Source organism: Medicago sativa, chromosome 8 (genome assembly GCF_051527215.1).
Source record: "Medicago sativa cultivar Bolivia chromosome 8, Bolivia_mono, whole genome shotgun sequence".
In the NCBI taxonomy this organism is placed as follows: domain Eukaryota; kingdom Viridiplantae; phylum Streptophyta; class Magnoliopsida; order Fabales; family Fabaceae; genus Medicago; species Medicago sativa.
In genome coordinates, this window is record NC_140756.1 from 40402358 (window position 1) to 40474446 (window position 72089).

The following is a 72089-nucleotide window of genomic DNA, read 5'->3' on the forward strand; positions in this document are numbered from 1 at the left end:
AAACCAAAGAGATCACCGAATCAAAAAATATTAACTGATTTAATATTATACATAAAAAACAACGAAGAAATTCTGAAAAGAAAAATTTAACAGACATCACCAAATCCCCGCTTAGTTTGACAAACCATGCTGCAGTCTAAACCAACAAAAACAAAACTTGAGGTTCTATGCTGTGAAGGATATTATTATTTTGACAAACCATGCTGCAGTCTAAACCAAGGATTTACTAGATATCACCAAATCAAAACTTGAGGCTCTATGCTGTGAAGGATATTATTATTTTGACAAACCATGCTGCAGTCTAAACCAACAAAAACAAATAATCAACCAGAGAGGAATACATATAACCATAAGTAAATACAAAATTACTTTTCCTGCAACACCAAAGAAGGTAAAACAAATTATAAAATGAAAAGAATTTAATAAAGATCACCAAATCAATCAAAACGCTAGGCTCCATGCATCAAGCAGGTAATAGTTTGACAAACACGCTGCAAGAAAACATGTTGAAAATTCAATTTGCATGTCTTGCAGTAAAAACCCAGAAATTAAAGTAATAAAGAATGAATCATCGAATAAACTGATTTATCTATCTGGAGCCATTCCCCATTTTCGTATCAAACCATTCTAGTCATCAAGACTTCTCAGCTCGCTGCAAAACGTCCAAATGTATCTCAATTATCCAATGATGTTTATATTCAATAATCCAAAAATTACAAAAATAATTCTTGATAACGTATCGTAAAAGAAGAGTGAAGAGAAGCATAACCCTAAGATCGCTTATAGGAAAAGCTGAAATTAAGCAATCAGGGAAGGAACAATCTGGCTGGCTAATGGATCAAGAAACGAAAACAGTAGAAAGAAAATCAAGCAAACTCTAAACTCAAGACATCAAAATCATACATGCTCTCCTACAACACTAAAGATTGAACAAAAAGAATTTACTTGAGGCTCCATGCTATGAATGAAGGAGATCATTATTATGACAAACCACACTGCAGAAAAGCAATTTCAAAATCAATTTGTATGTTTTGCAATCAAAGTCAAAGATTAAAAATAATAAACAATGGCTCATTGAAGAAATTTGATTTACCTAATCAAAACTTGGAGGGGAAAAAAAATACAAAACATGAAGATCAGATAAGAGGACTAAAGATAGAACCAGAAGAAATTGTGTTTTCACCAAATCAAAAGGCAGAATAATTAAGAACAAGTTTAAAATTCAATTTGTATGCCTTCCAATCAAAGTAAAATTATTAAGAACGACTTATTAAAGAAATTTGATTTATCTAGCTGGAGCCATTCTTGTCCCTTGTATCAAGAGGTTTCACTGCAAAACCGATAAAAGATCTCTTGATTATCAAATGAAGAATTAATTATATAAAAATTTTAAGAAAATAATAATTATCAAATGAATTTTAAGAAATTTTGATGTAAAAGAAGAGTCGAGAAGTGTGATTGTGTGTTCTTGACATTTACAATCTGTTGAAAGTATATCCTAACAAACCCTGACATTAAGCAATCACAGAGCAAAGAATCAAGAAAGTAGAACACTTGCATTCTCCGAATTGACAAAGAAATATAGAACCAAAAAGATTTACTAATATCACCAAATCAAATCTCAGGCTCCATGCTATGAATAAAGAACGTTATTTAATATTCCGACAAACCAACCACGCTGCAGAAAAAGAAATTCACATATCAATTCTTATGTCCATCGAATCAAAGCCAACATATAGAAATCACAAACAACGAATCATTGAAGAAATTTAATCTATCTATCTATCTGGAGCCTTCTCTGTTCTTATCCATCGAATCAGGAATCTCAAAACGTTCGCGTTCGCATCGCTGCAAAACGAAAGAACATGTATCTAGATTCGCTGCAAAACCGATGATCCAGATTCCAAATTTACGATCGCTGCAAAACCGATGATCCAGATTCCAAATTTACGATCGCTGCAAAACTGATAAACACATGCATCGATTATTCAATCATGAAGAACTATATCCAATAATCATGAAGAATTATATCCAATAATCCAAAAACTACACAGATAATTCTCGATAAACGATGATCCATAAAAGAAGTGTGAAATTATTGATATCTATGCAATCCGATAAACGCAAATCCATATCGATCGATCAAAGAAATCTGGAACATGCAAAACTTTCGAATCGAGAAATCAAAATCATCAATCAAATTGAACAGAAAAGAAGAAGAAAACAGAGAAAGATAGAACAAACGAGAGGAGCGTAAAACGCGCTATTTCGATGCACATTGGAAATAGGGAACTTGTGAGGTTTATATAGCAGGCGGGGTCAGATTTGACGGCTACGATAACGCGTGTGGTGGAAACTTGGACGATGGAACTAAAATAATACAGTTGACGCGTTCTCTTTCTAAATAAGTAACTTAAAATAGAATTAAGTAATAAATTTTATGTTGAAAAGATAACTTTTAAAACTTTCAAGACATTGAACGCACAATTTTCAAAGAAAAACTTCTACTTTTGGTTTCTTAACTTATGTATCAAGGGTACAAGTTAACATTTCCCTTTTTAAAATAGGTCACTTTAGGTAAAAAAAAAAAAATTATTTCAAAATGAATGTCACTTTACATTTTCAATACAACTTTAATTTTTTTCTTCCAACTTTACCCTCTCCAACTTTTCTTTCATACAATTTTCAACGCAACTTTAATTTTGTTTTTTTCTTATAAAGTAAGGGCAGTTTAGTAAAAGCGTTATATCCAATGATTATTTCATTCAATTTCTTAATCTGTGTGTCAAAGCCTAAAGCGACACTCATTTTAAAACGGATGGAGTAATAAAATGATAATAAAGACTCCTAATTAAACATTAAGGCTCTGTTTGGTTGAGAAAAGAAAGTTAAAGGAAAGATTGTTAAAGGAAAGAAAATAAGAGGAAAGTGAGTAGAAAGTAAGATGATTTGATGGAATGTTTGGTTATAGTGAAAGTGAATAGAAAGTGGAATGAAAAAAAAAAAAGAATACGCTATATTTTGTAAATGACATTTATACCCTTTTATGAAAATGATATACACACATATATTATACAATTTTAATTTAATATAACAAATTATTTTAATAGAACATATGTACCAATAATGTGTGTGTAAATATAAATCATCTGCCACTTAATACTTTTAGTTACTGAAAGATATATAGTTATTATTAGTTCTTTCAAAAAAAAAATCTATTATTAGTAAAAAAAAACAATTATATATCAAAACTCAATTAATATATTATAAACAAGATGGTGGGTGGATTTTATGTCTTTTCAATAAAAAGACACGATCTGCAACGTTTCTCCAATTTGGAGTGGATTGTTTTTTGTTGTGGGACCCATGAGAAAGTTTCTTTCCATCCTTGTTTATAATCAAACCAAACCATGGAAGCACAAAATCCCAAAAACTTTCTTTCCTATTAGGCCCCCTTCCTTCCACAATCTATGGTTCCAAACGTATCATAAGGTTAAATATGTTTTTTTATCCCTATAAAGATATTAACTTTTCGTTTTAGTCTCTTTAAAATTTTCGTTCAACTTTTAATCCCTATAAAATTTTCAATCACTACCTTTAGTCCTTAATTTTAAGTTAATTTTTGTATTTTTTTAATGAATTATGCAGAAATGTGTAGAATATTGTAAAAAAAATTCCCTAAAAAAATTAGAATTTTTTAACGAAACTTAATTAAATATGAATTTTTAACAGTCAAAAATATAAAAATTCATATTAAATTCATGTTTTGATGAAAAATTCTAATTTTTTTGGAAGAGATTATTATAATACTATGCTTTATTCTAAAAAAAATATGAATTCTACATATGATTTTACTTTAAAAAGGGACCAAAAATGAAGATAGAAAATTTTTGAGGGACTAAAAGTTGAAGAATTTTTTTAAAGAGGTTGACATATTTATAGGGATCAAAAACATATTTAACCCTAAACATTATTATCATTTTAATTTTAATTTTAATTTGAATTGGGGTTAAATTTATTTTTACCTCCACTAAATATAGCTTTATTTTTAATTCCTTTAAAAAAAATCCAAATTTTCTTCTTTTAAATTCTTTTATTTGGCTCGGTCAATTTTTTATTTTATTTGGTTAAATAGTCTAATGACATCGAAATTCAGTTTTTTAAGATGAGTAAATGAGATGTAAAAGGGTTTGAACTCCTGCAAATATTATTATACAATGTTTCTACTAACAGATTGAAGCTCACAGAGACTCTTTAAATCTTCTATTACCAATTTTAGTTTTTACTTTTTTACAAAAGTTCACATGTTATGTTTCATATAAATATTTTTATTAGATCTACGAGTGCACGTCCTCACAGAGACTCTTTAAATCTTCTATTACCAATTTTAGTTTTTACTTTTTTACAAAAGTTCACATGTTATGTTTCATATAAATATTTTTATTAGATCTACGAGTGCACGTCTATTCGATTTTCTTATTGCGCTTATGAGTACATCCTCCGATAAGCAAAAATTCATGTTTTAGGTTCATTCAATAAATGATGTATGTGGTTCATATGTAGATCATAAACATCATTTATTGAATGAACTTAGAAAGTGGATTTTTTTTCTTATAATAGTGAATAGTGATCGGATAATGTATAAATTATGAACGGTAATTTTTATGAAATTTTGATTAAAATTAACGGTAATTAGTTTGCGTATGTGTGTGTACCGACTTAAAACTAAAGCTATCTCTAAGAATAATAAAACGATAAAAACGCCAAAAATATTCATTATCCTTTGGGTTAAATTTATTTTTACCTCCACTAAATATAGCAACTTCTTCTATTTTTAATTCTTCACAAAAAAAATCCAAATTTTATTTTGTTTATTTTTTTTTTGTAGTAGTATAATAATAACTATAATTTTATCATTTGAAGATAAATAAGTAGAATGGTCATGGTTCATAGACTTTTATGTATATTATACAATATTTTTGTTAATTAAACGAAATTCTCAAAGACTTGTTTAAATTTTCTATTACCAATTTTAGTTTTTACATTTTTACAATAATATTTTAAAGTCTTGTGAGTGATATGTCCAGAAAAATAGTTGTAACTTGCAATGTGCTTTTTCATCAAAAAGAAGGACCAAAAGTAATAACAAAAAGATTAATACATCCCCCGATTTCTTAACTTATTTTATTTTATTTGAGTGAATAGACAATTACCCCCCCCCCCCCCCCCCCCCCCCAAAATTGTAAGTTTCATCAATTATATCCTGACGTTAACAAAACTTCAATTACCCTCCTGAAATTGCACAATGTTAATCAATTTACCCCCTCCGTCAAATATTTCTATTAGTCAACACCATGTTTTGCAAATACCCTCCTGAAGTTTTGCACTTATGGGCAAAATGCCCCCGAACTTGAAAATTTATATATTGTTTTCTTATACTTAACTCAAAAGATATTAAAGACAAACAATTAACATAGTGGTTGATATCCTTGTAAAAAATGTATAATTATAATATTTTTCAGCTTAGCTACATATTTAAATTGATATACTTTGTTTTATAAATAGATTAGATGACATTTTTTTAACCAATGATTAGATGACATCGTTTCTAATGGTTTTAGTCTGCAATACTTATCTGATTATGAAAATTATATCAAGTGATAATATACAATATTATCATTCAGCAATATAATTCATTATCGTGCGGCATCATCCACTATTAGTCTCCTAATCTCTTGCTTTAGCTTTGGATTGGAATTGATGATGCATTAGTTTGTCAGCAAAATTAGAAACTTCTTTCACATATTGTTGGGTTTTGGAAGTTTTCCTGTGTGTCATTGTTGTTGTTTATGGATAGCTAAACAATTTATGTATGCTTATCTTCTTGTTTCATTCTTGCACAACGTTTTAATAGTATACGTATATTTTTCCTTTGCAACAAAAAAGAAGTAGTAGGTAAGTAAATGTGAAGGGACTGAAGTTGAGCTTATTAAGTAGATCATGGCAATATTGAAGCATATCAATGAAATAGAAAAGCATAGGTGCATAAGAAACAACTATTCAGTTTCAAACATAATCTAAAAGGACAACCAAATAGTCCATATAACATAGATGAAGAACCAAGTATCAAGTGGAGATCTTAAAAGATTTTCATTAAAGCTAATTGTTAATTGTTTGTCTTTAATATCTTTTGAGTCAAGTATAAGAAAAAAAATATAAATTTTCAAGTTTGAGGGGCATTTTGAACATAAGTGAAAAACTTCAGGGGGTATTTGCAAAACGTGATGTTGACTAACAGAAGAATTTGACGGAGGAGGTAAATTGATTAACGTTGTGAAATTTGGGGGGGGGGGGGGGGGGGGGGAGGTAATTGAAGTTTTGTTAAAGTCATGGGGGAAATTGACGAAACATACAATTTCGGAGGGGTAATTGCCTATTTACTCATTTTATTTTTTCAGTTTGGTCCCTTAACTATTAAGTGTCTCAAATTGGTCCCTTATGTATTGTGTCGTTACCTATTTTGGTCATCTCCATTAGTTTTTTAATGTCTAATATTTTTGATATGATTTCCTTTCCTTCTTCTTCTCTCTTCTTCCTTTCGATCTTCATCATCTTAATTATTAAGTTCATACAAAAACCCATAAAAATTAGAACAAACAAGCAAAAAAAAAAAACAAGAACTGGGTGAATCTTTCACCATTCACTGAAATCTCAAATTAATTGTTCCTCCATTTACAACCTTGAAACCATGAACTAGCAACACAATTAATTCTTCCTCCATTACAACCTTGCAACCTTCTCAAATTTAAAACTCAGATTCATTTGTTCCTCTATTACAACCTTGCATTAGAAACATAATTAATACAAATAAATGGAAAAAACAAACAAATGAACAAATTAAAAAGAAAAGAAAAGAAAAGAAAAGGAAAATCATTGAAGCCAAAACCCTCCTCTCTCAGAAACATATCTCACTGAAGCCAAACCCCCCTTTCTCTCGACAACATATCCTTCTAGTTCCACCGTTTTCCGCTCACCGCACCGACTTTCTCGCTCTCGTTGTCGTCTTTTACTCACAACTCTATGTGTCTGTAAAAATCGTTGTTAAGGTAAGGTCCTATTCTTCAATTAGTTTGAGTTGGTGTGTTCCTTCCTTCCTTCCCCTTATTCCTATGTTTGTGATTGAATCAAAATGATTTAGGGGGTCAAAGAGAAAAAAGGGTCGAAAAGAGAACAAACATTAAAAGGGTGGTTATGTTTTCTGGAAATGGTGGTAGTAATCCAAGCAAGGAGGAGGATTGAAGGGAAAATGATGTGACTGATTTTGCAAAAGAAGAGAGGTGGGGTTGATTTTGCAGTGAAGAGGAACTATAAGGAATAAAGGGGTGGGCGATAATCAAGTTTTTTTTTTTGAGTTTGTGTGTTGCTGTATTTTCTGGGGTAGTATGATGATTATGTTAAGATTATGAAGGATATGAAGGAAGAAGAAGAAGAAAGGGAAGGAAAAAAATTAATTGTAGGTGGTTTATGGTTAGATACAGTACACTTTCGTGATCCAGTAATCATTTTATTAAAAATTGATCAAAAGGTTAAAATTAAAATTTTAATAAAGTCTATGGTGGACCACCTATAAAGTTGGTTGACCTTAGACATTTAAGGTTAAAAATTAATGGATAGGATCCTATGCAGTTTGGAAGAATTTTTGAAAAGCTTGAATTTCTCGAATATGAGTACCTTTGCTCTTCTTCGATTTGTTCTGCACATTGTTAAAAGTAAGTATCAATCGAGGAAGAAAAGTATCAAGATTCACTCAATTGGCTTGACGTCTATAGTAGTCTTGCCACCATCAAGTACATGCATGAGATAAGGCAAAAGGAATTGGCTTAAAAACAAGGTTTTGTCTTTGAGTTTGGCGCAAAATTGATCTCATGCTCTATCAAGGGCTGCTTCAGATCGTCTACACATTTATACAAAGAGCTAGGTTTCGGTTGAACCAAACCAAATTGTCTGGCAACGTGGATTGGCTGATAGCCATACACCGCATAAGGTCCACCGGTTGTTATCCTGCTAGACAGGAATGTGGGAGTCAGATAAGCTTTCCATATAGCATTTATCTCTGCTTCATCTTCGATCAAAGACGCTGGGAACTCTTTTCTAAACCAAGTTGTCTGTAACGCCCCATTTTAATTCTATTATTTTTAGTAGATGTGTGAATATTTTTGTATGACTTTATTTGTTATACATATGATTTTATGTGAAATATATATTTTATATGATTTTTATGTGATATATGTTGTGATGCTATTTTATTATATGATTTATGGAGTTGTGTTTTATTTGAATGAATATTGTTTTATTATTTGATAAGATAGTAAGAGAAATAGAAATAATATAGAAATAGTGTTTATTTTGGTTTAAGGGGAATAATGAGGAATTAATAGAAATTAAGGGAGTTAAGAGAAAAGAGAGGTTTTAGTTTACAGTAAAAACAGAAAGTCAGAAACAAAAACATTTTCACGTGAAAACTCTAGAAAAAACTGGTTTTGGAGAGAAGGAAGAGAAAGCTAGGAGAAGAGCTAGGAAGAGAGGATCCAACCAATTTTTGTTGTAGAATTTGCTGAGATAAGGTAAGGGTGGGATTCCTTTCAATAATCTTGATATATAATTTGAAAATTGATGAAATAGTTGTTCTTGAGTTTAGGGTTTGAGAGGTTATGTTAGATGATAATTTATGATAAAACATGTTGTTTAATTGTATGAATATAGGTTGTTTTACCCCTATGATGTATACTAAACCTGTAAACATTGTTCTAATTCATTTTGGGTGATTGGGGGATCAAAAATTGGGTTTTTGGAGTGAAAACTGGTCTTTCCCGTAAGCTGTGAATGTCCAAAATCGGGCCCCGAACTGCCAAAATCGGGCCCCGAATTCTGAGCTGATTTTTCAGCTTTGGTTCGACAAAAATCGGGCCCCGAACTGCCGAAATCGGGCCCCGATTTCCTGTCAGTCAAAACTGGAAAACACTCACTTTTTCGCCCGTTTCTGTTTTGAATTAGCTTTCGGTGTAAACATAAAAGTTGTAGATAATTGAGTTAGCTTTCTAATGGCCTTGGTTTGGAGTGGAAAAGATTTGTAGATTTTGAGTTATGATAAAAATAGTCCAAGTGGGTCTTTAGCAAAATTTAAGAAAACTTAGCATAACTAATCCCAAGTTAGTCCAAAAACTTATGGTTGGTTTCCCAACTTCAAACTTAAGTGTTAGGGCTTTAGTTGAGGTGTTTTATGGATATTTGACTTATGTTCTATTGATCAAAACTTAATTGCTTTTGGGGGATGTTTTAGACTTGAGCTGAATGTAATTGATTTATAAATATATGTTATGTTGTTGATTCCGTTGTTGACGTTGTTGTATCATCTAATGTCAAAGTTGGGGAGTGTGTCATAATTGTTTTAGGCACATATGTTGTTGTTGTAGTCGCTGTTGAAGTTGTATGTTGATATACACAAGTTGAGTCCATTTGCATACTCACATCTGTTGGGGGCTTATGCCCTGGAATGTTCATCATTCAACCCGTTGGGGGCTTATGCCCTGGAATGTTTATCATTCACCTGTTGGGGGCTTATGCCCTGGGATGCTTTAACCATCCAAATTGTTGGGGGCTTATGCCCTGGAATGCTTAGCATTCAACGCGCGTAGATTGGTACCACCTGCATGATGCATAGTTGTTGTTGTCGTAGCATTGTTGAGTAGTTGTTGTTGTCGTAGCATTGTTGAGTAGTTGTTGTTGTCGTAGCATTGTTGAGTCGTTGTTGTTGTCGTAGCATTGTTGAGTCGTTGTTGTCGTTGTAGCATTGTCGAGTTGTCGGTGTCGTTGTGGATAATGTTGTTGTTGTTGTTGTTGTACCTTGTTGCTGAAATTAATTATGTTGTTGCTTATGTATTTATTTATAAACTTTATTAATGATGCATGTTGTGATATGTTGTTGTTTTCATTAATTCGATGAATTATATATTATTATTATTGGATAAGTTTCTCACCCCTTCTGCGTATATGTTGCCTCGACCGTGGGTAATGTGCAGGTAATGATGGCTTGTAGGTTGATTGGCTCAAGTGTCTAGGGCTCTGATACATATTAGGATGGGGATCGTCGCGAGTGTCTTCTCATTTCTTTTATGTATCACATATTTTGGAAAGGACTTGCTATTAGAATAAAGTTGAATTATGTTGTGGCCTTTGTGCCAAGATTTTTATTGATGTTGAATTTGGTTAAATTTATATTTTAAAGAATTATTCCGCTGCAGTTTGTAAGATAATTTAAATGTTGGTATTTAAATAAATAGATATTTCCTATTTATGAAATTTTTATTAGCAGTGTGACACTCCGTTGTGTGGTTACTCTGATTAAATTAACTAATATTACGCTGTTGGGAGAACGGGGTGTTACAATTGGTATCAGAGCAGGTTGGTCCGTCTGGCCAATTAGTAGAGTCGTGTCGAGCCTAGTAGTGTTGTGTGACAATTTTGTATTGTCCTAATTGTTGTTTGTTGTTTGTTGTGCAATCCCTTGTATGAACTGGTTGGAGTACAACCATGTGCATACTAATTGTTTTAGAAAGACGGTGTACTTTTCTTCTGCTGAAGAAGAGAGTGGAGCAGAATTTTTATCTACCAAGCAGCTGAAGCGGTTAGAGCATGATGGAAACTTGATGTTTTCCTTGATAGCGTATTTGTCTGTAGAGAATCAGTCGATAATTGATAGACTGCCCGTTGTGAATGAATTTCCTGAAGTTTTTCCTGATGAGATTCCAGATGTGCCACCAGAGAGGGAGGTTGAATTTTCGATTGATCTTGTGCCGGGTACGAAGCCTGTGTCGATGGCTCCTTACCGTATGTCAACTTCAGAGTTGGCAGAGTTGAAGAAACAGTTAGAAGACTTGCTTGATAAGAAGTTTATAAGACCAAGTGTGTCACCTTGGGGAGCGCCTGTGTTGCTAGTTAAGAAGAAGGATGGTAGCATGAGATTGTGCATAGATTACCGTCAGCTGAATAAAGTGACGATAAAGAATAGGTATCCACTTCCGAGAATTGATGACTTGATGGATCAATTAGTGGGTGCTCGAGTGTTTAGCAAGATTGACTTGAGGTCAGGTTATCATCAGATTAAGGTGAAGGATGAAGATATGCAGAAGACGGCCTTTAGGACACGGTATGGACACTATGAATATAAAGTGATGCCTTTCGGTGTTACTAATGCGCCTGGTGTGTTCATGGAGTATATGAACATAATTTTTCATGCTTTTCTGGATAAGTTTGTTGTTGTATTTATTGATGATATCTTGATTTATTCTAAGACTGAAGAAGAGCATGCAGAACATTTGAAGATTGTTTTACAGGTGCTGAAAGAAAAGAAATTGTATGCAAAACTATCAAAGTGCGAGTTCTGGTTAAGTGAAGTAAGTTTTCTTGGCCATATTATTTCTGGTAGTGGTATTGCAGTTGACCCGTCAAAAGTAGAAGCGGTATCGCAATGGGAGACTCCTAAGTCAGTTACGGAGATTAGAAGTTTTCTTGGTTTGGCCGGTTATTATAGAAGATTTATCGAAGGATTTTCAAAGTTGGCACTTCCATTGACTCAGTTGACCTGTAAAGGTAAAGCTTTTGTGTGGGATGCTCAGTGTGAGAATAATTTCAAGGAGTTGAAGCGAAGATTGACAACGGCTCCAATTTTGATTTTACCAGAGCCAGATAAACCTTTTGTTGTATATTGTGATGCGTCAAAGTTGGGCTTAGATGGTGTGCTTATGCAAGATGGCAAGGTAGTAGCTTATGCTTCGAGACAGTTGAGAATTCATGAGAAGAATTACCCTACACATGATTTAGAGTTGGCTGCTGTGGTTTTTGTGTTGAAAATTTGGAGACATTATTTATATGGTTCCAGATTTGAAGTGTTTAGTGATCATAAAAGTTTGAAATATTTATTTGATCAAAAGGAGTTGAATATGAGGCAGAGAAGGTGGCTAGAGTTGTTGAAAGATTATGATTTTGGCTTAAATTACCATCCGGGTAAAGCTAATGTGGTTGCAGATGCCTTGAGTAGGAAAACGTTGCACATGTCGGCTATGATGGTGAAAGAATTTGAATTGCTGGAACAGTTTAGAGACTTGAGTCTTGTTTGTGAATTGGCACCTCAGAGTGTGCAGTTGGGTATGTTGAAAATTAATAATGATTTCTTGAAGAGTATCAAGGAAGCACATGAAGTTGATGTGAAATTTGTAGACTTGATGGTTGCTAGTAATCAGACTGCAGATGGTGATTTCCAGGTTGATGATCAAGGAGTGTTGAGATTCCGAGGCAGGATTTGTATCCCTGATAATAATGAATTGAAAAAGTTGATTTTTGAAGAAAGTCACAGAAGTAGCTTGAGTATCCATCCGGGAGCTACAAAGATGTATCATGACATGAAGAAACTGTTTTGGTGGTCTGGGTTGAAGCGTGATGTCGCACAATTTGTTTATGCGTGTTTGACTTGTCAGAAATCGAAAGTTGAACATCAGAAGCCTGCTGGTTTGTTGACACCATTAGATGTTCCGGAATGGAAATGGGATAGCATCTCCATGGATTTTGTGACGAGTTTGCCAACCACTCAAAGAGGGCATGATGCCATTTGGGTCGTTGTCGATAGATTGACGAAGTCGACACATTTTATTCCGATTAATATCACCTATTCAGTAGCTCAGTTGGCGGAGATCTATATTCATAATATTGTGAAGTTGCATGGTGTTCCATCGAGTATTGTGTCGGATAGGGATCCGAGGTTCACTTTGAGATTTTGGAAGAGCTTGCAAGAAGCTTTGGGCTCTCAGTTGAAGTTGAGTTCAGCGTATCATCCGCAAACAGATGGTCAGTCAGAAAGAACGATTCAATCATTAGAAGACCTGTTGAGGGTGTGTGTACTTGAGCAAGGTGGAGCTTGGGACAGTCACCTACCATTGATAGAGTTCACGTACAACAATAGTTACCACTCGAGTATTAGTATGGCACCTTTCGAAGCTTTATATGGTCGAAGGTGTAGGACTCCTTTATGTTGGTTTGAGTCGGGTGAAAGTGTTGTGTTGGGACCTAAAATAGTTCAGCAAACTACGGAGAAGGTCAAGATGATAAGAGAGCATATGAAAGCGTCGCAGAGTCGACAGAAGAGTTATCATGACAAGCGTAGAAAAGACCTTGAGTTTCAAGAGGGTGACCATGTGTTCTTGAGAGTCACTCCTATGACCGGTGTGGGTCGTGCATTGAAGTCCAAGAAGTTGACTCCAAAGTTTATTGGTCCTTATCAGATATCTGAGAGAGTTGGCACGATGGCTTATAGAGTTGGTTTGCCACCACATCTTTCGAACTTGCATGATGTGTTTCATGTGTCGCAACTTCGGAAGTATGTAGCGGATCCTTCACATGTTATTCCTAGAGATGATGTGCAAGTTAGAGACAACCTTACAGTGGAGACTTTACCTTTGAGGATTGATGATCGCAAGGTGAAGACGTTGAGAGGCAAAGAGATACCTCTAGTGAGGGTTGTTTGGGGAGGAGCAACTGGTGAAAGTCTTACTTGGGAGTTGGAGAGTAAGATGCAGGAGTCATATCCTGAGTTGTTTGCTTGAGGTAATATTTCGAGGACGAAATTCTCTAAGTTGGGGAGAGTTGTAACGCCCCATTTTAATTCTATTATTTTTAGTAGATGTGTGAATATTATTATATGACTTTATTTGTTATACATATGATTTTATGTGAAATATATATTTTATATGATTTTTATGTGATATATGTTGTGATGCTATTTTATTATATGATTTATGGAGTTGTGTTTTATTTGAATGAATATTGTTTTATTATTTGATAAGATAGTAAGAGAAATAGAAATAATATAGAAATAGTGTTTATTTTGGTTTAAGGGGAATAATGAGGAATTAATAGAAATTAAGGGAGTTAAGAGAAAAGAGAGGTTTTAGTTTACAGTAAAAACAGAAAGTCAGAAACAAAAACATTTTCACGTGAAAACTCTAGAAAAAACTGGTTTTGGAGAGAAGGAAGAGAAAGCTAGGAGAAGAGCTAGGAAGAGAGGATCCAACCAATTTTTGTTGTAGAATTTGCTGAGATAAGGTAAGGGTGGGATTCCTTTCAATAATCTTGATATATAATTTGAAAATTGATGAAATAGTTGTTCTTGAGTTTAGGGTTTGAGAGGTTATGTTAGATGATAATTTATGATAAAACATGTTGTTTAATTGTATGAATATAGGTTGTTTTACCCCTATGATGTATACTAAACCTGTAAACATTGTTCTAATTCATTTTGGGTGATTGGGGGATCAAAAATTGGGTTTTTGGAGTGAAAACTGGTCTTTCCCGTAAGCTGTGAATGTCCAAAATCGGGTCCCGAACTGCCAAAATCGGGCCCCGAATTCTGAGCTGATTTTTAAGCTTTGGTTCGACAAAAATCGGGCCCCGAACTGCCGAAATCGGGCCCCGATTTCCTGTCAGTCAAAACTGGAAAACACTCACTTTTTCGCCCGTTTCTGTTTTGAATTAGCTTTCGGTGTAAACATAAAAGTTGTAGATAATTGAGTTAGCTTTCTAATGGCCTTGGTTTGGAGTGGAAAAGATTTGTAGATTTTGAGTTATGATAAAAATAGTCCAAGTGGGTCTTTAACAAAATTTAAGAAAACTTAGCATAACTAATCCCAAGTTAGTCCAAAAACTTATGGTTGGTTTCCCAACTTCAAACTTAAGTGTTAGGGCTTTAGTTGAGGTGTTTTATGGATATTTGACTTATGTTCTATTGATCAAAACTTAATTGCTTTTGAGGGATGTTTTAGACTTGAGCTGAATGTAATTGATTTATAAATATATGTTATGTTGTTGATTCCGTTGTTGACGTTGTTGTATCATCTAATGTCAAAGTTGGGGAGTGTGTCATAATTGTTTTAGGCACATATGTTGTTGTTGTAGTCGCTGTTGAAGTTGTATGTTGATATACACAAGTTGAGTCCATTTGCATACTCACATCTGTTGGGGGCTTATGCCCTGGAATGTTCATCATTCAACCCGTTGGGGGCTTATGCCCTGGAATGTTTATCATTCACCTGTTGGGGGCTTATGCCCTGGGATGCTTTAACCATCCAAATTGTTGGGGGCTTATGCCCTGGAATGCTTAGCATTCAACGCGCGTAGATTGGTACCACCTGCATGATGCATAGTTGTTGTTGTCGTAGCATTGTTGAGTAGTTGTTGTTGTCGTAGCATTGTTGAGTAGTTGTTGTTGTCGTAGCATTGTTGAGTCGTTGTTGTTGTCGTAGCATTGTTGAGTCGTTGTTGTCGTTGTAGCATTGTCGAGTTGTCGGTGTCGTTGTGGATAATGTTGTTGTTGTTGTTGTTGTTGTTGTACCTTGTTGCTGAAATTAATTATGTTGTTGCTTATGTATTTATTTATAAACTTTATTAATGATGCATGTTGTGATATGTTGTTGTTTTCATTAATTCGATGAATTATATATTATTATTATTGGATAAGTTTCTCACCCCTTCTGCGTATATGTTGCCTCGACCGTGGGTAATGTGCAGGTAATGATGGCTTGTAGGTTGATTGGCTCAAGTGTCTAGGGCTCTGATACATATTAGGATGGGGATCGTCGCGAGTGTCTTCTCATTTCTTTTATGTATCACATATTTTGGAAAGGACTTGCTATTAGAATAAAGTTGAATTATGTTGTGGCCTTTGTGCCAAGATTTTTATTGATGTTGAATTTGGTTAAATTTATATTTTAAAGAATTATTCCGCTGCAGTTTGTAAGATAATTTAAATGTTGGTATTTAAATAAATAGATATTTCCTATTTATGAAATTTTTATTAGCAGTGTGACACTCCGTTGTGTGGTTACTCTGATTAAATTAACTAATATTACGCTGTTGGGAGAACGGGGTGTTACATTGTCCCTCGAGTCCTATTTGTAAATGGGGCCAAAGAAGAGGTGAAAACATCACATCCTAAAAGGGCCTCACAAGCAAGGGAAAATAACTCTTGTGAGTTTCTGTTGCCATATCGAAGCATGGCTAGACCGATTCCTTCAGTGGATCTATCTTCGTATGCCTTTGTAAAATTTGTAACACCCCGTTCTCCCAACAACGTAATATTAATTATTATAATCAGAGTAATCACACAACGGAGTGTCACACTACTTTTCAAAAATTCATAAATAGAAAATATCTATTTATTTAAGGCCAACATAAAGAATCTTAATAAACTGCAGCGGAATAATTCTTTAAAAATATAATTTCAACCAAAATTCAACATCAATGAAAATCTTGGCACAAAGGCCCCAACATAATTCAACTTTATTTTCAACAACGATAAACTCTAATAGCAAGTCTTTTCCAAAATATGTGATACATAAAAGAAATGAGAAGACATTCGCAACGATTTCCCCATCCTAGTATGTATCAGAGCCCTAGACACTTGAGCCGACCAAATTTCGGAGGGGGGGGGGGGGGGGGGGAGGTAATTGAAGTTTTGTTAAAGTCATGGGGGAAATTGACGAAACATACAATTTCGGAGGGGTAATTGCCTATTTACTCATTTTATTTTTTCAGTTTGGTCCCTTAACTATTAAGTGTCTCAAATTGGTCCCTTATGTATTGTGTCGTTACCTATTTTGGTCATCTCCATTAGTTTTTTAATGTCTAATATTTTTGATATGATTTCCTTTCCTTCTTCTTCTCTCTTCTTCCTTTCGATCTTCATCATCTTAATTATTAAGTTCATACAAAAACCCATAAAAATTAGAACAAACAAGCAAAAAAAAAAAAACAAGAACTGGGTGAATCTTTCACCATTCACTGAAATCTCAAATTAATTGTTCCTCCATTTACAACCTTGAAACCATGAACTAGCAACACAATTAATTCTTCCTCCATTACAACCTTGCAACCTTCTCAAATTTAAAACTCAGATTCATTTGTTCCTCTATTACAACCTTGCATTAGAAACATAATTAATACAAATAAATGGAAAAAACAAACAAATGAACAAATTAAAAAGAAAAGAAAAGAAAAGAAAAGGAAAATCATTGAAGCCAAAACCCTCCTCTCTCAGAAACATATCTCACTGAAGCCAAACCCCCCTTTCTCTCGACAACATATCCTTCTAGTTCCACCGTTTTCCGCTCACCGCACCGACTTTCTCGCTCTCGTTGTCGTCTTTTACTCACAACTCTATGTGTCTGTAAAAATCGTTGTTAAGGTAAGGTCCTATTCTTCAATTAGTTTGAGTTGGTGTGTTCCTTCCTTCCTTCCCCTTATTCCTATGTTTGTGATTGAATCAAAATGATTTAGGGGGTCAAAGAGAAAAAAGGGTCGAAAAGAGAACAAACATTAAAAGGGTGGTTATGTTTTCTGGAAATGGTGGTAGTAATCCAAGCAAGGAGGAGGATTGAAGGGAAAATGATGTGACTGATTTTGCAAAAGAAGAGAGGTGGGGTTGATTTTGCAGTGAAGAGGAACTATAAGGAATAAAGGGGTGGGCGATAATCAAGTTTTTTTTTTTGAGTTTGTGTGTTGCTGTATTTTCTGGGGTAGTATGATGATTATGTTAAGATTATGAAGGATATGAAGGAAGAAGAAGAAGAAAGGGAAGAAAAAAAATTAATTGTAGGTGGTTTATGGTTAGATACAGTACACTTTCGTGATCCAGTAATCATTTTATTAAAAATTGATCAAAAGGTTAAAATTAAAATTTTAATAAAGTCTATGGTGGACCACCTATAAAGTTGGTTGACCTTAGACATTTAAGGTTAAAAATTAATGGATAGGATCCTATGCAGTTTGGAAGAATTTTTGAAAAGCTTGAATTTCTCGAATATGAGTACCTTTGCTCTTCTTCGATTTGTTCTGCACATTGTTAAAAGTAAGTATCAATCGAGGAAGAAAAGTATCAAGATTCACTCAATTGGCTTGACGTCTATAGTAGTCTTGCCACCATCAAGTACATGCATGAGATAAGGCAAAAGGAATTGGCTTAAAAACAAGGTTTTGTCTTTGAGTTTGGCGCAAAATTGATCTCATGCTCTATCAAGGGCTGCTTCAGATCGTCTACACATTTATACAAAGAGCTAGGTTTCGGTTGAACCAAACCAAATTGTCTGGCAACGTGGATTGGCTGATAGCCATACACCGCATAAGGTCCACCGGTTGTTATCCTGCTAGACAGGAATGTGGGAGTCAGATAAGCTTTCCATATAGCATTTATCTCTGCTTCATCTTCGATCAAAGACGCTGGGAACTCTTTTCTAAACCAAGTTGTCCCTCGAGTCCTATTTGTAAATGGGGCCAAAGAAGAGGTGAAAACATCACATCCTAAAAGGGCCTCACAAGCAAGGGAAAATAACTCTTGTGAGTTTCTGTTGCCATATCGAAGCATGGCTAGACCGATTCCTTCAGTGGATCTATCTTCGTATGCCTTTGTAAAATTTGTAACACCCCGTTCTCCCAACAACGTAATATTAATTATTATAATCAGAGTAATCACACAACGGAGTGTCACACTACTTTTCAAAAATTCATAAATAGAAAATATCTATTTATTTAAGGCCAACATAAAGAATCTTAATAAACTGCAGCGGAATAATTCTTTAAAAATATAATTTCAACCAAAATTCAACATCAATGAAAATCTTGGCACAAAGGCCCCAACATAATTCAACTTTATTTTCAACAACGATAAACTCTAATAGCAAGTCTTTTCCAAAATATGTGATACATAAAAGAAATGAGAAGACATTCGCAACGATTTCCCCATCCTAGTATGTATCAGAGCCCTAGACACTTGAGCCGACCAAATTTCGGAGGGGGGGGGGGGGGGGGGGAGGTAATTGAAGTTTTGTTAAAGTCATGGGGGAAATTGACGAAACATACAATTTCGGAGGGGTAATTGCCTATTTACTCATTTTATTTTTTCAGTTTGGTCCCTTAACTATTAAGTGTCTCAAATTGGTCCCTTATGTATTGTGTCGTTACCTATTTTGGTCATCTCCATTAGTTTTTTAATGTCTAATATTTTTGATATGATTTCCTTTCCTTCTTCTTCTCTCTTCTTCCTTTCGATCTTCATCATCTTAATTATTAAGTTCATACAAAAACCCATAAAAATTAGAACAAACAAGCAAAAAAAAAAAAACAAGAACTGGGTGAATCTTTCACCATTCACTGAAATCTCAAATTAATTGTTCCTCCATTTACAACCTTGAAACCATGAACTAGCAACACAATTAATTCTTCCTCCATTACAACCTTGCAACCTTCTCAAATTTAAAACTCAGATTCATTTGTTCCTCTATTACAACCTTGCATTAGAAACATAATTAATACAAATAAATGGAAAAAACAAACAAATGAACAAATTAAAAAGAAAAGAAAAGAAAAGAAAAGGAAAATCATTGAAGCCAAAACCCTCCTCTCTCAGAAACATATCTCACTGAAGCCAAACCCCCCTTTCTCTCGACAACATATCCTTCTAGTTCCACCGTTTTCCGCTCACCGCACCGACTTTCTCGCTCTCGTTGTCGTCTTTTACTCACAACTCTATGTGTCTGTAAAAATCGTTGTTAAGGTAAGGTCCTATTCTTCAATTAGTTTGAGTTGGTGTGTTCCTTCCTTCCTTCCCCTTATTCCTATGTTTGTGATTGAATCAAAATGATTTAGGGGGTCAAAGAGAAAAAAGGGTCGAAAAGAGAACAAACATTAAAAGGGTGGTTATGTTTTCTGGAAATGGTGGTAGTAATCCAAGCAAGGAGGAGGATTGAAGGGAAAATGATGTGACTGATTTTGCAAAAGAAGAGAGGTGGGGTTGATTTTGCAGTGAAGAGGAACTATAAGGAATAAAGGGGTGGGCGATAATCAAGTTTTTTTTTTTGAGTTTGTGTGTTGCTGTATTTTCTGGGGTAGTATGATGATTATGTTAAGATTATGAAGGATATGAAGGAAGAAGAAGAAGAAAGGGAAGAAAAAAAATTAATTGTAGGTGGTTTATGGTTAGATACAGTACACTTTCGTGATCCAGTAATCATTTTATTAAAAATTGATCAAAAGGTTAAAATTAAAATTTTAATAAAGTCTATGGTGGACCACCTATAAAGTTGGTTGACCTTAGACATTTAAGGTTAAAAATTAATGGATAGGATCCTATGCAGTTTGGAAGAATTTTTGAAAAGCTTGAATTTCTCGAATATGAGTACCTTTGCTCTTCTTCGATTTGTTCTGCACATTGTTAAAAGTAAGTATCAATCGAGGAAGAAAAGTATCAAGATTCACTCAATTGGCTTGACGTCTATAGTAGTCTTGCCACCATCAAGTACATGCATGAGATAAGGCAAAAGGAATTGGCTTAAAAACAAGGTTTTGTCTTTGAGTTTGGCGCAAAATTGATCTCATGCTCTATCAAGGGCTGCTTCAGATCGTCTACACATTTATACAAAGAGCTAGGTTTCGGTTGAACCAAACCAAATTGTCTGGCAACGTGGATTGGCTGATAGCCATACACCGCATAAGGTCCACCGGTTGTTATCCTGCTAGACAGGAATGTGGGAGTCAGATAAGCTTTCCATATAGCATTTATCTCTGCTTCATCTTCGATCAAAGACGCTGGGAACTCTTTTCTAAACCAAGTTGTCCCTCGAGTCCTATTTGTAAATGGGGCCAAAGAAGAGGTGAAAACATCACATCCTAAAAGGGCCTCACAAGCAAGGGAAAATAACTCTTGTGAGTTTCTGTTGCCATATCGAAGCATGGCTAGACCGATTCCTTCAGTGGATCTATCTTCGTATGCCTTTGTAAAATTTGTAACACCCCGTTCTCCCAACAACGTAATATTAATTATTATAATCAGAGTAATCACACAACGGAGTGTCACACTACTTTTCAAAAATTCATAAATAGAAAATATCTATTTATTTAAGGCCAACATAAAGAATCTTAATAAACTGCAGCGGAATAATTCTTTAAAAATATAATTTCAACCAAAATTCAACATCAATGAAAATCTTGGCACAAAGGCCCCAACATAATTCAACTTTATTTTCAACAACGATAAACTCTAATAGCAAGTCTTTTCCAAAATATGTGATACATAAAAGAAATGAGAAGACATTCGCAACGATTTCCCCATCCTAGTATGTATCAGAGCCCTAGACACTTGAGCCGACCAAATTTCGGAGGGGGGGGGGGGGGGGAGGTAATTGAAGTTTTGTTAAAGTCATGGGGGAAATTGACGAAACATACAATTTCGGAGGGGTAATTGCCTATTTACTCATTTTATTTTTTCAGTTTGGTCCCTTAACTATTAAGTGTCTCAAATTGGTCCCTTATGTATTGTGTCGTTACCTATTTTGGTCATCTCCATTAGTTTTTTAATGTCTAATATTTTTGATATGATTTCCTTTCCTTCTTCTTCTCTCTTCTTCCTTTCGATCTTCATCATCTTAATTATTAAGTTCATACAAAAACCCATAAAAATTAGAACAAACAAGCAAAAAAAAAAAAACAAGAACTGGGTGAATCTTTCACCATTCACTGAAATCTCAAATTAATTGTTCCTCCATTTACAACCTTGAAACCATGAACTAGCAACACAATTAATTCTTCCTCCATTACAACCTTGCAACCTTCTCAAATTTAAAACTCAGATTCATTTGTTCCTCTATTACAACCTTGCATTAGAAACATAATTAATACAAATAAATGGAAAAAACAAACAAATGAACAAATTAAAAAGAAAAGAAAAGAAAAGAAAAGGAAAATCATTGAAGCCAAAACCCTCCTCTCTCAGAAACATATCTCACTGAAGCCAAACCCCCCTTTCTCTCGACAACATATCCTTCTAGTTCCACCGTTTTCCGCTCACCGCACCGACTTTCTCGCTCTCGTTGTCGTCTTTTACTCACAACTCTATGTGTCTGTAAAAATCGTTGTTAAGGTAAGGTCCTATTCTTCAATTAGTTTGAGTTGGTGTGTTCCTTCCTTCCTTCCCCTTATTCCTATGTTTGTGATTGAATCAAAATGATTTAGGGGGTCAAAGAGAAAAAAGGGTCGAAAAGAGAACAAACATTAAAAGGGTGGTTATGTTTTCTGGAAATGGTGGTAGTAATCCAAGCAAGGAGGAGGATTGAAGGGAAAATGATGTGACTGATTTTGCAAAAGAAGAGAGGTGGGGTTGATTTTGCAGTGAAGAGGAACTATAAGGAATAAAGGGGTGGGCGATAATCAAGTTTTTTTTTTTGAGTTTGTGTGTTGCTGTATTTTCTGGGGTAGTATGATGATTATGTTAAGATTATGAAGGATATGAAGGAAGAAGAAGAAGAAAGGGAAGAAAAAAAATTAATTGTAGGTGGTTTATGGTTAGATACAGTACACTTTCGTGATCCAGTAATCATTTTATTAAAAATTGATCAAAAGGTTAAAATTAAAATTTTAATAAAGTCTATGGTGGACCACCTATAAAGTTGGTTGACCTTAGACATTTAAGGTTAAAAATTAATGGATAGGATCCTATGCAGTTTGGAAGAATTTTTGAAAAGCTTGAATTTCTCGAATATGAGTACCTTTGCTCTTCTTCGATTTGTTCTGCACATTGTTAAAAGTAAGTATCAATCGAGGGAGAAAAGTATCAAGATTCACTCAATTGGCTTGACGTCTATAGTAGTCTTGCCACCATCAAGTACATGCATGAGATAAGGCAAAAGGAATTGGCTTAAAAACAAGGTTTTGTCTTTGAGTTTGGCGCAAAATTGATCTCATGCTCTATCAAGGGCTGCTTCAGATCGTCTACACATTTATACAAAGAGCTAGGTTTCGGTTGAACCAAACCAAATTGTCTGGCAACGTGGATTGGCTGATAGCCATACACCGCATAAGGTCCACCGGTTGTTATCCTGCTAGACAGGAATGTGGGAGTCAGATAAGCTTTCCATATAGCATTTATCTCTGCTTCATCTTCGATCAAAGACGCTGGGAACTCTTTTCTAAACCAAGTTGTCCCTCGAGTCCTATTTGTAAATGGGGCCAAAGAAGAGGTGAAAACATCACATCCTAAAAGGGCCTCACAAGCAAGGGAAAATAACTCTTGTGAGTTTCTGTTGCCATATCGAAGCATGGCTAGACCGATTCCTTCAGTGGATCTATCTTCGTATGCCTTTGTAAAATTTGTAACACCCCGTTCTCCCAACAACGTAATATTAATTATTATAATCAGAGTAATCACACAACGGAGTGTCACACTACTTTTCAAAAATTCATAAATAGAAAATATCTATTTATTTAAGGCCAACATAAAGAATCTTAATAAACTGCAGCGGAATAATTCTTTAAAAATATAATTTCAACCAAAATTCAACATCAATGAAAATCTTGGCACAAAGGCCCCAACATAATTCAACTTTATTTTCAACAACGATAAACTCTAATAGCAAGTCTTTTCCAAAATATGTGATACATAAAAGAAATGAGAAGACATTCGCAACGATTTCCCCATCCTAGTATGTATCAGAGCCCTAGACACTTGAGCCGACCAAACCTACAAGTCATCAGTACCTGCACATTACCCACGGTCGAGGCAACATATACGCAGAAGGGGTGAGAAACTTATCCAATAATAATAATATATAATTCATCAAATTAATGAAAACAACAAAGCATATCACAACAGTCATCATTAATAATGTATTTAAATAAACACATAAGCAACGACATAATTATTTTCAGCAACAAGGTACAGTAACAACAACAACAACAACGTTATCCACAACGACACCGACAACTCGACAATGCGACAACGACAACAACTTGACAATGCTACAACGACAACAACAACCCAACAATGCTACGACAACAACAACTAATGCATCATGCAGGTGGTACCAATCTACGCGCGTTGAATGCTAAGCATTCCAGGGCATTAGCCCCCAACAATTTGGATGGTTAAAGCATCCCAGGGCATAAGCCCCCAACAGGTGAATGATAAACATTCCAGGGCATAAGCCCCCAACGGGTTGAATGATGAACATTCCAGGGCATAAGCCCCCAACAGATGTGAGTATGCAAATGGACTCGACTTGTGTATATCAACATACAACTTCAACAACGACTACAACAACAACATATGTGCCTACAACAATTATGACACACTCCTCAACTTTGACATTAGACGTTACAACAACGTCAACAACGGGAATCAACAACATAGCATATATTTATAAATCAATTACATTCATCTCAAAGTATAAAACATCCCCCAAAAGCAATTAAGTTTTGATCAATAGGACATAAGCCAAATACCCATAAAACACCTCAACTAAATCCCTAACACTTAAGTTTGAAGTTGGGAAACCAACCAAATGTTTTTAGACTAACTTGGGATTAGTTTTGCTAAGTTTTCCTAAAGTTTTCTAAAGACCCACTTTGACTATTTTTATCATAACTCAAAATCTACAAATCTTTTCCACTCCAAACCAAGGCCATTAGAAAGCTAACTCAATTATCTACAACTTTTATGTTTACACCGAAAGCTAATTCAAAACAGAAACGGGTGAAAAAGACGCAAGAACGCGAAACAGGGAAAGCTGTCAAATCGGAGTACGATTTGGAAAATCGGAGTACGATTTTCTGGGTCAAAATTTGCATTTTCATTCGTAAATAATCGGAGCACGATTTGGCAAAATCGGAGCACGATTTGGCACAGGCTGTTACGATTTTTGCACCATTTTTCACCCCAAAACCCAATTTTTGATCCCCTAATCACCCAAAATGAATTAGAAACATGTTTACAGGTTTAATAGACAACATAGGGGTTAAAAATACATATAATCATGCAATTCAACAACAAGTTTCATCATAATTCATCATCTAACATAACTTCTCAAACCCTAAAAACCAAGAACAACAAATTCATCAATTTTCAAATTATATATTATGATTATTGAAAGGAATCCCACCCTTACCTTATCACAGCAAATTCTACAGCAAAAACGGTTGGATTCTCTCTTCCTAGCTTTCTCTTGGTTCTTCTCCTTTTTCTCTCCAAAACCAGTTTTTCTATTGTTTGTACGTGAAACTGTTTCTATCTGATTTTCTTTCTTTTACTCCCAAAAAAATATAACTCCTTTCTTTTCATTTAACTCCCACTAAACTCTCATAATTATTTACTTAATTCCCATTAACCAAAATAAATAATAATTCTACTCCTATTTTTATTTCTCCTAATGTTTCCACAAATAATAAAGCCATACTCATTTAAATAATATACAACTCCCTAAATCATATAATAAAATAGCATCACACCATATATCACATAAAATCACCAAAAACACATATTTCACATAAAATCATATATTTAACAGATAAAGTCATATAAAAATATTCACACATCTATTAAAAGTAATAGAATAAAAATGGGGCGTTACAACTCTCCCCAACTTATAGAATTTCGTCCTTGAAATATTACCTCAAGCAAACAACTCAGGATATGACTCCTGCATCTTACTCTCCAACTCCCAAGTAAGACTTTCACCAGTTGCTCCTCCCCAAACAACCCTCACTAGAGGTATATCTTTGCCTCTCAACGTCTTCACCTTACGATCATCAATCCTCAAAGGTAAAGTTTCCACCATAAGATTGTCCCTAACTTGCACATCATCTCTAGGAATAACATGTGAAGGGTCCGCTACATACTTCCGAAGTTGCGACACATGAAACACATCATGCAAGTTCGAAAGATGTGGTGGCAAACCAACTCTATAAGCCACCGTGCCAATTCTCTCAGATATTTGATAAGGACCGATAAACTTTGGAGTCAACTTCTTGGACTTCAATGCACGACCCACATTGGTCATAGGAGTGACTCTCAAGAACACATGGTCACCCTCTTGAAACTCAAGGTCCTTCCTACGCTTGTCATGATAACTTTTCTGTCGACTCTGCGACGCTTTCATATGCTCTCTTATCATCTTGACCTTCTCCGTAGTCTGCTGAACTATTTCAGGTCCCAACACAATACTTTCACCCGACTCAAACCAACATAAAGGAGTTCTACACCTTCGACCATATAAAGCTTCGAAAGGTGCCATACCAATACTCGAATGGTAACTATTGTTGTACGTGAACTCTATCAATGGTAGGTGACTGTCCCAAGCTCCACCTTGCTCAAGTACACACACCCTCAACAAATCTTCTAATGATTGAATCGTCCTTTCCGACTGACCATCTGTTTGCGGATGATAAGCTGAACTCAACTTCAGCTGAGAGCCCAAAGCTTCTTGCAAGCTCTTCCAAAATCTCGAAGCGAACCTCAGATCTCTATCTGACACAATACTCGACGGAACACCATGCAACTTCACAATATTATGAATATAAATCTCCGCCAACTGAGCTACCGAATAAGTGATATTAATTGGAATAAAGTTTGCCGACTTCGTCAATCTATCGACAACAACCCAAATGGCATCATGCCCTCTTTGAGTGTTTGGTAAACTCGTCACAAAGTCCATGGAGATGCTATCCCATTTCCATTCCGGCACATCTAAAGGCGTCAACAAACCAGCAGACTTCTGATGTTCAACTTTCGATTTCTGACAAGTCAAACAAGCATATACAAATTGTGCGACCTCTCGCTTCAACCCAGACCACCAAAACAGTTTCTTCAAGTCGTGGTACATCTTTGTAGCTCCCGGATGGATACTCAAGTTGCTTCTGTGACTTTCTTCTAAAATCAACTTTTTCAATTCATTATTATCAGGAATACAAATCCTATCTCGGAATCTCAACACTCCTTGATCATCAACCTGAAAATCACCATCTGCATTCTGATTACTAGCACCCATCAAGTCTACAAATTTCACATCAACCTCCTGGGCTTCTTTGATACTCTTCAAGAAATCATTATTAATTTTCAACATACCCAACTGCACACTCTGAGGTGCCAATTCACAAACAAGATTTAAGTCTCTAAACTGTTCCAGCAATTCAAATTCTTTCACCATCATAGCCGACATGTGCGACGTTTTCCTACTCAAGGCATCTGCAACCACATTAGCTTTACCCGGATGGTAATTTAAGCCAAAATCATAATCTTTCAACAACTCTAGCCACCTTCTCTGCCTCATGTTCAACTCTTTTTGATCAAATAAATATTTCAAACTCTTATGATCACTAAACACTTCAAATCTAGAACCGTACAAATAATGCCTCCAAATTTTCAACACAAAAACCACAGCAGCCAACTCTAAATCATGTGTAGGATAATTCTTCTCATGCATTCTCAATTGTCTCGAAGCATAAGCTACTACCTTGCCATCTTGCATAAGCACACCACCTAAGCCCAACTTGGACGCATCACAATATACCACAAAAGGTTTATCCGGCTCTGGTAAAATTAAAATTGGAGCCGTTGTCAATCTTCGCTTCAACTCATTGAAATTATTCTCACACTGAGCATCCCACACAAAAGCTTTACCTTTACAGGTCAACTGAGTCAATGGAAGTGCCAACTTCGAAAATCCTTCGATAAATCTTCTGTAATAACCAGCCAAACCAAGAAAACTTCTAATCTCTGTAACTGACTTAGGAGTCTCCCATTGTGATACCGCTTCAACCTTCGACGGGTCAACTGCAATACCACTACCAGAAATAATATGGCCAAGGAAACTTACTTCACTTAACCAGAACTCGCACTTTGACAACTTTGCATACAACTTCTTTTCTTTCAGCACCTGCAACACAATCTTCAGATGTTCTGCATGCTCTTCTTCAGTCTTAGAATAAATCAAGATATCATCAATAAATACAACAACAAACTTATCCAAAAAAGCATGAAAAATTCTGTTCATATACTCCATGAACACACCTGGCGCATTAGTGACACCGAAGGGCATCACTTTATACTCATAATGGCCATACCGTGTCCTAAAGGCCGTCTTCTGCATATCTTCATCCTTCACCTTAATCTGATGGTAACCTGACCTCAAATCAATTTTACTAAACACGCGAGCACCCACTAATTGATCCATCAAGTCGTCAATTCTCGAAAGTGGATACCCATTCTTTATCGTCACTTTATTCAGCTGACGGTAATCTATGCACAATCTCATGCTACCATCCTTCTTCTTAACTAGCAACACAGGTGCTCCCCAAGGTGACACACTTGGTCTTATAAACTTCTTATCAAGCAAGTCTTCTAACTGTTTCTTCAACTCTGCTAACTCAACTGCTGATATACGGTAAGGAGCCATCGACACAGGCTTCGTACCCGACACCAGATCAATTGAAAATTCAACCTCCCTCTCTGGTGGCACATCTGGAATCTCATCAGGAAAAACTTCAGGAAATTCATTTACAACCGGCAACCTATCAATCACAGCCTGATTCTCCACAGACAAATACACCATTAAAGAGAACATCAAGTTTCCATCATGCTCTAACTGCTTCAGCTGCTTAGTAGATAACAATTCTGCTCCACTCTCTTCTTCGGCAGAAGAAAAACACACCGACTTACTAAAACAATTAATATGGACATGGTTGTACTCCAACCAGTCCATACAAAGGGTTACACAACAAACAACAAACAGGACAACAAGGAAAATACAAAATTGTCACACAACACTACTAGGCTCGACACGACTCTACTAATTGGCCGGACGGACCGACCTGCTCTGATACCAATTGTAACACCCCGTTCTCCCAACAACGTAATATTAATTATTATAATCAGAGTAATCACACAACGGAGTGTCACACTACTTTTCAAAAATTCATAAATAGAAAATATCTATTTATTTAAGGCCAACATAAAGAATCTTAATAAACTGCAGCGGAATAATTCTTTAAAAATATAATTTCAACCAAAATTCAACATCAATGAAAATCTTGGCACAAAGGCCCCAACATAATTCAACTTTATTTTCAACAACGATAAACTCTAATAGCAAGTCTTTTCCAAAATATGTGATACATAAAAGAAATGAGAAGACATTCGCAACGATTTCCCCATCCTAGTATGTATCAGAGCCCTAGACACTTGAGCCGACCAAACCTACAAGTCATCAGTACCTGCACATTACCCACGGTCGAGGCAACATATACGCAGAAGGGGTGAGAAACTTATCCAATAATAATAATAATATATAATTCATCAAATTAATGAAAACAACAAAGCATATCACAACAGGCATCATTAATAATGTATTTAAATAAACACATAAGCAACGACATAATTATTTTCAGCAACAAGGTACAGCAACAACAACAACAACGTTATCCACAACGACACCGACAACTCGACAATGCGACAACGACAACAACTCGACAATGCTACAACGACAACAACAACCCAACAATGCTACGACAACAACAACTAATGCATCATGCAGGTGGTACCAATCTACGCGCGTTGAATGCTAAGCATTCCAGGGCATTAGCCCCCAACAATTTGGATGGTTAAAGCATCCCAGGGCATAAGCCCCCAACAGGTGAATGATAAACATTCCAGGGCATAAGCCCCCAACGGGTTGAATGATGAACATTCCAGGGCATAAGCCCCCAACAGATGTGAGTATGCAAATGGACTCGACTTGTGTATATCAACATACAACTTCAACAACGACTACAACAACAACATATGTGCCTACAACAATTATGACACACTCCTCAACTTTACCATTAGACGTTACAACAACGTCAACAACGGGAATCAACAACATAGCATATATTTATAAATCAATTACATTCATCTCAAAGTCTAAAACATCCCCCAAAAGCAATTAAGTTTTGATCAATAGGACATAAGCCAAATACCCATAAAACACCTCAACTAAATCCCTAACACTTAAGTTTGAAGTTGGGAAACCAACCAAAAGTTTTTAGACTAACTTGGGATTAGTTTTGCTAAGTTTTCCTAAAGTTTTCTAAAGACCCACTTTGACTATTTTTATCATAACTCAAAATCTACAAAGCTTTTCCACTCCAAACCAAGGCCATTAGAAAGCTAACTCAATTATCTACAACTTTTATGTTTACACCGAAAGCTAATTCAAAACAGAAACGGGTGAAAAAGACGCAAGAACGCGAAACAGGGAAAGCTGTCAAATCGGAGTACGATTTTCTGGGTCAAAATTTGCATTTTCATTCGTAAATAATCGGAGCACGATTTGGCAAAATCGGAGCACGATTTGGCACAGGCTGTTACGATTTTTGCACCATTTTTCACCCCAAAACCCAATTTTTGATCCCCTAATCACCCAAAATGAATTAGAAACATGTTTACAGGTTTATTAGACAACATAGGGATTAAAACAACATATAATCATGCAATTCAACAACAAGTTTCATCATAATTCATCATCTAACATAACTTCTCAAACCCTAAAAACCAAGAACAACAAATTCATCAATTTTCAAATTATATATTATGATTATTGAAAGGAATCCCACCCTTACCTTATCACAGCAAATTCTACAGCAAAAACGGTTGGATTCTCTCTTCCTAGCTCTTCTCCTAGCTTTCTCTTGGTTCTTCTCCTTTTTCTCTCCAAAACCAGTTTTTCTATTGTTTGTACGTGAAACTGTTTCTATCTGATTTTCTTTCTTTTACTCCCAAAAAAATATAACTCCTTTCTTTTCATTTAACTCCCACTAAACTCTCATAATTATTTACTTAATTCCCATTAACCAAAATAAATAATAATTCTACTCCTATTTTTATTTCTCCTAATGTTTCCACAAATAATAAAGCCATACTCATTTAAATAATATACAACTCCCTAAATCATATAATAAAATAGCATCACACCATATATCACATAAAATCACCAAAAACACATATTTCACATAAAATCATATATTTAACAGATAAAGTCATATAAAAATATTCACACATCTATTAAAAGTAATAGAATAAAAATGGGGCGTTACAAAATTGGTGGGAAGGTAGACTGCCAACTTTGTTCTGAAAGTGGCCAAAAGCCACAATTGAAATAACCAAATAGGGCCAGGAATAATTAAGCTACTTCCTGATTGGTATTAATTAATACTGGTCACTGCTTGATTTAAGTTCTCATACAAGGATCCTAAAATAATTTTGCTAAGGCAAATATCCCTCCCTTCATGTACTTGAATGGCTAAGGTTTTGAATCCTTTAAGGACCTGAATGGATCTTGAGCAAAAGATGTACATGGATAACCAATATGTTAAGAAGGCAATATGCTCTTTATCAGAGACTTCAGCACTTGTAGTAACATGTTGGCCTATTATAAAATTGCCATAAGCCAGTTTGGCCGGTGGGTTTTAGACCAGTAAGACCAGCAACATCTAACAGAGTGGGAGTAAGCATGCCACATTTCAAATGAAGGCTACTGGTCGATGGATTCCAAAAATGTAAGCCGGCAATTATCATCTCGTTATGGTATTTGGGTCCTTGCCTAGATAGCTGAATGAGGTCAAAGATACCTATATCTTTCCAGAATTGACCCTTTTTTCCCTCTACTTTGTCTAACCAGCGAATGTATCTCTTATTGTTATCATGTTTTGGTTCTGTTCTGAACTTGGATTTCAGGAAACTGAGGTCATAAGGACCTTTGGTAAAAATTAGAGGTGAGTGTTTTTCAAAAATGGGAAAAATGGCGCTAAGCTTTTCTGATTTTTCTTCATCATTTGGAAGGGGTCCTAAATATGCATGCTGTGAATTAGGACACGAAATAATTACCTGGGATTTCCAGATTTTTTCTTCAGCCTCCTTAACGTCCAGTTCTTCTATAAACTGAGAACTACCATTTGGAATTTCTTTTGAGAAATTGATGGTTTTGTCGCGATTTGAAGGTTGAGAAGAAGACCCTTTTGGACTCGTCATGGTTAAGCGTTTTTTATGAACGTTTAGAGACGAACAAACAATGAGAAATTTCTGGGTAAAAAAGAAGTTTAGCAATGAAGTCTTCTGTGAAGAAGAAGAAGAAGAAGAAACAACGAAAATTTGTGGCCAAGATGGAAAGGTAAAAGGGAAAGGTAAAACCCTTGTTTTATTACCTTTTTGATTTAGACAAGTGTTGTAACACCCCGTTTTCCCAACTTAAAAATTTCATAAAAATTATCAGAGTTTATCAACATAACGGAGCATCACATACATCAATACATCACTTCCAACAAATATAATAATAGGAAATACTATTTATTTAAGCAACCTGTCTTTATAAAATTCAATAATCAAATGCAGCGGAATTTAGTTTACATCGTCTCATAAAATTCTTGGCATTAAAAGGCCACAGCTTAACATTTAAATTAGTCTTCACAAAATACTTCAACATTATTAAAATAAAATACGTAACAAGGAAAAACAAACATCAGACAATCCCCATCCCGTTACGTATCAGAGCATCCTAGACACGATGTGAGGAGTCTACTCACGAACACAGCTAGTCCTGGTTACCTGCAAGTTACCCATACGAAGGGCAACATTTTCAAGCAGAAGGGGTGAGATTTCACATTCATTAATTAACAAATAATAATTCATAAAAAGATAACCAACAGCATATATCAAACGTTAATATCATCATTTTAACATCATTTAACAAGCTAAGTAGTCAACAACTTCTTAATTATCAAAAGCAACATATTCATTCTTATAACTCATCATTTATATCATTTATTAATGTTAGGACAGCAACAACAACGGCAAGACAGCAACATCATCACATCATTCATCATTTATTATAAGTTATGATGACTCTACAATGCAACAACAACTTCAACAACAACTTAGACAACTTCAACATGCATGTGGTACCACCAGGGCATTAAGCCCCCATCGCTAAGGTCATATTTGGACCTGTCGGGCATTAAGCCCCCATCGCTAAGGTCACAAGGAACCTGTCAGGCATTAAGCCTCCATCGCTGACTATGCAACAACTCGACTCTAAATGCAACAACTTCATTTTTAATGTTAAATTAATTAACAAATATTCACAAGGACTCATTACATCAAACAGCATCACTGGAACATCATATTTAACAGCATCATCATTAATGTAAACATCAGGAGCTAATTCATCAAGGAAACGGGCGAAAGGACACAATTTCGCAAAACAGCAGGTCTGCACTGCACTAGCTCGCAATGGCGAGCTACTCTACTCGCAACGGCGAGCTCAACAGGGGAGGTCGCAACGGCGCACAAAAACACTCGCAATGGCGAGCTGAACAGGGAAGCTCGCAACGGCGAGCAAGGTTACTCGCAATGGCGAGTTGGGGTTTACTCGCAATGGCGAACTGAATTGCTCGCAATGGCGAGCGATGACAGAACAGGGTTCTGTCGCAGCTCTGTTTCTCTCATCTCAGTCATCCAATTTCACTACCCAGGCCCCAAATTCGTTAGGAATCAACATCTAAACGTTTTCTATGATTGATTAACATCATTCTACATCAAATTACACAACAATTCACTTAAATCTTCCAAATTTAATGATTTTTTTGACCTAATCCCAATCCCTTAAACCTACAACCATTGACCACTTCCTATGAATCAAAACTTGTTAATAATGAGAGTTAGTCTCACCCTTACCTTAATTTGTTCTTCTCTGAAATCCAACAGCCGCGTTCTTCGTCCTTATGGTTCTCTCTGACTTCTCTTCTTTCTCTCCTCTTTTCTCCAATTGTACGTGTTATGTTTTTCTTTCTTACTTACAGGTTTTATTCTTTCTCTAATTGCTCTCCTCACCACAATCCTACTCTCTCCCCTAATAATTTAATTACTTCCACCAATAATAATATTTCTCCCCCACTTAAGAATAATACTTATTTATTAACTATTAACATATATTCCACCAATATAAATATAATAATAACAATATTTTAATAAAAAGCCATAAATCACTCAAATAATAATTATGAAAAAGTGGGCGTTACAACTCTCCCCCACTTAGAATATTTACGTCCTCGTAAATGTACCTTGTTCAAACAACTCTGGGTAAGATTCTCGCATTTTACTCTCCAATTCCCACGTCAAAGTTTCACCAGCTGCTCCTTCCCAAACTACTTTCACAAGAGATATTTCCTTGCCTCTCAACCTCTTCACTTCACGATCTTCTATCCTTACTGGTAAGGTCTCGATGGTAAGGTTGTCCCTTACTTGCACATCATCTCTTGGAATCACGTGGGATGGATCCGGCACATACTTCCGAAGTTGCGATACATGGAACACATCATGCAAGTTCGAAAGATGTGGTGGCAAACCCACCCTATAAGCAACCGTTCCAATCCTTTCTGAAATCTAATACGGACCAATAAATCTCGGAGTCAACTTCTTTGACTTCAATGCACGTCCAACACCCGTCACCGGAGTGACTCTCAAAAACACATGGTCTCCTTCTTGGAACTCAAGATCCTTTCTGCGCTTATCATGATAACTTTTCTGCCTATCCTGTGACTATTTCATCTTTTCTCTAATTAACTTTACCTTCTCGGTAGTATGTTGGACAATTTCTGGTCCCAATACCACACTCTCACCTGTTTCAAACCAACACAACGGAGTCCTACACCTCCGACCATACAAAGCCTCGAAAGGTGTCATTCCAATACTAGCATGGTGACTGTTGTTGTAAGTGAACTCTATCAGAGGTAGATAACTATCCCAAGTTCCACCTTGCTCAAGCACACAAACCCTCAATAAATCTTCCAGCGACTGAATTGTCCTTTCCGACTGTCCATCTGTCTGCGGGTGGTACGCTGAACTCAACTTCAAATTAGTACCCAAAGCCTCATGCAAACTCTTCCAGAACCTCGACGTAAACCTCGGATATCTGTCCGACACAATACTCGATGGGACACCATGTAGCTTCACAACATCTCTAATATAAATCTCTGCTAACTGGGATATAGGAAAAGTAATATTAATCGGAATGAAATGTGCCGACTTAGTCAATCTATCTACGATCACCCAAATTGCATCGTTCCCTTTGTTGGTATTCGGCAAACTCGTCACAAAATCCATGGATACACTATCCCATTTCCATTCCGGAATCTCTAGCGGTGTCAATAACCCAGCAGGTTTCTGATGCTCAACTTTCGACTTCTGACAAGTCAAACATGCATACACAAAGTGTGCCACGTCGCGCTTCAAACCAGACCACCAAAACATTTTCTTCAAGTCTTGATACATTTTAGCAGCTCCTGGATGAATACTCAAACTGCGTCTATGGCCTTCTTCAAGGATCATCTTCTTCATCTCATCATTATCAGGAATACAAATTCTTCCTCGAAACCTCAACACTCCTTGCTCATCAACCTTAAAGTCACTGTCTACAGCATGATCGCTTGCAACCATTAAATCTACCAACTTCACATCTACTTTCTGCGCCTCCCTGATACTATCCAGAAATTCATTGTTGATCCTCAACATCCCCAACTTCACACTCTTTGGCGACACTTCACAAACCAAACTGATGTCTCTGAACTGTTCAAGCAATTCCATCTCTTTAATCATCATCGCCGACAAGTGTAAAGTCTTCCTACTCAATGCATCTGCAACAACATTAGCTTTTCCAGGATGATAATTCAACCCAAAATCATAGTCTTTCAGTAACTCGAGCCATCTCCTCTGCCTCATGTTCAACTCCTTTTGATCAAATAAATATTTCAGACTTTTATGATCACTAAACACTTCAAATCTGGAACCGTACAAATAGTGCCTCCAAATTTTCAACACAAAAACCACAGCAACCAACTCTAAATCATGTGTAGGATAGTTCTTCTCATGTATCCTCAACTGTCTCGAAGCATAAGCCACTACCTTGCCATCTTGCACAAGCACACCACCTAAGCCCAACTTGGACGCATCACAATACACCACAAAAGGTTCATCAAGTTTTGGCAAAATTAAAACTGGAGCCGTCGTCAAACATTTCTTCAACTCATTAAAACTGTTCTCACACTGAACATTCCACACAAAGGTTTTGCCTTTACACGTTAACTGTGTTAACGGAAGTGCTAACTTAGAAAATCCTTCTATAAATCTTCGGTAATAACCTGCTAGCCCCAAAAAGCTTCTAACTTCGGTAACTGACTTTGGAGTCTCCCATCTTGATACTGCATCAACTTTGGATGGGTCTACTGCAATACCACTACTAGAGATAATATGGCCAAGAAAACTTACTTCTTTCAACCAGAATTCACATTTAGATAACTTGGCATATAACTTCTTTTCCTTCAATACTTGCAAGACGATCTTCAAATGTTCAGCATGCTCTTCTTCAGACTTCGAATATATCAAAATATCATCTATGAATACAACCACGAAACGATCCAAATAGTCACGAAAAATGCGATTCATGTACTCCATAAAAACACCTGGTGCGTTAGATACTCCGAACGGCATTACAAAATATTCATAATGTCCGTAACGCGTCCTAAAGGCCGTCTTCTGAATATCTTCATCCTTCACTTTAATCTGATGATAACCTGACCTCAAGTCAATTTTGCTAAATACACGTGCACCCACTAGCTGATCCATCAAGTCGTCAATTCTCGGAAGTGGATATCTATTCTTTATTGTCACTTTATGCAACTGACGGTAATCAATGCACAATCTCATACTTCCGTCCTTCTTCTTTACTAGCAACACTGGTGCTCCCCAAGGTGATACACTTGGTCTTATAAACTTCTTGTCTAACAATTCTTCTAACTTCTTCTTTAATTCTGCTAACTCTGAAGCTGACATACGATAAGGCGTCATAGACACAGGCTTCGTTCCTGGAACAAGATCAATAGTAAATTCAACTTTTCTCTCTGGCGGCACGTCAGGAATTTCATCAGGAAATACTTCTGGAAATTCACACACAACTTGCAACTTATCAATCTTCGCCTGGTTCTCAATGGACAAGGACACCATCAAAGAAAACAATTGACTTCCATCAAGCATCAGCTGCTTCAACTGCTTAGTAGTTATAAATTCGGTCTCCGCTTCCTCTTCTGGAGAAGAAAATCGCACCGTCTTGTTGAAACAATTTATGTGAGCGTAATTATACTCTAACCAATTCATACCAAGAATTACATCCATTCATTTCAATGGCAAACAAATTAGATCCATAGCAAAATCTCTACCAAACATAGACAAAGGACAACTCAAACATACTCGAGAGGTAGTTACCAAACCATTAGATGGGGTTTCGACAACCATCTCTCCATTCATTGGTGACACATCAAGACTCAATCTCGAAGCACAATCAGTAGCAATAAAACAATGCGTGGCACCAATATCTATGATAGCTATTAAAGGAATATTATTAATAAAACAAGTACCTCTGATCAAACGGTCCTCACTAGCTGTTTGAGTACCAGCTAAAGCAAACACTTTACCCTTGGCCGGGGCCTTCTTTGGTTCAGTACACTGAGCAGAAATGTGCCCCTTTCCACCACAATTGAAACAAATAATGTCGTCGTGCTTGCATTCTGAAACCGTATGCCCCTTGACGCCACAACGGAAGCACCCTTTTTCCTCGTTAGCACCACAAGCATTACTCTTGTGACCTTTTTCTCCACATTTGAAACAAACAATCCCAGCAGAAGTCTCATTCTTCTTAGGTCTTCCCTCATCATTCACCCTTTTCTTGCCCTTATCGGCTGGAGCACTATAAGGCTTCCCACGATTCTGTTGCTGCTTACCCCTCCTCTCAGTCATAATCTTATAATGAGCCTTTGAATCATCTTCATAGATTCTACATCTGCTCACCAAAGCAGAAAAGTCACGGATTTGTTGGTAACCAATGCTCGCTTAATATCAGCACGCAAACCATTCTCAAACTTGATGCACTTAGAAAACTCAGCATTGTCTCCGGTATAGTGTGGATAGAACTGAGCCAGCTCCACAAACTTCGCTGCATACTCTGTCACCGACATGTTTCCTTGCTTCAGCTCAAGGAACTCGATCTCTTTCCTTCCGCGAACATCTTCAGGAAAATATATGTTTAGGAACTCTTCCCTAAACACAGCCCAAGTAATAACCGCATCATTCTGCTCTAGGGTAGGTTGAATGCTCACCCACCAGTCATCAGCTTCCTCGGCCAGCATGTGCGGACCAAAACGCACCTTCTGATCATCAGTACATTGCATAACCCTGAAAATTCTTTCAACCTCCTTGAGCCACGTCTGTGCTCCATCAGGGTCGTACCTGTAACGTCCTCCTTTTTATTTAATTATTTTTATTAAGTTAGAGTCTATTTATGTGATTTATTTAAATATGTGAGGTGTTAGTATTTTATTAAGTGGCATTATTCTATTATTTATAAGAATATGAGAATTATTAGAGTAAGTAGATTTGGAGGTAGTTTTGAGATTAGATGTCTTTTTATGATTTAGTCGATTTATTTTGATGAGTGGTATTTTGTTATGTTATATGTTGGTATTTACTAGCATAATATATTTGTTATTTGTTAGAGATATATTTGTTATTTGGTGGAGAAATATATTTGTTATTTGTTGGAGATATATTTGTTATTTGGTGTAGAAATATATTTGTTATTTGTTAGAGATATATTTGTTATTTGGTGTAGAAATATATTTGTTATTTGTGAGAGATGTATTTAATTTAGAAATAAATAAGATTATGAGGAAAAGAGTAGTTTTGAGATGTAAGAGAAATAAGAAGGTGTTATAAATAGAGAAGTTAGGTTTTTAGAAAGAGTTTTACGTTAAACCGCTTTTTGGAAAAGAGGAGAACAAGAAAGAAGAGAAGAGAAGAGAAAAGTCAAGAGAAGAGGAGAATACCTTAGGAAAGAAGAACGCTGCTGCTGATTCAGGAATTAATCTAAGGTGAGGGTGAGACTATCTTGCATTAATATTAAGTTGTTAAATCATTAGATTACATCTAACAAGTTGGGGAGAGTTTGTGAGAATTTGAGAATTAGGGTTTTGAGAGAGATTTGATGATTAGAAGATGAAAACTTGTTGAATTGATGTAGAAATTATGTACAGACCTTAGATAATCCATAGGATGATTATTGGAAGTAGTTTTGAGGTTAGAACCATGAGATTATGTAAAACTTGGAGAAAATCTGCATTCTGCCCGAATTTTGATATTAAAACTGGTATTGATCGGTATGAAATTGGTCATAAGTGTAAACACGAAAGTTGTAGGTATGGATGTTAGCTTTCTAATGCCGTTGGTCTCACGTCAATAGGATTTATAGAACTTGAGTTATGGTCAAATTACTGCACGTAGGTCACAGCGAGTTTTTATGGACTTTCAGCATAACTTTTCCGAATTTAAAATGAAAACTGGTATTGATCAGTACAGAATTGGTCTTAGGCGTAAACATGAAAGTTTTAGATAATTTTGTTAGCTTTCTAGTGGCTTTGGTTTGACGTGAAAATGATATTTGGTCTGTGAGTTATGATGAAAATACTACAGGGAGGTCTTAGCAAAATTGTACGGTGACAACATTCTCTGTTTCATGTTTTTGCGTTTTGTTCATATGTTTCTGTTTTGAATTGATCTTTGTTGTAAACATGAAAGTTGTTGATATTTGTGATACCTTTCCAGTAGCTTTGGTTTGACATGAAAATATGTTGTGGATAATTTATTATGTTTTTACAAAGATACATAGTGAATTATTGTTGATGTTTAAATATGATGTTATATGATGTTGTTTATGATTGATGAATATGATGTTTTAAGATGTTGTTTATTATCATTTGATATTGTTATATTATGATATGACATGAATTATTTATGTGATCCATATGTTGTCATGATGCTAAGATGTTAAGACGTTAAGATGATATGAAGTTGTTAAGTCGTCGAGTCGTTATGAAGTCGTCAAGTTGTTAAGATGTCATAGATGTTCATGAAGTTTCTAAGACGTAAGATGTTGAGTCCATGCATACTCATTTAAAGATGAGGGCTCATGCCCTGGAGCTTTTGCTCAACCACGACGATGGAGCTTATGCTCAACCAGAGACGAGGGCTCATGCCCTAGGAGCTTTTGCTCAAATAGCGACGAGGGCTTATGCCCTAGGAGTATATTTATGCTCAATAGCGACGAGGGCTTATGCCCTAAGAGTATATTTATGCTCACGAGCGACGAGGGCTTATGCCCTAGATTGGTACCACATGCATTTGCATTTTCATGATGATTCAAGATGGTTTAAGATGTTAAGAGTTGCATAGTCGAGTCTAGATGCATTGTCAAGTCAAGTTGTTAAGTTGTGATGTTTTAACGAATTACTTTGTGATGCCTTTTAGTAAGATGATATGTGACGATGATTGTGATTGCTATATGATGATATATTGCTAAGATGAAATGATGATGTCTATGTATTTGATTGTAAATGTTAAATTATAAGATGTTTATATTGTTAAATGTAATTTATGATTTATGAGCTTAATATTATTGTTTGAGAAATCTCACCCCTTCTGCTTGAAAATGTTGCTCTTCGTATGGGTAACTTGCAGGTAATCAAGATTAGCTGCGGTCGTGGGTGACTATCTCTCACTGTGTCCTTAGGTGCTCTGATACGTAACGGGATGAGAATTTTAATACTATTTTCTGTTCCTTTACGTATTGATTTTGAAGTTTAAGAATTATTATTGAACTAAGAATTTATGAGATCATTTAAGATGAGGCCTGCGTGCCAAAACTATTTTAGATGTTGAATTAATTCCGCTGCGAGATATTAAATAATTTGTTGATTGAATTTCAAGGATAAATATTTATTTATTCCATTTATGATTTTTAAGAAATGTGACATTCCGTTTTGTGAAGAAAAACTCTGATTTTATTAAGAAATTTTTACGTTGGGAAAACGGGGTGATACAGTACCTCCCTTTGAAAGTAGGAGGATGATTCCTCAGAAAGGTCTCCAACATTCTCACATCAGAATTAACACCATCACCAGCATTTGGATGTTGTCCCACAGCTTGGGCTACAGCCTCCAAAGCAGCAGCAATCGCAGCATCATTTCTTCCAGCCATACGAATACATCACTTCCAACAAATATAATAATAGGAAATACTATTTATTTAAGCAACCTGTCTTTATAAAATTCAATAATCAAATGCAGCGGAATTTAGTTTACATCGTCTCATAAAATTCTTGGCATTAAAAGGCCACAACTTAACATTTAAATTAGTCTTCACAAAATACTTCAACATTATTAAAATAAAATACGTAACAAGGAAAAACAAACATCAGACAATCCCCATCCCGTTACGTATCAGAGCATCCTAGACACGATGTGAGGAGTCTACTCACGAACACAGCTAGTCCTGGTTACCTGCAAGTTACCCATACGAAGGGCAACATTTTCAAGCAGAAGGGGTGAGATTTCACATTCATTAATTAACAAATAATAATTCATAAAAAGATAACCAACAACATATATCAAACGTTAATATCATCATTTTAACATCATTTAACAAGCTAAGTAGTCAACAACTTCTTAGTTATCAAAAGCAACATATTCATTCTTATAACTCATCATTTATATCATTTATTAATGTTAGGACAACAACAACAACGGCAAGACAACAACATCATCACAGCATTCATCATTTATTATAAGTTATGATGACTCTACAATGCAACAACAACTTCAACAACAACTTAGACAACTTCAACATGCATGTGGTACCACCAGGGCATTAAGCCCCCATCGCTAAGGTCATATTTGGACCTGTCGGGCATTAAGCCCCCATCGCTGACTATGCAACAACTCGACTCTAAATGCAACAACTTCATTTTTAATGTTAAATTAATTAACAAATATTCACAAGGACTCATTACATCAAACAACATCACTGGAACATCATATTTAACCGCATCATCATTAATGTAAACATCAGAAGCTAATTCATCAAGGAAACGGGCGAAAGGACACAATTTCGCAAAACAGCAAGTCTGCACTGCACTAGCTCGCAATGGCGAGCTACTCTACTCGCAACGGCGAGCTCAACAGGGGAGCTCGCAACGGCGCACAAAAACATTCGCAATGGCGAGCTGAACAGGGAAGCTCGCAACGGCGAGCAAGGTTACTCGCAATGGCGAGTTGGGGTTTACTCGCAATGGCGAGCTGAATTGCTCGCAATGGCGAACGATGACAGAACAGGGTTCTGTCGCAGCTCTGTTTCTCTCATCTCAGTCATCCAATTTCACTACCCAGACCCCAAATTCGTTAGGAATCAACATCTAAACGTTTTCTATGATTGATTAACATCATTCTACATCAAATTACACAACAATTCACTTAAATCTTCCAAATTTAATGATTTTTTTGACCTAATCCCAATCCCTTAAACCTACAACCATTGACCACTTCCTATGAATCAAAACTTGTTAATAATGAGAGTTAGTCTCACCCTTACCTTAATTTGTTCTTCTCTGAAATCCAACAGCCGCGTTCTTCGTCCTTAGGGTTCTCTCTGACTTCTCTTCTTTCTCTCCTCTTTTCTCCAATTGTACGTGTTATGTTTTTCTTTCTTACTTACAGGTTTTATTCTTTCTCTAATTGCTCTCCTCACCACAATCCTACTCTCTCCCCTAATAATTTAATTACTTCCACCAATAATAATATTTCTCCCCCACTTAAGAATAATACTTATTTATTAACTATTAACATATATTCCACCAATATAAATATAATAATAACAATATTTTAATAAAAAGCCATAAATTACTCAAATAATAATTATGAAAAAGTGGGCGTTACAACTCTCCCCCACTTTGAATATTTACGTCCTCGTAAATGTACCTTGTTCAAACAACTCTGGGTAAGATTCTCGCATTTTACTCTCCAATTCCCACGTCAGACTTTCACCAGCTGCTCCTTCCCAAACTACTTTCACAAGAGATATTTCCTTGCCTCTCAACCTCTTCACTTCACGATCTTCTATCCTTATTGGTAAGGTCTCGATGGTAAGGTTGTCCCTTACTTGCACATCATCTCTTGGAATCACGTGGGATGGATCCGGCACATACTTCCGAAGTTGCGATACATGGAACACATCATGCAAGTTCGAAAGATGTGATGGTAAACCCACCCTATAAGCAACCGTTCCAATCCTTTCTGAAATCTGATACGGACCAATAAATCTCGGAGTCAACTTCTTTGACTTCAATGCACGTCCAACACCCGTCACCGGAGTGACTCTCAAAAACACATGGTCTCCTTCTTGGAACTCAATATCCTTTCTGCGCTTATCATGATAACTTTTCTGCCTATCCTGTGACTCTTTCATCTTTTCTCTAATTAACTTTACCTTCTCGGTAGTCTGTTGGACAATTTCTGGTCCCAATACCACACTCTCACCTGTTTCAAACCAACACAACGGAGTCCTACACCTCCGTCCATACAAAGCCTCGAAAGGTGTCATTCCAATACTAGCATGGTGACTGTTGTTGTAAGTGAACTCTATCAGAGGTAGATAACTATCCCAAGTTCCACCTTGCTCAAGCACACAAACCCTCTATAAATCTTCCAGCGACTGAATTGTCCTTTCCGACTGTCCATCTGTCTGCGGGTGGTACGCTGAACTCAACTTCAAATTAGTACCCAAAGCCTCATGCAAACTCTTCCAGAACCTCGACGTAAACCTCGGATCTCTGTCCGACACAATACTCGATGGGACACCATGTAGCTTCACAACATCTCTAATATAAATCTCTACTAACTGGGATACAGGAAAAGTAATATTAATCGGAATGAAATGAGCCGACTTCGTCAATCTATCTATGATCACCCAAATTGCATCGTTCCCTTTGTTGGTATTCGGCAAACTCGTCACAAAATCCATGGATACACTATCCCATTTCCATTCTGGAATCTCTAGCGGTGTCAATAACCCAGCAGGTTTCTGATGCTCAACTTTCGACTTCTGACAAGTCAAACATGCATACACAAAGTGTGCCACGTCGCACTTCAAACCAGACCACCAAAACATTTTCTTCAAGTCTTGATACATTTTAGCAGCTCCTGGATGAATACTCAAACAGCGTCTATGGCCTTCTTCAAGGATCATCTTCTTCATCTCATCATTATCAGGAATACAAATTCTTCCTCGAAACCTCAACACTCCTTGCTCATCAACCTTAAAGTCACTGTCTCAGCAGGATCGCTTGCAACCATTAAATTTACCAACTTCACATCTACTTTCTGCGCCTCCCTGATACTATCCAGAAATTCATTGTTGATCCTCAACATCCCCAACTTCACACTCTTTGGCGACACTTCACAAACCAAACTCATGTCTCTGAACTGTTCAAGCAATTCCATCTCTTTAACCATCATCGCCGACAAGTGTAAAGTCTTCCTACTCAATGCATCTGCAACAACATTAGCTTTTCCAGGATGATAATTCAACCTAAAATCATAGTCTTTCAGTAACTCGAGCCATCTCCTCTGCCTCATGTTCAACTCCTTTTGATCAAATAAATATTTCAGACTTTTATGATCACTAAACACTTCAAATCTGGAACCGTACAAATAGTGCCTCCAAATTTTCAACACAAAAACCACAGCAACCAACTCTAAATCATGTGTAGGATAGTTCTTCTCATGTATCCTCAACTGTCTAGAAGCATAAGCCACTACCTTGCCATCTTGCATAAGCACACCACCTAAGCCCAACTTGGACGCATCACAATACATCACAAAAGGTTCATCAGGTTTTGGCAAAATTAAAACTGGAGCCGTCGTCAAACATTTCTTCAACTCATTAAAACTGTTCTCACACTGAACATCCCACACAAAGGTTTTGCCTTTACACGTTAACTGTGTTAACGGAAGTGCTAACTTAGAAAATCCTTCTATAAATATTCGGTAATAACCTGCTAGCCCCAAAAAGCTTCTAACTTCGGTAACTGACTTTGGAGTCTCCCATCTTGATACTGCATCAACTTTGGATGGGTCTACTGCAATACCACTACTAGAGATAATATGGCCAAGAAAACTTACTTCTTTCAACCAGAATTCACATTTAGATAACTTGGCATATAACTTCTTTTCCTTCAATACTTGCAAGACGATCTTCAAATGTTCAGCATGCTTTTCTTCAGACTTCGAATATATCAAAATATCATCTATGAATACAACCACGAAACGATCCAAATAGTCACGAAAAATGCGATTCATGTACTCCATAAACACACCTGGTGCGTTAGATACTCCGAACGACATTACAAAATATTCATAATGTCCGTAACGCGTCCTAAAGGCCGTCTTCTGAATATCTTTATCCTTCACTTTAATCTGATGATAACCTGACCTCAAGTCAATTTTGCTAAATACACGTGCACCCACTAGCTGATCCATCAAGTCGTCAATTCTCGGAAGTGGATATCTATTCTTTATTGTCACTTTATGCAACTGACGGTAATCAATGCACAATCTCATACTTCCGTCCTTCTTCTTTACTAGCAACACTGGTGCTCCCCAAGGTGATACACTTGGTCTTATAAACTTCTTGTCTAACAATTCTTCTAACTTCTTCTTTAATTCTGCTAACTCTGAAGCTGACATACGATAAGGCGTCATAGACACAGGCTTCGTTCCTGGAACAAGATCAATAGTAAATTCAACTTTTCTCTCTGGCGGCACGTCAGGAATTTCATCAGGAAATACTTCTGGAAATTCACACACAACTTGCAACTTATCAATCTTCGCCTGGTTCTCAATGGACAAGGACGCCATCAAAGAAAACAATTGACTTCCATCAAGCATCAGCTGCTTCAACTGCTTAGTAGTTATAAATTCGGTCTCCGCTTCCTCTTCTGGAGAAGAAAATCGCACCGTCTTGTTGAAACAATTTATGTGAGCGTAATTATACTCTAACCAATTCATACCAAGAATTACATCCATTCATTTCAATGGCAAACAAATTAGATCCATAGCAAAATCTCTACCAAACATAGACAAAGGACAACTCAAACATACTCGAGAGGTAGTTACCAAACCATTAGATGGGGTTTCGACAACCATCTCTCCATTCATTGGTGACACATCAAGACTCAATCTCGAAGCACAATCAATAGCAATAAAACAATGCGTGGCACCAGTATCTATGATAGCTATTAAAGGAATATTATTAATAAAACAAGTACCTCTGATCAAACGGTCCTCACTAGCTGTTTGAGTACCAGCTAAAGCAAACACTTTACCCTTGGCCGGGGCCTTCTTTGGTTCAGTACACTGAGCAGAAATGTGCCCCTTTCCACCACAATTGAAACAAATAATGTCGTCGTGCTTGCATTCTGAAACCGTATGCCCCTTGACGCCACAACGAAAGCACCCTTTTTCCTCGTTAGCACCACAAGCATTACTCTTGTGACCTTTTTCTCCACATTTGAAACAAACAATCCCAGCAGAAGTCTCATTCTTCTTAGGTCTTCCCTCATCATTCACCCTTTTCTTGCCCTTATCGGCTGGAGCACTATAAGGCTTCCCACGATTCTGTTGCTGCTTACCCCTCCTCTCAGTCATAATCTTATAATGAGCCTTTGAATCATCTTCATAGATTCTACATCTGCTCACCAAAGCAGAAAAGTCACGGATTTGTTGGTAACCAATGCTCGCTTAATATCAGCACGCAAACCATTCTCAAACTTGATGCACTTAGAAAACTCAGCATTGTCTCCGGTATAGTGTGGATAGAACTGAGCCAGCTCCACAAACTTCGCTGCATACTCTGTCACCGACATGTTTCCTTGCTTCAGCTCAAGGAACTCGATCTCTTTCCTTCCGCGAACATCTTCAGGAAAATATATGTTTAGGAACTCTTCCCTAAACACAGCCCAAGTAATAACCGCATCATTCTGCTCTAGGGTAGGTTGAATGCTCACCCACCAGTCATCAGCTTCCTCGGCCAGCATGTGCGTACCAAAACGCACCTTCTGATCATCAGTACATTGCATAACCCTGAAAATTCTTTCAACCTCCTTGAGCCACGTCTGTGCTCCATCAGGGTCGTACCTCCCTTTGAAAGTAGGAGGATGATTCCTCAGAAAGGTCTCAAACATTCTCACATCAACATTAACACCAGCACCAGCATTTGGATGTTGTCCCACAGCTTGGGCTACAGCCTCCAAAGCTGCAGCAATCGCAACATCATTTCTTCCAGCCATTCTAGTCCTCTTATAACAGATAAGGTTTGCAGCCTCCAGGTCCCTACTCTGCGCAACACACAACGATTAAAATAACATAATAATGGTATTCCAACTGCTAAAAGACACAACTCGACTCTCTACTTGGCCGGACGGACCGACCTGCTCTGATACCAATTGTAACACCCCGTTTTCCCAACTTAAAAATTTCATAAAAATTAGCAGAGTTTATCAACATAACGGAGCATCACATACATCAATACATCACTTCCAACAAATATAATAATAGGAAATACTATTTATTTAAGCAACCTGTCTTTATAAAATTCAATAATCAAATGCAGCAGAATTTAGTTTACATCGTCTCATAAAATTCTTGGCATTAAAAGGCCACAACTTAACATTTAAATTAGTCTTCACAAAATACTTCAACATTATTAAAATAAAATACGTAACAAGGAAAAACAAACATCAGACAATCCCCATCCCGTTACGTATCAGAGCATCCTAGACACGATGTGAGGAGTCTACTCACGAACACAGCTAGTCCTGGTTACCTGCAAGTTACCCATACGAAGGGCAACATTTTCAAGCAGAAGGGGTGAGATTTCACATTCATTAATTAACAAATAATAATTCATAAAAAGATAACCAACATCATATATCAAACGTTAATATCATCATTTTAACATCATTTAACAAGCTAAGTAGTCAACAACTTCTTAGTTATCAAAAGCAACATATTCATTCTTATAACTCATCATTTATATCATTTATTAATGTTAGGACAACAACAACAATGGCAAGACAGCAACATCATCACAACATTCATCATTTATTATAAGTTATGATGACTCTACAATGCAACAACAACTTCAACAACAACTTAGACAACTTCAACATGCATGTGGTACCACCAGGGCATTAAGCCCCCATCGCTAAGGTCATATTTGGACCTGTCGGGCATTAAGCCCCCATCGCTAAGGTCATAAGGAACCTGTCAGGCATTAAGCCCCCATCGCTGACTATGCAACAACTCGATTCTAAATGCAACAACTTCATTTTTAATGTTAAATTAATTAACAAATATTCACAAGGACTCATTACATCAAACAGCATCACTGGAACATCATATTTAACAGCATCATCATTAATGTAAACATCAGAAGCTAATTCATCAAGGAAACGGGCGAAAGGACACAATTTCGCAAAACAGCAGGTCTGCACTGCACTAGCTCGTAATGGCGAGCTACTCTACTCGCAACGGCGAGCTTAACAGGGGAGCTCGCAACGGCGCACAAAAACACTCGCAATGGCGAGCTGAACAGGGAAGCTCGCAACGGCGAGCAAGGTTACTCTCAATGGCGAGTTGGGGTTTACTCACAATGGCGAGCTGAATCGCTCGCAATGGCGAGCGATGACAGAACAGGGTTCTGTCGCAGCTCTGTTTCTCTCATCTCAGTCATCCAATTTCACTACCCAGGCCCCAAATTCGTTAGGAATCAACATCTAAACGTTTTCTATGATTGATTAACATCATTCTATATCAAATTACACAACAATTCACTTAAATCTTCCAAATTTAATGATTTTTTTGACCTAATCCCAATCCCTTAAACCTACAACCATTAACCACTTCCTATGAATCAAAACTTGTTAATAATGAGAGTTAGTCTCACCCTTACCTTAATTTGTTCTTCTCTGAAATCCAACAGTCGCGTTCTTCGTCCTTAGGGTTCTCTCTGACTTCTCTTCTTTCTCTCCTCTTTTCTCCAATTGTACGTGTTATGTTTTTCTTTCTTACTTACAGGTTTTATTCTTTCTCTAATTGCTCTCCTCACCACAATCCTACTCTCTCCCCTAATAATTTAATTATTTCCACCAATAATAATATTTCTCCCCCACTTAAGAATAATACTTATTTATTAACTATGAACATATATTCCACCAATATAAATATAATAATAACAATATTCTAATAAAAAGCCATAAATCACTCAAATAATAATTATGAAAAAGTGGGCGTTACAAGTGTCAACATCTCATATTGACAGTTTTTTAATAAATAAAATGGTAGTTTCCAATGACTGGAACGTGGCCCACTAACTATAAGTGTGGATGTAACGCCCACCTTAATTATTTAATTATTTTAATGAGTTTAGCATATAATTATATGATTTATGAGGTTTACCTGATTTTATGAGAGATATATGATTTACCTGAAAATTATGTGATATATGCGATGTTATGATTTTTAGAGATGTTATGAGGTATTGAGACTTATTTTATTATTTAATAAAATAAGATATGAAAATAAAATAAAAATATTAGAAGTTGGGCTGTGAGGTGAGATGAGTAAGTTTAGAGGTGAGTAGAGTAATGTGGAAAGATAAATAGGGCAGACATAAGTTAGAAACACAGTACATACGTTTTTGGAGAAAAAGGGAGAAAAGTCAGAACAAGGGGAGGGCTGCGATTTTTTGCAATAACCAGGTAAGGGTGAGACTAACTTTCAATATCATTAAGGGTATGATTCCTAGAAGTGGATTTAACATGATTAGGTTGAGTTTTGGTGAGAATTGGGAATTTAGGTTTATGATCGATTTTGATGATTGAACCATGAAAAGATGTTAGATTGATGCAAAATTAGTGTACAGACCTTAGATATTACCTAGGGTGATAATTAGATGCTATTTGGATGAAAGAATCATGAAGATAGGTGAAAAGTTGTGATTTTTAGGTTTCTGGCCGTACTGACATTCATCGCTCGCAACTGCGAGCAGTAATACTCGCAACTGCGAGCTAGGAACCATCGCTCGCCATTGCGAGCAACACAACTCGCAACTGCGAGTAACCCGTAACGCTCGCCATTGCGAGCAAAGTAGCTCGCCTTTGCAAGCAAGGTCTCTAGGAGTTCCAGGGAGCACGTTTTACTCGCCATTGCGAGCAAAGTTACTCGCCACTGCGAGTTAGGCTGTTAGTTGCCAAAAATTGTTCCGATGCGATCCTTTCGCACGTGTAGTCATGAGTTGATCTTAGAAGTAAGAATGAGGGTTGTTTAGGATACATTCAGAAGTTCCAGAAGTCTGTTTAAGTGACTGAGATTAGTAGTGATGATGTATAAGTATTATTTATGATGCTCTATGATGATAAGTTGATATTGATTCATTCCCTTTAATGTTGATATGTTATTTAAGCACTGTTACATGCTGTAATTGTTGTTGGTTGCTGCTGTTGACTGTTAATGTCTTGAAGTTGCATGAGTCGGTCTAAGTTGCAAGAATTTAAGAAGTTGTCCATGATTATGGAGTTGTATAAGATGTTCACGTTGTTGTCTAAGTTGTAGGAAGATTGAGTCCATTGCATACTCATTAAAGATGGGGGCTTTAGGCCCGGAAGCTTTATGCTCAAACTACGTTGGGGGCTTTAGGCCCGGCAGCTTTATGCTCACTTGTTGAAGAGCCTAATTACGCTCATATATGTTGCTGAATGGTACCACATGCATTTGCATATCAAGAAGTTTCACGATGGTTTAAGTTGTTAACTTGTTAAGTGTTTAAGAGTTGCATTGTCAAGATGAGTCGTGTTGTCGAGTCAAGTGCTAAGTTGAACATAATGTCTTATGTTGATTATAAGATGATAAATGATTATTGTTATTGACGTTTATGATGCTCTGACGATGATGTTTGTTTATGATTTGATATGATGCTAATTGATAAATGTTTGATATGTTAATAATGTTTTATGTTGTTAAATGCATTTTGATGAATTATATGCTTAATTTATTGACTGGGAAATCTCACCCCTTCTGCTTGAAAATGTTGCCCTTCGTATGAGTAACTTGCAGGTAATAAAGACTAGAAGTGTTCGTGAGCGGACTCCTCACTTGTGTCTAGGTGCTTTGATACGTAACGGGATGGGGCTTGCTTTCATATCTATTCCATACGTGTCTTTTATGAACTTTTTATGAATAAGTATTGAATCGAATTATGAGATTTTCTGATAAGACCTGCGTGCCAAGACTTTATTCATGTTGAACTATTTCCGCTGCGTATTTTCAGACTTTTATGATGTTGAACCTGGAATGATATTTATTAATATCTATTTTATGACTTTCAAGTAGCATGTGACATTCCGTTTATGAATTAAATACTCTGATTTAATATGAAATTTTTATGTTGGGAAAACGGGGTGTTACAGTGGACACCATAAAGCGTTCTTTGAACTATTTTTTTTAGAAGATGACGTCGTAGAAATCGCTTCGATTGGAATGATTTATTTTGCAGGGGATCAAAAACTTCTTTTTCTCCCTATCAAGAAGATCAGTCGAACAAAGACATTTTTAGGGGGCAATTTGTTAGCCTCTATTTTTAACAGGCTATATTAAATGCAGTCAAAGCAAAGTTGACCTTGTGATTGAAAGAATGCTCTTTTATTCTTATGTATTTAAATCGAAGATGGGACTTGTTGAAAATGATCGAGACACGTGTTTCAGTTCGACAAAGCGAAAAGTATCGAAGGGCAGTTTTGTTTCGAATAAGGTCAAGCACAAATATATATATTCGAAATTCAAATCAAATAGATAGGCGCTGTTCGTTTGTAGCATTTGTAGTTTTAAATTCTAATATAGGTAGTTATTTAGTATAAATAGTAATTTCTCGCAAGGGAAAGTGGTCACAATCCAATGATACACAAAACTTACACTCAAATTATCCGCATGAAAGAGAGAAACGAGTCACAAGTTGCAATGTATGAATATGTGTACCAATTTTCAGACTTTTATGATGTTGAACCTGGAATGATATTTATTAATATCTATTTTATGACTTTCAAGTAGCATGTGACATTCCGTTTATGAATTAAATACTCTGATTTAATATGAAATTTTTATGTTGGGAAAACGGGGTGTTACAGTGGACACCATAAAGCGTTCTTTGAACTATTTTTTTTAGAAGATGACGTCGTAGAAATCGCTTCGATTGGAATGATTTATTTTGCAGGGGATCAAAAACTTCTTTTTCTCCCTATCAAGAAGATCAGTCGAACAAAGACATTTTTAGGGGGCAATTTGTTAGCCTCTATTTTTAACAGGCTATATTAAATGCAGTCAAAGCAAAGTTGACCTTGTGATTGAAAGAATGCTCTTTTATTCTTATGTATTTAAATCGAAGATGGGACTTGTTGAAAATGATCGAGACACGTGTTTCAGTTCGACAAAGCGAAAAGTATCGAAGGGCAGTTTTGTTTCGAATAAGGTCAAGCACAAATATATATATTCGAAATTCAAATCAAATAGATAGGCGCTGTTCGTTTGTAGCATTTGTAGTTTTAAATTCTAATATAGGTAGTTATTTAGTATAAATAGTAATTTCTCGCAAGGGAAAGTGGTCACAATCCAATGATACACAAAACTTACACTCAAATTATCCGCATGAAAGAGAGAAACGAGTCACAAGTTGCAATGTATGAATATGTGTACCAATTTACATTCAATCAATGCAATTTAAGTTTATTTTCTTAAGTACCTTTGCAATTTACTTGTTTCATTCAAGCATTTCTTTTTATTTCATTTGAAAGTAGCTTCGACAAATTTAACTGGGTTAGATTCGACAAGTTATGTTTATAAGCTTCTTCAATGTTCTTGAAGAACAATCACAAATTCGGGAAAATAAACAAAAAACACAATATATCCTTAAGATTTACTGGTTGATCTTGCAAGTAATTAATTCTAAACCAGCGATTGTTTACCAAAACTCAGTGTAAACAGTAGTATAGATAAAAGTTAAGACAGCTTAATCGAGCCTATAACAAGTTGCTTTGATTATAAAAATCTGTTATAATTGGGACAATTTAATTGTCTACCTTCAGTGGATTGTTCCAACTAAAGCCAAAAAGGTTTGAACGTAGCTAATAAACTAATATATGAAAACCCAATTTCTAAAGTTGGTACATTTGCAAAATTAATATTATATCTAACAGCGTTTTCTTTTCTTTTTTGGTAAACACATATCAAACAGTATGAAATAGAAGACATAATTGGGATAAATAAATTGATCAATGATACATTAAAAACATAAAACTAAATGGTGATCATAGCTTTAGTTCCTTCTCTTACCATGGTACAAAAGAAAAGTAAAATTCCCTTCCGAACTTTATTCTTTGCCCTCCCTAACCAATGGTGATCATGTTACCAGATCACCATCAGTTACTCACTAGACTATGCGATAAAATCTAAATGAGACAACTAGGCCAACCGGGAAATGGTTCCGGCATAATAAATGGAGTACTTTCTGCCATAGCAAAGAGCGTAGATCGTTTAAGCAGAGGAAGTAAACCTGAAATCCATAAAGCAGGCTGCCAAAAACTCATCATCCTACAACAGAATGGAGATTACAACAGAATCTTGTTCGATTAATACTCTAGTCATCATAGCCAATTGAAAGATAACGAAAAATTGACGTTTAGTCTGAAGCTACCTCTGGTAATATCATCCGCAACTTCCGCAACCCATGTAGATTCATAAGCTAGGAGTCCGGACACCACTCTTTGTTAATAGTGAAGTATACACAAACCATTCGATAAAACTCACAACCAAGATCGGTGCTGTTGAGGAAGAAAAAAGGATAGGAGTCTACCAAACTTAAGCAAAGAGGTTGCAAACAAACATGATGCACGGACACACCTAAGAAAATGACTGATTTTGTCCAAAAGCATCACAAGCCACCTACATTTGCAATGACAATGAGAAAATACATAGAACCAACCCAAGCAGAATGCACAAAGGATATGTAACTCAGTAGAAATCACCTTTGAAGCCTGGCATAGTGTTTGATCTGTACTAAAGATAAGCATAACTATGCTTGTGCTTTTATCAAAAGTGGTGTAGAAAAGCTCCCCCAAACAAAGACGCCAAAGTAAGAGCCGACCCAAGCTGTCCAAAACTCTAGAGTCACAGTTTTTCGTAACATAGATCACCAAAAAAGGAAGGTCAAATCCATAGAGGATAAATACTCCAAAACAAAACCCAAATTAAAAAAAAAAATATATCTACAATTCCCACCAAATCTCTCGGAACACAGAACAGTGTACTCTATCCAAGACTAACAAACCGAACAAAGAAACAAATGCACTCTCCATCAAACCTTCCAGATTCTTGTTCCTTACAGGAAATTGTTGATATTGTAATACTTTAGGAATCATAAATTCTAAAGCTCTTCTTATACCCAGATTCCTGATAAACAACACACAAATCAACATTACCACATCACACCATGAAAAGAAAACAATTCCAATCCAGAAAAATTATTCAAGAAAAAATAAACCGTTTAAACCCAGAGCTCAAAGCAAGTCCTTGAATACCACAACTCATACCATCCCACGTTACATTCAAAAGCTATCTCTGCTTCAACAACCAATCAGAACTTCTTATTCTCGCCATAGCTTTCGCAGTCTAATCCCCTATAACAGACACATGGAACTTAATGAATCAAGAAAACTAGACGAATTAGTATTTACGGTGGAGATCACCAAATGGAAGTATACCGAATAGTCAGAATTAAGTCACAGCTAATTGCAGATTGCTGCTCCATGTGCAACGACATAAATTTATGATTCCTTGCTGTGACAAAGATATACAGATTTGGGGGAGAAGATTCTTATTCTCATATCACAGATAACAAAAAGAATGGCAGATTTAGAGAACAAATAAACTCCAAACTAAGCGGTCCAGAATAGATAGTATGTTAACCTTTGGCTTCCACAGACCACAGCACACCAAATATTCATAGTTTGTCTCCCCTGTAACACCTAAACATAAAATTCAAAAGAACTGAGGGAAGTTGAAGAGTCTCAAACAAAAGACAGTTATCTTCAATTTCTCCACGTTCCAGGCAGAAAATTGAAAAGGTGCAGTGCGATTGAGAAAGAAGTTAACATTTGGGGCACACCAAACACATGTAACACTAACCCTGTTAACACCAGATGAAAATATATAGAAAATTATGCTGCAACAAATAGGTTACAACAAAAAGAACTAAGAGAGAGAGAGAGAGAGAATAGTAGCATGATTTCAAGTTGAAGATCAGCAGCATAACAAAGAGAGGCCCCATCAAGCTATCCCAGCTTCTCTAGAAAACCCAATGTAGGACAAACACTTGTAAGAAGAAAGTAGTATTGATGGTAACAACTTCTAAGGGTGAACTTCTCAATTGAACATCAATAAAAATCGGCAGAAAAGAAAGGAACCAAACAGAATGTTAATGTTTTTTAACACACGACATTGCAACAAAACATCATATTTTCAATTTTTAAAATATATGCTTTCAAAAGACTAAGAACTATTGAAAACTAAAAGATTTTAGAAGAGATCACCAAATCAAAACTAAAAGATTTTAGAAGAGATCACCAAATCAAAACTCAACGTTCCATGCTATAAAGAAAGAGCATATTATTCTGACAAACCACGGTGCAAAAAAACAGGTTCACAATTCAATTCTTAATCTCTTGCAATCAAATTCCAAAAATAAAAATATTAAATAATGACTCGCGGAAAAATTTGAATTATCTGTCTGTAGCCTTTTTGTTCTTATCCATTATAAATTTATAATAAAATTAAAAATCGCAAATTTCTCCGGATAAGCAGATATCAGCTCACTGCAAAATGAATAAAAATGCATATATCATTTTCAACACCACAACTCATCAAAAAACTATGCAAATAACCAAAAGAGAATTGGAATAACAGTAACTAAAACCCAAACAACTCATCCAAAGCATGTAAGTACAGAAACCTCCAAGATCGAGACCAGCAAAAGAGAAAGAAGAGACTCCTCAGGCACTAAACGTGTACACCAAATAACACATAAACAAAAATGTTACGCCGAGACATATAACTAGATAAATCCAAGAAAAAGAAACAAGAGTAGCATCATTCTCCGAACCAAGTCACTGATCAGCAAGACATAATTACAAAGTGGTGAAGACACTCAACTTCAATTTCTCCAAACCCATGCAACTACCCTGTCAACACCGGATGAAAATGTACAGAAAAATTACGTTGTAGGAAAAAGAACTAAGAGAGAAAGAATAGTAGCTTGATTATTCAAACCAAGTAATAACAGAGAAAGGCCCAGCAAGCTCTCCCAACTTCATGAGATTCATGTAAGCTCTTGCACCGTCAGATTTTAGATCAAAAACCAAATGTCGAAAAGAAATGAACCCAACAAAATTTGCAATCCAAGTAGAGCATTCCCAAATAAACACGAGGCTTGATACGAAACAGAAGGTTATGGTTACATAACTCAATAGACTACAAAATTACCAGTTTTACACAAAGGCTGAACGGAACCTTGCTTCCTGCCACATTTATTGGTTTCTACTCCATAACACTCACACAGAAAACTCAAAGAAACTGAAAAAGTAGATGCTGACTATCAAACAAAGATGGAAATATAAAGATAGGGAGTGTATGACACAGCCTGCAGAAGACGTTGATTCAATGGGACCAATTTCCATCCAATGTGCAAGATTGCCATGTAGCCATATAGACACAATTATAGCTACCCCAAAAACAAAGGAGTCCTTGGGCCACTGTAATGAAAAGGATATCTTCATCATCATAAATTACCAATAACAATTAAGACAATAAAACAATATCATGTGTTGATCACAGAATCAAGATAAGTAGTACAAAGGACCTGAGGCACTCATCTCCACCAATTTCTCCCTAAGTTCAGATTGCCAGATTAATCCTAGCAACAGTTGAAAACGTATATCAAATCATGTATTAATTAGTTGACAGAAGATAAGTAGAATCAACCAAAAAAGAATAAGACACCACATGAGGATCAAACAAGAGAATAATAGATAGAATCATAAGATACATGATTATTACTCCTGCAACACCAAAGAGTAATGAATCAAGAAATATTCATACTCAGAGTAATTAAAGAAATATTGAAAACAAAAAGATTATGTTAGACAGACCGTGCTGCGAAGCTGCGAAGAAAGTTATCAGTTTGACAGACCGTGCTGCAGAAAAACATGTTCAGAATTCAATTTGTATGTCTAGCAATTGACGCCCATAAATTAAAATAATAGAGAATGGATCATTGAAGAAATTTGTTTTTTATCTATCTAGAGTTGTTCTTGTCCGGTGTATAAAAACGTTCTAGATAATGAAGACTTCAAAGCTCACTGCAAGATGGATAATTGCATCGCCAGATTATCAAATGAAGAATTATATCCCAAAAATTATAGAAACAACTTTTGAATCAAGAATACGTTGACCTAATCTGCAAATATAAATCATAGACTATTTGTTCTCAAAATCAAAATTTGAGGTTGTATGCTACGACGGAGGTGATTATTTTGACAAAACCAGGGTGAAAAAGAAAGTTCCGGATTCAATTTTTATATCTTGCATTAAAGTTAATAAAGAACGATCCCAAGACTGGAACATCACAAACATGAAACCAAAAAGGAAAAAAGAATACAAAACATTAAGATCAAAGAGGAAGAAAGATAGAACCAGAAGAAATTGTGTTTTCATAGATATTTCTCCTGAAACACCAAAGAGATCACCAAATCAGAAAATATTAACTGATTTGATATAATACATAAAGAAACAATGAAGAAATTTCGAAAACAAAAATAATCTATCAGATATCACCAAATCAAATCCATGCTTAGTTTGACAAACCACCAGTGCACCACGCTGCAGCATAAGAAAGAACATGTTCAAAATTCAATTTGTATTCCTTCCAATAAAATTAAAATAATTAAGAACAACTTATTAAAGAAATTTTATGTATCTAGCTGGAGCCGTTCTTGTCAACTGTATCAAGATGTTTTTCTGCAAAATGATAAAGGATCTCTCAATTAATAAATCAAGGATCAATTATATATAAAAATTTAAGAAAATAAAAATTCTTGATAACCAACGTAAAAGAAGGAACAAGAAAAGTGTGATTGTGTGAAATTCTTGATTTTTGACATCTACAATCTGTTAAGAAGTATATCCTAACGATCTCATTAATAGGAAACCCTAAAATTAATCAATCCCGGAGCAACCAAACAAGAAACTAGAGAAAGTAGAACACCAAATAAAGAAATAAAAAATCGCATCCTCGAAATGGACAAAGAAAAATCGAACCAGAAAGATTACTAGATATCACCAAATCAATGAGTAAAGAACTTCATTAATATTTGGACCAACCACACTGCAGAAAAACATGTTCACATATCAATTCTTATGTCCTTGGAATCAAAGCCGAGAAATAAAATACTAAAGAACGAATCATTGAAAAAATTTGATTTATCTATCTGGAGTGGTTATCTGGTCTTATCCGTTGTATCAAGAATCTCAAAATGCTCACCTCGCTGCAAAACGAATGAACATGTATCTAGATTATCTAATCATGAAGTACTATATCCAATTCATATAATTAATCAAATACTTATTGATAACCGACGATCCATAGAGCAAGCGAAATATATGCTCTCACGATCAAAGAATGAATGGACGAATTTTTTAGAGATCACCAGAAAAATAATCAAGGCTCCATACTATGAAGGAGGTTATTATTTAGACAAACCAGGCTGCAGAAAAAATCATGTCCACCATTCAATTCTTCTCATAATCAAAAGCTTGAAATTGAAAACAATAAAGAATGCATTATTGAAGAAATTCGATTTATCAATGTGAAGCCATTCTCCGTTCGAATCCGTTGAGGCTCCGTTTGGATTGGCTTAATTTAGAGCTTATGCAAAACAACTTATGCAAATAAATAAGCATTAATGTATTATTTATAAGCTAGTTAAGGTAGTTTGTGAAAAAACAACTTATGAACATACAATTTTCGTTAGTAAGATCTTATGAATTAACATAAATGCTTAATTATTTGCATAGGCTCTTTTTCACAAGCTCAAAATAAGCTCAATCCAAACAGGAGTCAAGAATCGCAAAATGTAATAGTTTTTCAAAATTCTACTTGCTGCAAAATGGTTAAACGCATATCACGAGTATCTAACTATGAAGATCTCGGATATCTAATAGTTAAAAAATAAACATATAATTCTTGAAAAAATGATCCATAAAGGAGGAGAAGAGAGAACCGTGAAATCATTGATATCTACAATCCAAAAAAGCATATCAAAACGCCACTCCATAAAGATCTCCTTGATAATAACCTCACTCAGAGCAGAACAATCCCATCCCATCACAAATCAACATGCAAGGAAAGAGATAACCATTTTTATTTATCCCTAGGCTGAACGAAGAGTAAGAGGTATGTCCAGCTTTATTCCAAGTCTAAGCAGTCCCAATTTCTCCAAAATTGTGTAAACTATAACATTGTCAGATTACTAGAAAACGCAAATGTAAGGAATCAATAGCATGATGGTGTAAGAAAACCTAAGGCTGAACTTCTCAGATATAACCCTCCTTGCATATCACCTCTCACATGTAACAGAAAATATATAAAAGAGAATTAAATAAAATGAAAATGATACACAATCTGTATGCTTTGATCACTATGAATTAAAGTTCCCCGAAATAAACCTGTATGCTTGATACTACAGTATTTTTTCAAGGCACACATCACTGCAGAAAACAGCATGTTTCAATTCACAATTCAACCAAGAGTGATAATCATGTATTAAGTTACACAACATTACCATTGTTTAATACTCAATCGGAAACACCTTAAAACATGAAATTCACATCATAACTCCAGGGTTCAGCCATCAAATTAAACGCAAAACACCATTTTATGAAGATAACATCAATTGAATTCTTTACGAACTCAACAATCAGATCATCAAATAAGAAGCGCAAACTACTGAAACAAACAATAAACAAATCAAATTAACCTTGGAATCAATTAGGCTAAATAATCAACCGGAAAAGATAACAACACAATACATGAAAATCAAACAAGAGGAAGATTGATAGAACAAGAGTATGTTCACAGATCACTTCTCCTGCAACACGGAAGAGTGAATGACAAATAAAGAAATATATGATGACGATAAAAGAAATTTTTAAAATGAAAAGAATCTAATAGAGATCACCAAATCAAAGTGATAGGCTCCATGCCATGAAGCAGGTTATTGGTGTGACAAACGATGCTGCAGGAAAACATGTCAAAAATTCAAACCGTATGTCTTGCAATTGAAGCCCAGAAATTAAATTAATAAAGAATAGGATCATTGAAGAAATTGATTTTTATCTATCTGGAGCTGTTGTTCTTTTCCGGTGTATAAAAACGTTCTAGATATCAAGACTTCACAGCTCACTGCAAGATGGATAAAATGCATCACCAGATTATCAAATGAAGAATAATATCCCAAAAATTATAGATACAAGTTTTGATAACCAATCAGTAAAAGGAAGAGTCAACAGATGTGTTAAAATTCATGATATCTACAAACCAATGCTAGGCTCCATGCATCAAGCAGGTTATTAGTTTAACAAACCACGCTGCAGGAAAACATGTTGAAAATTCAATTTTCATGTCTTGCAGTAAAAACCCAGAAATTAATGTAATAAAGAACGAATCACTGAATAAACTGATTTATCTATCTGAAGCCATTCTCCATTTTTCATATGTTGCATCACTACTTATCAAGATTCAAGACTTCTCAGCTCGCTGCAAAACGGCCAAATGTATGTCTCGATTATCCAAGGAAGTTTATATCCAATAATCCAAAAATTACAGAAATATAACGGATCGTAAAAGAAGAGTGAAGAGAAACAGAACACTAAAATATCGCTTATAGGAAAACCTGAAATTAAGCAATCAGGGAGCAAACAATCTGGCTAATGGATCAAGAAACGAAAGAAATTAGAAGAAGATCAAGCAACCTCATAAGTATGATTTGAAAAATTACACAAACAATTCTTTATAACCAATGGTAAAAAAAGATTCTGGAAAAGTATGACAGTGTGAAATATATGCTTCTCATTTGGAAATATTTGAAAGAAAAGAATTTACTAACAATCACCATATCAATACTCGAGGATGCAGTTAAACGATGGCAGGTTATTTTTTGACAAACCAGGCTGCAGAATAACCATGGGAGGTTTAGAGAAGTGCGAGACAATGGATAATGGTAAAAATTCATTAAATTTAAGCATATTTTTGTCAATTCAAGTTTAAAGACGCCAGCTAAATATTTTCCTTTGATTGTAAAAAATGTTACAATTCTTTTGCTAGTTTTAATTATTCAAAGATACAAAGATTTGATTGTAATATTTTACACTACACTGTTACATGGTGAATATTATCTCCATTTTTTTTTTTTTTGAACAAGCGTGAATATTATCTCTATTGTGATTGCTGAATAGAAGTTTTAATCTAACCTTACTGAAGTTTTAATATCATTGAGTAATTTCCAAATAGAAAATTATCAAAGTGATCTGGTACACATGCTTATAGATCAACGGTGTTAATTCAAAAATACATTGTTAAAATTGTAATTTTTTACACTACACGTTACATGGTGATTATTATCTCTATTGTCCTTGCTCGATAGAAGTTTAAACTAACCTTACTGAAGGTATCACGAATGATTTCCAATAAAAAATGATAGTGATCTGGTACAAAATTGATCATTAGAACATCATAAACATAAAACAGCATTTGCTTAGTTATGACCCTAACACCATGTTCAATTTCTACTCTAGTTAACATTGGCAGGAACAAAAAGATAACTTTCAAAATACATTAAGCATTCCTAAGATAGAAACAGGCCTGCTTTGTGCACTAAGGAGGAACAATAAACTCTGCACACTTGGTATATTCCGCTATTGTGGTTGTTCTTAATAAAAAGAATGCAGGACACGCCATTAGTAGTAAGAAATAGCTGGTCTATCATGATATTTCCACACAAGCTTTTCACAATCTACCTATATTTGCAATAAACGGGATAAAATACAAAGAACCAATCCAAGCAGAAAGCACAAAGGATGTATAACCAAGTAGAAATCACCTTGAAGCCCGGTGCACTCAGAAATATCCACTTAGGAGAACCAATTTATTCTTATGCACATCGTCAAATGATAAACAGTATAGAAAAGCACCCCAGATAAAGACCGTCATCATGTCAATAAGTGACCAACCAAGCTGTCCAAAACGGATTACAGATACAGGCAGGTCAAACCATAAGAGTATAACACCAACAAAGATACAAATTTGGGACAGAAGATTCTTATATAACTACAAAATATGGCAGACTACCGGAGTATAACACCAAACCAAGCTGTCCAGAATTTCATATCCTTGTCGCGGACAAAATCATATACTCTAAAATCTTGGATGCTTCAATATTCATGCTCCTGATGCAAAACACGTATATCCAGCACTGGCATGAGACATATCAAAGGAAAAATATCCCTAATGCCGTAACATAAACACAGATATGTAAAAACTTACTGATCATATCACACGGCCGGTTTCCACAGGTCACGGCACACAATATATTTATAGTCGGTCTCCGTTGTAACGCCCACTCAATATCAATAGAAATATTGAAAAGAAAAATAGATTCACAATCCAATCTGCATGTCATAAGAACAAAGCCCAAACATTGCCAAAGCTCTCCTAATATCTAGATTCATATTTCTAAACATTGCCACATCACAATGTCAAAGGACACCTATTCCAGAACAAGTACATTCAAGGCAAGAAAATGACCAGTGAAATCCAAGGGTCTGATGTTCGTAATATTAAGGTTAGCTGCAGCTTTAAAATCACAGTACAGCATCTCCCCTGTAACACAAGCTAAGAAAATTTCACAACAAAAAACCCCAGTTACAGACACAGGAGGTCGGGTAGGAATGAGAAAACTAAATCCACAAAAAAGACAAGGAAAACGTGAAGAAATCACTGTCAAAGTAGAAATAACGAAATGAAAGCTTAACAACGGCAGCCAATTGCAGATTCTGGTGCTCCATTAAGCTCCCCCCTAAACCAAGTCCTTGCTCCAATTGCAGAATCTGTGAGGCATAACCATTTTGGAGAGAAGATTCTTATCCTTATTTACCACAAACCGTGGAAAATAGAAAACGAAATATAGTAGAGGAAGAGACGAATCGACAAATTAAAGTGCCAAACCAGACCAGAATTCTTATATTCTTATCCTGAGAGAGAACCACAAAAACTCCGACTTGCAAGAAACCATCAGAGGACCAGCTATCCCGAATCCCAGCATAAAAACACAGCTAGAAAATTACCAGTTTTATCCCAAGGCTGAACGGAACCTTGCTTTCAGCCACATTTATAGGATTTCTCCTCTGTAACACTCACAGAAAACTCAAAGAAACTCAAAAAGTAGATACTGATTATCAAACAAAGATGGAAATACGAAAAATCTCGAAGAGATGACCAAATTATATCCTAGCAACAATAGGGAGTATATGACACAGCCTGCAGAGGACGTTGATTCAGGGTGTGCAAAAATAAACCTGTACACTTAATAATACAAAACATTACTGTTATTACCTATTACTCAAATAGCAATACCATAAACGCAAAACAACTTCTGTTCACACTCTCAGCAATGAAAGAAATATTATAAACAAAGAGATTATGATAGATATCACCAAATAAAAACGCTATGATGCGAAGAAAGTTATTAGCTTTGACAGACCGTGCTGCAGAAAAACATGTTCAAAATTCAATTTGTATCAGAAAAACATTTTTGATAGATATCAACATGTTCATAGCCCAGAAATCAAGTTAACAAAGGACTCATTGAAGAAACATCAACTGTTCTAGATATCTAGTTCCCTGCTTGCAGTACAACGGATAAAAGGTCTTCAATTATCAAATGAAGTTATTTTGAAAAATAACACAGATTGAATAGATGAAATTTCTAGAGTTCACCAGAAAAATACTAAAGGCATACTTTGAAGGAGGTTATTATTTAGACAAACCAGGCTGCAGAAAAAGCAGGTTCGCAGTTCAATAATTTTGACAAACCACGCTGCAGAAAAGCGTTTCAAAATCAATTTGTATGTCTTGTAATCAAAGTCAGATTAAAAACAATAAAAATGGCTCATGGAAGAAATTTGATTTATCTCGAGCCGTTCTCCGTACTTATCTTTTGAAACAAGAATACACTTATCCTTTGAATCAAGAATATGTTGGCCTCAGCTGCAAAATTAACAAAATCAATAAAGATTTAAACAAAAAGTATTTACTAGATATTAATTACCTAATCAAAACTTGAGGTTCTTTTTTATTTATGAACTAAGAAGAAAAAATTGAGGTTCCATGCAATGAAGGAGGTTAATATTTTCACAAAACCTGTAGAAAAACATATGGGTGATAATTGTCTGTTGTATTATTATGAAGAAAAAAGGGCTCCTTTTATAGGAGAGAAAATACAAAGTCAGCTCCTTTATTTTAGGAGTAATATAACGACTCTTAAACAAGAAAATAAAATAATACTAAATAAAAAATATTTCAACACCCCCCCTCAAGTTGGTGCATAGATGTCAATCATGCCCAACTTGCTGATCAAGTATTCAAATGTTGTTCTTCCCAAGCTTTTGGTCAATATATCAGCGGTCTGTTGACTGGAAGGGACAAATGGCAAGCAGAGAGTACCAGAGTCTATCTTTTCTTTGATGAAATGACGATCGATCTCAATATGTTTTGTACGATCATGTTGAACCGGATTATGAGCTATGCTTATAGCTGCCTTGTTGTCACAGTACAATTTCAATGGAAGTTCTACCTCTATCTTCAGTTCTTTTAGAACTCTGAGAATCCACATACCTTCACAAATTCCTTGGGCCATTGCTCTAAACTCAGCTTCAGCACTACTTCTTGCAACTACTCCTTGTTTTTTGCTTCTCCAAGTCACTAGGTTCCCCCACACATATGTGCAATAACCTGAAGTTGATTTTCTATCAATAACGGACCCTGCCCAATCTGCATCAGTGAATATTGTCACATCTTTATCATTGGTCTTCTTGAAGAGTAACCCTTTTCCAGGAGTTGCTTTTAAGTATCTCAAGATTCTGTGCACAGCTTCAAGATGTTCTTCATATGGTGCATGCATGAATTGACTCACAACACTAACAGAGAAAGCAATGTCTGGACGAGTATGAGCCAAATATATTAATTTTCCAACCAACCTCTGATATCTTCCAGTGTCAACTGGTGTGTCCCCTTTCTCCCAAAGTTTGGCACTTTGGTCCATCGGTGTGTCAGCCGGCTTACAACCACTCATACCTGTCTCTTGTAGGAGATCAAGAACATATTTTCTCTGAGAAACAACAATTCCTTTCTTTGACCTTGCTACTTCCATGCCAAGGAAATACTTGAGGGGACCCAAGTCTTTGATTTCAAAATCTGCTGCTAAGTTTCTTTTTAATCTCTCCATTTCTATCTCATCATTACCTGTAAGAATAATATCATCAACATAGACTATCAAAACAGTTATCATTCCATTTTGACTTGACTTTGTGAATAAAGTATGATCTGCTTGTCCTTGAGTATATTCCTGTTTCTTCACAAACTGAGTAAACTTTTCAAACCAAGCTCTCGGAGATTGTTTCAGCCCGTACAAGGACTTTTTTAGTTTACACACCTGTGACCCAAAACTTTTTTCAAAACCTGGAGGACAATCCATGTATACTTCTTCTTCTAAATCACCATTGAGAAAGGCATTCTTGACATCTAGCTGATGGAGAGGCCAGTCTAAGTTAGCAGCAAGGGATAAGAGTATTCTGATTGTGTTAAGCTTTGCAACAGGAGCAAAGGTCTCTGAGTAATCTATGCCATAGGTCTGTGTGAATCCTTTTGCAACCAATCGAGCTTTGTACCTTCCGATTGATCCATCAGAATTGTACTTTATTGTGAACACCCACTTACATCCCACAGTTCTTTTACCTGCTGGCAGAGTTGTGGCATTCCAAGTTTTATTCTTTTCAAGAGCTTTCATCTCCTCAAAAACAGCTTCCTTCCACTTTGGAATTTCTAGAGCCTCCTGTACATTCTTAGGAATTTTGACACTAGATAGATTAGAAGTAAATGCAGCAAAAGAGGGAGACAAGTTTGAATATGAAACAAAGTTAGACAAGGGGTGCCTAGTACATGTCCTACCTGGCTTCCTAAAGGCTATGGGAACATTAAGATCAGTATATTGTTTCCTAAGTTCTATGGGGACATCAAGGTCGGTATATAGAGAATTAGGATCAAGGAGAGATTTACCTGTCTGAATTTGTTGACTTTCACTCGGTTCAGATTCTTGGCTCAGCTGAGGAACAGGGTCTTCTACTACTTGATCATTGTTTCTTCTTGCATAAATTTTGCCTTTCCAAATTGGATTTCCTTCCACAAATCTTTTTTCTGTTTCATTATAAGGATCTTTATCTGGTGCATTTTGATTAATTTCAGAAAAACTATTTGTTTGATCTTTGTTTTGATTTGTTGCCTCAAATTCTGATTGATCCTTACTCATGGAAGGAGTAGGTTCATCTAATTTTTCCAAGGCATTTTCTTTAGGTGCAGATGTAGGAACAGAATTATGTGATGTATACACATCTTCTGAGATAATTAAGTTTTCAAACAATTCAGGAGAATCTTCATTTGTTTTCCCCCCTTGAAGATGATCATTACCAAAAAAAGGTTTGTTTTCAAAAAAAGTAACATCCATTGTTACAAATATTTTCTTTGTATTAGGATCAAAACATTTATAACCTTTTTGAGAAGATGAATACCCAATAAAAACACATTTGATTGCACGGGGTTCAAGTTTACCAAGATGCTTGTGTTCGTGAACAAAAGTTGTGCATCCAAATATTTTAAGTGGTAAATCAGATAGAACTGAAGCAATTGGAAAATATTTCAAGAAACTTTGCAAAGGAGTTTGAAATTTCAAAACACGGGATGGCATACGGTTTATTAAATGTGCAGCCGTCAAGACAGCCTCACCCCATAAATATTTAGGGACATTGGTAGAGAAAAGTAGTGCTCGTGCAACTTCAAGAAGGTGCCGGTTTTTTCTCTCTGCAATCCCATTTTGTTGGGGTGAGTTAACACATGAACTTTGATGCACAATTCCATTTTTAAGGAAAAAATTTCCAACAATTTTATTAAAAAATTCAGTACCATTGTCAGTTCTAAACACTTGTATTTGGGTATTAAATTGTGTCTGCACCAATTTACAAAAGTTTTGAACTATTTGACCTACCTCAGATTTTTCTTTCAACAAGTATACCCAACAAAGTCTAGTATGATCATCTGTAAAAGTGATAAACCATTTTTTGTTGGATAAAGTACTTGTTCGATTAGGCCCCCAAACATCACTATGAATCATTGAAAAAGGTTTTGAAGGTTTATAAGATTGAATTGGAAAAGAACTTCGATGATGTTTAGCAAACTCACAAACCTCACATTGAAGTGAAGAAATGTCTTGCTCAACAAAAAGTTTAGGAAACAATAAACTTAAATACTTAAAACTAGGGTGGCCTAACCTTAAATGCCACAACATAATGTCATCCTTATTATTTTAAACAAAAAAAGATTTAACGGAAGAAAAACTTATTGGTCCAGATTGATGTCTGGTTTTTGGTTCATCTTCCAAGTAGTAGAGTCCACCACTTTGCTCAGCAGTGCCAATCACCCTCCCCGAGATCAAATCCTGAAATACACAATGAGTATCAAAGAAATTAACTTGACAGCTTTTATTTGTGATTAGCGTACTGACAGATAATAAGTTGCAAGACAAATTTGGGACATGTAACACATCTTGGATGGTTAGTAAGGGAGACAAAACAATAGAACCTTTTCCTGCCACGGCTGAAAGAGAGCCATCAGCTAGTTTTATATTGAAATTTCCTGCACATGGTTTGTATGAAGAAAATAAACTGGATTCACCGGTCATATGATCGGTGGCTCCAGAATCAACGATCCATGTACGAGTAGGAATGACACTAAGATGGGCTGATTTTGGGAAGTTACCTTTCTGGGCTATGGAGCACGAAGGTGTTTGAGACTCGAGGAGTTTGTACATTTGGTCTAGCTGTTCCTTAGTGAATGGAAATGCATTTGGGGAAGATTGTTGCTCTTGATCAGAAGTTGCTTGAAGTGCACGACCCTCACCCTTCTTTTTCCAATTAGGAGGCCTTCCATGAATTTTCCAGCAAGTCTCACGCGTGTGATAATAACGTTCGCAGTGATCACACCAAGGTTTACCATCTTTCTTAACATATTTCTTGCTGTCTTTGTTGAAGTTGTTTGTGACAAGGGCTGAACCATCAGTTGCTGAGTTTGACTTTCCCATCATCACTCTTTGTCTAGCCTCCTCCCTTCTGATTTCTGAAAAAGTTTCTCGGATAGTTGGGAGCGGATTATTTCCAAGAATTCTACCTCTTACTTCATCGAGTTCTTTGTTGAGACCAGCAAGAAAAATAAAGACACGGTCGTTCTCTTGCGTCTTAGTAAACTGAACACTGTCTTCAGTGCACCGCCAGTTATAATCATAGCACTGATCCAACTCTTGCCAAAGGGCCATCAATTCATTATAGTAGGTAGTGACATCCCTGTCATCCTGCTTTAAATTCCATAACTTTGATTTTAGATCATAAATTTGAGAGAAACTTTTAATATCAGAGTAAGATAGTTTTACAGCATCCCAAACATCTTTCGCTGTAGGCAGATACATGTATGTTTTTCTCATACCTACCTCCATAGTATTAATAAGCCAGGCAATAATAGAAGAGTTTTCAGATTTCCAGAACCTGTAATTAGGATGTGTTGTTGCAGGCACCGGAACATCACCTGTCAGCAAAACCCAACTTCCCTTTGCCATCTAGAATAAGTCGAACAGTTTGGGACCATTCAGCGTAGTTTGAGCCATCCAGTTTCTGAACATTAACTTGAAGAGAGTTATTTTGACCTCCACCTCCTGAGTTATTGTAACCACCATCAAGTGGGTAGCCATAACCAGACCCAAAAAGGTTGTTGTTGGGATCACCTCTGCCATAACCTAATCCACCGTTAAAATTGTTGTTTGTCATGAAACTTGGCATTTCAGGCATCTGAAATTCAATTCCTCTGCCGGAATTGACGTTGGCGCCGCCGGAATTGATGTTGGCGCCGCTGCCGGAATTGACTCCACCGCCGGAATTGACGTTGGCACCGCGGCCAGAATTGTTGTTAGTGCCTCCGCCGCGACCTCCAGGAGGGGGTGGTGGTGTTTGTGTAGGGTCCACCATAGTTTGGATCGGTCGGGTCGAAAGAAAGAACGGGTCGTCAGAAAAACCCTAACCCTAACAGAGCTCTCGATACCATGTAGAAAAACATATGGGTGATAATTGTCTGTTGTATTATTATGAAGAAAAAAGGGCTCCTTTTATAGGAGAGAAAATACAAAGTCAGCTCCTTTATTTTAGGAGTAATATAACGACTCTTAAACAAGAAAATAAAATAATACTAAATAAAAAATATTTCAACAAAACCAAGCTGAAAAAGAAAGTCATTGATTCAATATTTATGTCTTGCATTAAAATTAATAAACAATAATCACCAAAATCAAAACCTCACAAACATGAAACGAGAAAGGAAAAAGAATACAAAGCATGAAGATCAAATAAGAGGAAGAAAAATAGAACCAGAAGAAATCGTATTTCAAAGATCATTTCTCCTGAAACACCAAAGAGATCACCAAATCAAAAAATATTAACTTATTTAATGTAATATATAAAAAACAATGAAGAAATTTTGAAAACAAAAATAATTTAACAGACATCACCGAATCAAATCGATGCTTAGTTTGCAAACCACCCACCACACTGCAGAATATGTTCAATATTCATTTGTATGCTTTCCAATCAAATTAAAATAATTAAGAACCACTTATTAACTAAAGAGATTTGATTTATCTAGCTGGAGCTTTTCTTGTGCTTGTATCAAGAGGTTTCACTGCAAAACCGGTAAACGATCTCTCGATTATCAAATGAAGAATTAATTATATAAAAATATTAAGAATTTTATCATATGAATTTTAAGAAATTTTTATGTAAAAGAAGAGTCAAGAGAAGTGTGATTGTGTGAAATTCTGTTGAAAGTATATCCTAACAATCCCTGAAATTAAGCAATCACAGATCAAAGAATCAAGAAAGTAGAACACCAAATCAAGAAATCATAATTGCATTCTCTGAATCGATATAGAAAGATAGAACCAAAAAAATTTACTAGATATCACCAAATCAAATCTAGAGGCTCCATGCTATGAATAAAGAATGTTATTTAATACTCTGACAACCCACGCTGCAGAAAGATATATTCATACTCTCAGAGTAGTTAAAGAAATATTGAAAACAAAAAGATTGTCATAGATATCACCAAATAAATATGCTAGGCTCTGCTGCGAAGGTAGTTAACCGTTTGTCAGACCATGCTGCAGAAAAACATGTTCAAATTCAATTTGTATGGCTTGCAATCAAAGCCCATAAATTAAATTGATAAAGGACTCATTGAAGAAAAATCATTTATCTATCAGGAGCCGTTCCCCGTTCTTGTCCGTTACAGTAAGTCTCCTGGCCGTTCCCGGATAAACGGATCTTTGATTATCAAAGTAAGAGTTATATCGAAAAATATACAAATAATACTCGCTAACTGGTTGTAAAAGAAGACAAAAAAGAATGACAGAGTGTGAAATATATGCTCACAGCAGCATTGAATGGATGAATTTACTAGATAGAGATCACAGCAGCATGTTCACAGTTCAATTCTTCTCATAATCAAAAGCTTGAAATTAAAAACAATAAAGAATGAACCACTGAAGAAATTCGATTTATCTATTTGAAGTCATTCTCTGTTCATATCCGTTGTGTCAAAATCGCAATATGTTTCTAATTTTTCAGAATTCTGCCACTTGCTGCAAAATGGTTAAACATATATCTCGATTATCTAATTCTGAAGAACTGGAAACAATAGTTCGAAAATAAACATATAATTCTTAAAAAAACGATCCATAAAACAAGAGTAGAGAGAACTGTGAAATACTGTGAAATTCTTGACATCATTCCAAAAAAGCATGACATAACACCAATCCTTTGATAGAAGAAGATCAATGACCCAAGCGAAACGATAAACCCCAGACTCCTGTATGCTCCTGATACAAAAAACATAAAAACTGCAACACTAGCAGGGCACACCATCAGAGCACAGCTATACCATCCCAACACAGCAAGGAAAAAAAAAATACAGTTCTTAATCGCAAAGGTTGAACGAAAAGTAAGAGGTATGACCATCTTTATTCCAAGTCTAAACGGAAGTAAGAAAACCTAAATGACAGATTACATCAAAGCAGTCGCAATTTCTCCAGATATGTGAACAATCACGGTAAGAATACATCTAAAACCTGAATGTAAGGAATCAGAGTATGATGGTGTAAGAAAACCTAAGGCTGAACTTCTCAGATATAAACAAGAGGAAGATTGATAGAACCAGAATATGTTTAAAAAAGATCACTTCTCCTGCAACACAGAAGAATAAATAACAAATAAAAAAATATATATGTCGATAAAAGAAATTTTTAAAATGAAAAGAATTAAATAGTTATCACCAAATCAAAATGCTAGGCTCCATGCCATGGAGCAGGTTATTAGTGTGACAAACCATGCTGCAGAACAACATGTTCAAAATTCAATTCGTATGTCTTGCAATTGAAGCCCAGAAATTAAAATAATAAAGAATGGCTCAATGAAGAAATTTGATTTTTATCTATCTGGGGCTGTTGTTCTTTTCCAGTGTATGAAACGTTCTAGATAATGAAGATTTCACAGACTGCAAGATGGATAAATGCATCGCCAGGTTATCAAATGAAGAGTTATATCCCAAAGAAGAGTCAAGATAAGTGTTAAAATTCATGATATCTACAATCTGAGGGGAGCATATTAATAAGCAAGTCCCT

General features: G+C 35.8%; 1 protein-coding gene and 3 long non-coding RNA genes across 4 annotated transcripts; 2 read left to right on the plus strand and 2 right to left on the minus strand.

Annotated features, from left to right (window-relative positions):
- The first annotated feature begins 8293 nt into the window (after window positions 1-8293).
- Window positions 8294-10359, plus strand: LOC146899077 (uncharacterized). The gene is made up of 2 exons (XR_015022922.1): window positions 8294-8624; window positions 10080-10359. It is a non-coding gene; the product is annotated as an uncharacterized LOC146899077 (long non-coding RNA).
- Window positions 10360-13823: 3464 nt separating this feature from the next.
- Window positions 13824-15895, plus strand: LOC146899078 (uncharacterized). The gene is made up of 2 exons (XR_015022923.1): window positions 13824-14154; window positions 15616-15895. It is a non-coding gene; the product is annotated as an uncharacterized LOC146899078 (long non-coding RNA).
- Window positions 15896-23401: 7506 nt separating this feature from the next.
- LOC146899079 (uncharacterized) lies at window positions 23402-25862 on the minus strand. Its single transcript, XR_015023742.1, has 2 exons — window positions 25538-25862; window positions 23402-23628 (listed from the first exon to the last, which is right to left on the minus strand). It is a non-coding gene; the product is annotated as an uncharacterized LOC146899079 (long non-coding RNA).
- An 11261-nt stretch (window positions 25863-37123) lies between these two features.
- On the minus strand, window positions 37124-37744 carry LOC146899080 (uncharacterized). The gene has a single exon (XM_085736683.1). The coding sequence runs from the start codon at window positions 37742-37744 to the stop codon at window positions 37124-37126; it is 621 nt and encodes a 206-aa protein (XP_085592809.1).
- Window positions 37745-72089: the final 34345 nt, after the last annotated feature.

Coding starts and splice junctions, on each gene's coding strand:
- LOC146899080 (XM_085736683.1), bottom strand. CDS start 37,744: ATGACTGAGAGGAGGGGTAAGCAGCAACAGAATCGTGGGAAGCCTTAT.